Source organism: Sinohyriopsis cumingii, chromosome 14 (assembly GCF_028554795.1).
Source record: "Sinohyriopsis cumingii isolate HCF-2022 chromosome 14, ASM2855479v2, whole genome shotgun sequence".
In the NCBI taxonomy this organism is placed as follows: Eukaryota; Metazoa; Mollusca; class Bivalvia; order Unionida; family Unionidae; genus Sinohyriopsis; species Sinohyriopsis cumingii.
The window spans coordinates 73,902,756-73,974,844 of NC_142974.1; the positions used below are offsets into that span (position 1 = coordinate 73,902,756).

At 38.0% G+C, this 72,089-nt stretch overlaps 1 long non-coding RNA gene across 10 annotated transcripts; it reads left to right on the forward strand.

The window, feature by feature from the left end:
- The first annotated feature begins 17,167 nt into the window (after positions 1 to 17,167).
- On the forward strand, positions 17,168 to 45,540 carry LOC149784155 (uncharacterized). Of its 10 annotated transcripts, none has more exons than XR_016413778.1 (8): positions 17,168 to 17,769; positions 18,283 to 18,404; positions 32,226 to 32,340; positions 42,853 to 42,969; positions 43,822 to 44,018; positions 44,519 to 44,676; positions 44,872 to 44,978; positions 45,430 to 45,540. It is a non-coding gene; the product is annotated as an uncharacterized LOC149784155 (long non-coding RNA). The 10 variants fall into 10 exon arrangements; XR_016413779.1 differs by having other exon boundaries at positions 42,880 to 42,969; XR_016413772.1 differs by having other exon boundaries at positions 17,194 to 17,769.
- The last annotated feature ends 26,549 nt before the right edge of the window (positions 45,541 to 72,089 follow it).

A 72,089-nucleotide genomic window follows, 5' to 3' on the forward strand; every position in this document is an offset into this window, starting at 1 on the left:
ATTGACATACAATTGGGAAGTTGGCATTTGTGGTCATGTATTAATTAGAGTAACATTACTGATAGATTGGACGCGTTGGACTTTCCAGTTTGCAGAAGTAGTTGTACAGGATTCCTTTGAATCGGGGAAACCTATGACTCGTAGCGGGATTCGCGCAAGGGCTTGACATCGCTCGGTCAAGAAACCCATTTGGTTGATACAATATTTCTTGCGTGAGCATAATGCAAATATGTATACTGGCTTGCACTGTTTTCAGCTATGATGTACGATGTTAAGATCTCAGTCGGTCAGGATATTCTTTAACAACGGTATCTTTTATCCTAACACGTCTTTCAATACGGTACCATTTACCCCTTGCAATAAAGTATATCAGTTGGAGGTTGAGGATGAACTAATCGATATTGAATTTCTCTAAGTACTGTTTGGTCAATGTTCGGATCTCATTATCTTGTTATTGCAAAAAATATATATTGGTTATAATCAATTACACCTTTAGTTTTATGATTATTTAGACATTCTATATAAATCCAGCATGGTATCAGTTAATATTTCGACGATATTGTTATATGTAACCAGTACATTTGAACATGTATGATTATAAACAGTAAAATTAGGCATTTAAACTGTAGGAAAAAAATTCTACTGAAAAATGTTTCATCAGCATAAAAAACTAAGGATTGTCAAATCCGAGACTAGCAATATTTTATAGTACCTATATTTGCTCTTTTCAGGCCAAGTTCTCACGTAATGGCTTGTTTTAGTAGATTGCTTGTTTTTGTGTGGGTTTTTTTTTTGTGCTCCCACACAAAATGCGCATGCGCCGAATTTATTTTCCGTTGCCATGACGTATAAAAGTTACCGGCCATGCACCAACATTTTTCTTTATACATCAGATTTGCATAACATGATTAAAAGTAGTTATACTTGAACAAAAAGAACAAAAAAAAACCTACAAAGTGTACAGAAAAAATAATTTAATTTCTCGAAATAAAAGTATACATCACTGTTACTTAGATACGATTTTCCACCTATAGAGGACGCCAGCAGGAAATGACGTACATTTATCCCCACAAGACGAAGTACGGGGGAGGGGGGCCGGCACCAGACAGACCCCCCACCCCACTTTTCCAAAAAATTATAGTGTTTTATGTGTATTTATCCCCCCCCCATGTGTTGTATGTTTTATATTATGCAAAAGAATTTAGGTCAAAAAAATTTAATTCTCCTTTTTAACGGGGTATTTCTTTTAAAACCTAGTTTTATCTATAGGGTTGTTTTTCCGAATAGGTTTCCATCTTTCCATCACCTGACTTGAAATCCCTTCCCTATACTCTTGGTTGACCTTGGCTAGAGGTCGCCTATATCCCGTGTGTGCTATATATATATATATATGCTATAGTTTGTGTATGCTATATTTTGCTTCCATGTTGGGATAGCCTTTATTTTTTCCAAAATCTCCCCAGTAATCTTAGGACCTTAGAATCGGATCAAGAAAAGGTTTATTTTTATTTAATATATTTTTGAATTTTGGCTAAGTAACGGTGTATTATAATTTAATTAAGAAAAAAAAAATTTAATGTGTTCTGTGTGCAAATATATTGTGTCATTATTCACATATTGGATTTGTAAATTGAAATCCGCTGTACTCGAGTTGGAGTCCATACACTTTTTTATTTGCTTGTATTTCTCCCACCTAGAGTTAGGCCGTCTCAAAGTATTTATTGGATTTCTGCCAAAATCTCTAAAAATGGTTGTTCTTCCCACACACACACACACACACACACACACACACATACACACACACAGTGGGGATTTACCGTGCAGTGCGAGAGCTGCACATTTTGAGCAAATAGAATTAGAAGAGAGGCTTATTAGATCCTTTGTTTTCGTGTATGTATGTAAAGTTTCCTATATGAGGTGTTTTTCCCGACTCTTTCATAGCCCCATGACGTCATTATCTCGTACTTTTCCCATATAGTTTCTCTGTCCCGATAATTAGGATTTGTGATAGTTTACGTAATATAGTTAAAGTCTATTTAATTATTTAATTTTAATTGTAATGAATAATAAAAAGAAACTGAAGCTGTTAAGGAAAATTTATAAGAAATTAAAAGGGTGGCGGCTACAGCAGATTCCAATCCGGGGTGGGGGTATGAGGGCAAGGGTTCACTTTGTGATGGTCCCCTTTAAGGGGAGATTATCCATTGCCCCATCTCCCTCCCCTTCTTTTCACCCTTTGCAGCCCCGTCCCTCCCATTCACAAATCTTCCTAGAAGTTCTTTTTTCTAATTAATTTGAAAGGATTACAAAAAAATTTGCCTATTCATTTTTTTTATGTTTATGACTTGGTCACACGCCATCATGGTTTTAGTTATGTTATCTGTTATTTTTCCTATTAAAGTTTTGTTAAAGTTGCCGTCTTGATATAAAACTTGGTTTCTTCTGTATTTTTATTTCTTGGATATCTCCATAATTAATTGTATCCTGTCTTGTTTCCTAAACTCGCACTGTGCCATCGCATAATATTTTGTGAAGTTCGCACATTTGCACATGAGATATTTTACATGTATGCATATGTCGTGTAGATATTTGAATATCAAGCTTTGTATTTTTGGAGAGCCGATGTTGGTCCAGTACCTCCAAGGTCTGTCCCAATTAACCGAGATATTTCCTCCTCTACTTTATTTTTAATTTTAGAGGTTAAATTTTCCCTTATCCAATTATATGTTTCCTTAGTTTCAATTCCCCAAAGTTCCTCATTTTCCCTATATTTACATAAAAGTTCCTTTATACTTCTAAAGGTCCTTGTTGTTTCTAGTCTTTTTACCAGTTTATTATTTTTGTAGATGTCACTTATGTTTTTCATGCTAAAACCAAACCAGTAAATGTATAAAGCTTCCTAAGGGGTTTTGGGTTGGATATTTACTTCTTTTACATTATAAATTAAATACTAGAGAGGAGGCCTAACTCGAATCGGGAGAAACACAAATAAATAAAGAAAGAAAGTGCGGACCCTGACTCGAATACAGCCTACCTCATTTTGAAAATAGACTTTAATGTGAGAAACGCCACACCATAGTCAATCACAAAAGGTTTTATTTTAATTTCAAATGGTAGTATATCGTTCATCTCGCCGGAATTCTAAATTGCAAATTAATTCAAAAGCAACTAAATTTATACCAGGACTAACAAATAAATTTGAAAAGTCCATAGAAAAATATATATTAAGACAACAGAGACAAATTTGACATAGTATTGCTGTCCCTACACACAGACTATATAGCATACACACACCATAGCATTGATACACATAGCATACACGGAACATAGAAAATTCTTGACAAAGATCACTAAAAATCAAGGATATGAAATCTGAAAATGGGAATAAGACCCATGTTTCAGACTACTACCCTTTAGAAAACACTAGGACTATTTATAAACTAAAAGTTTGATCAAAATTCCTTTTTTAAACTTTAAACAAGCACACACATCTTGGGGTATACAAGAGTACATGAAAACACTTTATTTTTTTTGTGGGGGGGGTCATCTGTCTGGTGCCCCCCCCCATGATACTTTCGTAACTCATACTAGCGAAAGATTATCATTTGCACTCACATTGTATGTTCTTTAAAATAATGATTTTTTTTATTTGCGAGATATCGTCGTATAGTTAACCTGGATACAATATAATCTTGGTCCGTTTGCACCTTGAAACTTATCATGCGTGAATGGCAGGCGCCTTCAAGCAATCTGGTGATATTTTCGTCTCTTTTGCGATATTTTTTTTATCTGACATTAGCGATACACACACAGTAAGGATGCATACGCATGCCGGCATCCGCTACATTTACGGAGTTCGTTGATATATTTTGTTCTGTAAATTTCGCATGATGAAAAAAGAAGAAATACATTATAACAATGCAAGGTTAGTTTCTTTTATTTTATTTTCAATCAAGTGTTTGTTTATTGTACCGTGCCGGGGCGGGGTGGGATGGGGGGGGGGGGCACAAATTCAACACAAAATTAGTTCCTTTCTTATCTGCATGGAATAATGGAGCAAATATGATTGACGATATTGACTAGTAATAACAAGCTTTCAATTTACGCGCGCACACACGAAGACAACTTGAAAAATAGAAACAAACAATAAAATTAACTGGTAACTTCGCACTTGCTCAAGGCTTTGTAGTTACAATGGGGGGGGGGGTCTGTGCTATTATCTGGTTAGGCATGACTATTTCGCAGAAATACAAACAAATTATTTGAGATGAGCATAAAATACAATTATTTCTTTTCCTCCATACATTTACGATGCTCTCAAAGACCCACATATTTAGGTAAAAGTATGACCGTTACAAGGCGTTACCGAGTTGAAAATATGCCGAGTAAACTTACGAATTACGCCACGTACAAATGTATAAACAACACTTGGCAACTTTTAATGATAAAAGATGGTGTTTTTATTTATTTACTTATTTATTTAGTTATCAGAACTCTTTCAGAATAACAATGTAACTGCCGATTATACAGCTCGTATCTAAGAAGATTTTCGTAGTTTCCAACTGCCATGCATAAAATAAGTTTATGCCAAAGTGATCGTGACCTACAAAATGTTGGCCATTGTCACAGGGCATAAAATTCATAAAACAATAAAGAACATTCCTTTTTGTTCTACCAAAGCAGCGGAACCATAATGAGTTGATAAAACACAAGGATATTTGTTGTTATTTTGCAAACCATTGCTAATAAAATCAGCTTCAGAAACTATTATTATTGTCCGCCCTAGAGGAAAGATTTTACAAGGTGGAAATCACTGACTGTCAGTATCCCTGGAATGACAACCAGTATGACAACTATAACTAGTTTGTGCATCAGTAAATAATCTTGAGTAGCCACTGCACCTGAAATGCGTGCAGTCCATTCATCGAATACCTCCTATTCATTCATTGTATAATACACATTTTACTTACTAAGAATACCCTATCACAGTATAAATGTTTAGTCATAAATCGGGAAAGTTTACAACTGTATATGCATATTTATTTCTATTTTAACCGTACTGTCATAAAGGTACTTCTGTGGAGGCTAGTGTGTATATGTCATGATGAAAGCTTATGTCATTAATAGTTTTCTTTCTTTGCTCTTTACAAAAAATCAAAATAATAAGACTTTCGTTCATCTTTTGTTAGATTTCATATTTTCTTGAGAATTTTTAAAAAAAATGTATCTGGAAAGTAAACATAAAAAATACGATAATTTAAAAAATGAAATTTGGGTCTCCATCTAAAGAATTTATATATTCTTAGTTACTACTCAGTAATTTTTTATTATTCATAAATGATTGTAAGATAAATTAGTTTTACAATGTAAAAGTGCGAGTTTGCTCCATTTACAGAAGGGTTTACTTGCTATTCTCTTTGTATAATTCTCCCAGCTTTAAACTACAGATACAGAACATTACATAAGACAGCGAATTTCAGTCTTAACCTAAAGCTCGAGGCTGGAGAAGAGGTCACTAAATTACCGTTTCCATAGTTACACACTGGTCAGATAGAGCAGTCTCCCGCAGGTATCATTCCCTATAGATGAATTAGAGGCCAAGTAAACTGCCTTCATTTCATGAGCTATACTAGTGTAGCATAGATGAAATAAGTTTTAAATTGCAAAAGTTGTCTCTGTTGTAACCAAAGTGCAAATCAATAAAGAAATATAATGACATGTAAAATTACATAAACAGCAATGAAGGATCTTTTCACGAGAGTCGCAAAAGATTGAAACTATTTAACGAATTTCATAAATTTCATTTTAAATAATCTTAAATGTAAGATTATGTTATGTGTATCACATGACAGAAATGATATTCAATAAAAAGCATAAAAATAGGTTACATAATTGACTTTAAATTACATTCGTCATTACACCTTCAATTCATATGTCGTCATGCCGGCATTTGCTGAGTTATTGGGTGTTATTAAACGTATCATATAGTTACGTATGATACTGGAAAATATCATATGGGTATATTAATCTTAAGAGGAGCAACATTGGCTCAGTGGTTAGCGTCTCAGACCTGCGACCGAAAAAATGCAGGTTCAACCCCTGCCATCGGATCAAATCCTCGACCTTATTGGAAAATAATGAGATAACAAGTACATTCTACAAAGACATGGAATCTATTACCTCCACTGAAACGTACGAAATGATCATCTAAATTTGCAACAAGTGATCAGGAGAAGTGCGACCTGTTGAACTCGGAAGTTTGATATGTTACACGTTTAAAAAATTATGATAAACAGTTACCGCATTTTGAAGTTAGAAATGAAACTTTTATTTCTGCCATCATTATATATAAACAAGAAATTATAGATGTAGTAACTAGTCTTGACCTAAACAAAACCGCTGGAACCAATCCAATAAGTAATAAACTTGTACAAGTATAGTTGAAGAAATGTATGTTCCATTGCAAATACATTTAAATAAATCACTCCCAGCCAGCGTGTTCCTAACACAGTGCAAGCTAGCGTATGACATACCGATGTATAAGAAAGGAGATAAAACACTACCGTCTAAATGCAGACTAATTGTTGACTTCAGCTAAATTATATACACTATTCATAAGTCCAACCTTAGAATATACTTCTAGAGTCTGGGATAATTGTTCTATTGAAGATTCGGAAAGATCAGAATAAAGGGGGGAAAATCAGATGGAAGATGCACGGATCGTTCCAGATCTATACCCATTAATTCTTCTAGATAGTCTCTTTATGCGGAAACTGCTTGGTTTGCACAACGAAGGAAAAGGAAGAGATTATGCATTATGTATTCGATTATAAATACTCAAGTACCTAACTATTTAAACGAACTTCTTCCACAAAGGAGATATGAGGCATCTAATTATCGTCTACGTTACTCTCAAAGTATCACACCAATCTCAACCAAACTTTATATTTTCACACGACCTTTTACCATATACGATTCGTCTTTAGAACTCTCTGCCTGATGATATCCGAAATCCTCCAAATCTTTCTATTTTTAAGAAACGTTTCTCTAATTTAACTAACGTGTCATCACACAAGCAGAAAGACATCTTACTGTAGGTGAGTAGTCACGTCACTTTTCAATGATAAATCTAGACTTAACCAAGAAGTGTATTGAAAGGTAGAGCGAAAGAGCTGGGATCTTTGGCATTAGGTAAGGGGCAATAGACAAAGTGTTCAACTTCTTCATTATCATAAGCACATGCACACGTGAAAGAGTTAACTAAATTCACCATGTAAAGGTCGGATTTCAGGAGACTACCTGCTTGTCTAAGTTTAGTATGTAGGATATTAAGGTGACATTTGTCAGTAGCGTAATTTTAGCGTGATGACCCGTTAGTTGAATTAGAAAAACGTTTCTTAAAAACAGAAAGATTTGGAGGATGAGAAACCTATAAACTGATATCAAATGTGTTAACATCGGTGGTTCTTTACAATTGGCATGACTTATTTGGTTATATACAAACCATCAAAAAACGGCAAGGGTAGAAGCGGGTAGCAAAGATATGAAGATCGGTAAGTCGCAAGCAATACCGAGACAAAAAAGGCAACTTTCAAGGTAGCATTTTCATACATTTATATTGACACGGGTCGTTTTAGACTAATGAGAAACCAATAACTGGATATCAAATAGGTCCAAATCTTTGTAGCTTTTTTACGATTAACATGACATATTTAGCCTTATAGAAAACGATCATGTTGCAAGGATATAGGCTCACGGACAGAGAAATGAAGATGTACTTAATAAGATACATACACATACTTTTTACTGTTTTATTGCTTAAGTATATGCTTCATATCACTAGTATCAGCATCGAGGTATGTGATACCATCGCAAAACAGCAATACTAGAGGCACGTAACAAGGATATGAAGATTGGTAATGGTAAAGTCGCAAAGGATACTGGGTAAAATATATAAACTTTCTAGGTTGCATTTTCACACATTTCTGTAGGCATAGATCAATTTAGACTGATGAGAAACCTACCAAATAATACCAGATTTGTCAAAATCTGTGTGTGCTTACGATTGGTATGACTTATTCGACTCTAAGATAAACGTTCGTGTTGTAAAGATCTAGGAGCACAAACATTCAAATGACTATCATCGAATTATATGGTACCATCTCAAAGCGGCAAGGGTAGAGGCACGTAGGTAGAATATAGAATATGATGATCCGTTGATGATCCGTAATATCGCAAGCGACACCAAGTAAAAAATATCAACTTTTTTACTTGCATTTTCACACATTTATATATTTCACAGATCAATTTAGACTGATGAGAAACCTATCAATTGATATCAAATTTCGTCTAAATCGCGTTTTTAAAAAATTACTAATGTTATAACTTATTTGCCTATATGGAAAACGCTCATTGAGGAAGACATTGAGCGGACATACAGACACACAAAGATGTACTTTATAAGATGCATACACATATTATATATTGTTGTATAGCTTTCCTTATATGTTTGAGATCTATAATATTAAAATTGAAATATGTGGTACCGTGGCAAACTGCAATGGTAGAGGCACGTATCAAGGATATGAAGATCGTTAAAGTCGCAACCGATATCGAGTCAAAAATACAAACTATTTTATTTTCATTTTCACACATTTCTGTTGGCACAGATCGATTTAGACTGACGAGAAACCTAACAATTGATATCAAATTTTGCTAAATCGGTGTTTATTACTATTGTAATGACTTATTCACCTGTTTGTTAAACGATCGTATAGAAGACATTAGGAGAAAAGACAGACAAATGAAGACGTACTTAATAAGATACACACACATATTATTTACTGTTGTACAGCTTTAATTATATTCTTCAAATGTATAGTATTAGCATCGAAATATGTGGTACAATCGCAAAACGGCAATGGTAGTTTCACGTACCAAGGATATGAAGATCGGTAATGTCGCACCCGATATTCAGTAAAAAGAACAATCTTTTTTATTTTGCATTTTCACACATGTCTATTGGCAGAGATCGACTTAGAATCATGAGAAACGTATCAATTGATATCAAACTTGTCAACATCGTTGGTTGTTTGCGATTGGTATGACTTATTCGCCTATATGGAAAATATTCGGTTAGGAAGGCACTAAACGCAAGGACGTACAAATGAAGACGTACTTCATAAGACGCATACACATTATTTACCGTTGAACAGCTTTTATTATATGTGTCAGGTTTATAGAATTAGCATCGAAAAAATGTGATACGATCGCAAAACGGGAATGGCAGATGGACGTAGCAAGGATACGATGATCGGTAACGTTGCAAGCGATACTGAGTGAAAAATACCAACTTTTCTATTTTGCATTTTCACCCATTTATATTGGCACAGATCTATTTAGACTGATAAAAATTTATCAACTGATATCAAACGTGTCAAAATCGTTCTTTGCGATTGGTATGACTTATTCGCCCATATGGAAAACTTTCGTATAGGTCAGATGTAGGCACACGGAAAGACAGATAAAGACGTGCTTAATAAGATACATACACATATTTTATAATTATGTACAGCTTTAATTCTATGCTTCAGATCTATAGTATTAGCATGGAAGTATGTGCTACCATCGCAGAACGGGAACGTTATATGAACGTAGCAAGGATATGAAGATCAGTAAAGTCGAACCCAATATTCAGTAAAAAGTACACTTTTTTGTATTCTGCATGTTCACACATGTCTGTTGGCACAGATCGAGTTAGACAGATGATAAACCTATATATTAATATGAAATTTGTCAAAATCGGTGTTTATTTACTATTGGTATGACTTATTCTTGTATATCGAAACCGTTCGTAGAGGAAGGCATTGGGCGCACGAACATACATTATGAAGACGTACTTAATAAGAAGATACATAAACATATTATTTACTGTTGTATAGCTTTAATTATATGCTTCAAATCTATAGTATTAGCATCCAAGTAGGTGCTACCATCCCTAAACGGGAAGGATGGAAGCATCAAGGATACGAAGATCGGTAAAGTCGCAAGCGACAATGAGTCACAAATAGCAACTTTTTTATTATTCATTTTCACACATATTTTTTAATTATTTTTTCTTTTTTTTTTTTTTTGCACAGATCGATTTAAACTGATGAGAAACCTATAAATTGATATCATATATGTCGAAATCGGTGGTTGTTTACGATTGGTACAACTTATTTACCTATATGGAACATGTTCGTGTAGGAAGGCATTTTGGCGCACGGAAAGACAAATGAAGACGTATTTAATAAGATATATAAACATGTTATGCTGTTGTTTAGTTTTAATTTTATGCTTCAAATCAGTAGTCAGCATCGAAGTATGTTGTAAACTCCCCCTCCCCTTAGTATGCAACTGCAAGCACACTTTGTCAAATGCTAAAAGGCACTAACTTTCTTGAAAATTATAATAATCAAAAAAATTCCGGATTCGTATATTATAACGTTATAATGCGCTTTCATTTTCCGTCAGGTAGGTCTCCAGGTCGAGTTGTTATGAACAACAGGAAACAGTATCGTACATTCTTTGCTAAGCGATCGCTCAGGTGGTGCAGTGTCTGTACAGAGCGTCCGCCTTGGATGCGAGAGGTCGCGGATTCAAACCCCTGCCGAATCATACTAAAGACATAAAAATGGTACTAGCAGCTGCCTGTTTTGGCGCCCATCATTAAGATATTGGTGTGAGGATAATGTGATTGGGTGTGACAAAATGCTGTATGTTTGTGGCATGATGCCACATTGCTAGACATCATTATAAACTGTCACAATGCAGACATGGTAGCGATATGATTGCATTTTTTTTAAAGCTACGTTAAAAATTACACACACACACACACACAGACACACACACACTTTGCTTGGTTATTTGCTATTTGAAGAGATGGAATATTGTTCATATTTCACCGCTTTTTATTAATGATCATCGATGTGACCAACATATACGATAATAATACTCCCGATGATGATGATGATGGTTGTTGTTCTGATTTCTGTATTACTACTGCTCCATGGGTATATTATATATCGAACTTGAAAACAGAAGCACTACCAGCAATAAAGCAACTTTGCAAACAAATCGCACTTAATCGATATCAATATATATTGACATCAAAATGAACGTCAAATGCTCTGTGCAACTGTATCGAAATGAACTATTACATGCTGTTTTTTTTTTCTTTTTTTTTTTGGACAGTTTTAGACCGAAAAAAGTAGTACTTCAAGGCTCTGTCTATGGTATAAATATGTTCATGTACACTTTTCCATTGTAACTTTAAGTGTATAGACTGCAAATACGATGAAGCACAAATCGAGGACGTCGAGTGTTAGCATTGGAACAATGTTACTACTTCGGTCGAGAAGGATAACGACCTATATATGTATTCCTGCCCACTACCATGTAGGATGTATCAAACTGTATATTACTCAAGCGCTCTTTGTCGAGCGTGCTGGTGTGTGTGTACAAAAAAAAAGTGGAATATAATAACTTTAACTGAAATATATACAATTAAATTCTATATAAAAGTGATGCGGCACCTGGGAGTAAAGCAAAAATGGAAGAAACAAATTTCCGGATCGCTACTATCAACAGGAATGGGATAGACAAAGCGAAAGCAGACAAAGTAGCCAAAGAAACAAACTTTGATGTAATAATGATACAAGAAACACACTATAGAATTAAACCAGAGTTCAAAATTTTAGTAGAAGACAAACTTAACGCAATAAAGATATGCAACAATTTTGCAAATAATGATATTAGAGTTGGTTGCAACAATAATATTTTTAAAAAGCTGGGAAAGGTTTGAGGAGGGGGGAATTTTTTAAGGGACGGTTGCTACGTGTTAAAATGTTTAATTGGCATATTATAAATGTGTACATGCCAGCTAATAGAAATAAGAAACTAATTTTAAAGAAAACTTATATACCTACCTACAACAATATTCGATGGAAAATCTAATCATAGGGGGAGATTTCAACTGAGTAACTATAAATTAAACCAGTCTAGCAGGATTGATAAATTTTACGGAAATTTTTATGATCCATTAATATATATTAATACTGCAATAACCAACCAAAAGCTATCAGACCATTTCATGCTCACTATTGACCTAAAAATGAAAAAAATAGAAAAATGTGGGCCAGGACTATGGAAACTAAATAATAAGATTTTAAATGACAAAGAATATGTCGAAATAATAATTAAAAAAAGAAATTGAAACCGTCAAAAATGAAGAAAATATTAATATAATAATTGATTGGGATGCTTTAAAAAACAAAATAAAAGGAATAAATATTCAGTACTCAAATAGAGGGCGGAAAAACCCCAGAAAAAAAAGACAAACACGAACTCAAATTAGAACTAAGCAAAACAACAAACGACGATGGAGAAAGAAAAAAAAAACGATTGACAGACAAAATTAAAATCGTTGAAGAAGACGAAAATCAGGGGAGAATAATAAGGGCGGGAAAATTTACAGAGATCTACAACGAGGCAAAAAACGTATATAAGCGAGAAGAATTTAGAAAAGGGGGTGATACAATTTTAAACAATATCAAAATAAACAATGTAACCCATACTGTAAAAGAAGATATCCTAAATAATATTTCCAAATATTATAAAGAACTATACACCACACACCACACAGAACATATACTTCAGCACAATCGACAGCTACTTAAAAAATGTCGACTGTGAGATGACATCAGCAGTACATAGAGACCAATGTGATGATGTCATCTCAGATGAAGAAATCACAAAAAGTATATCAACACTCACAAAAGTCACCAGGGAAAGATGGACTCATCGTGGAATTCTACCAAAAGTTCCACGGTGAACTGACGCCGATCTTAAACGCTTTGTATAATAATATAGTTTTAAGTAAAAATAAAATGACTAAATCTATGAGGGAGGGAGTTATCACAATTATATACAAAGGGAAAGGGAATAGAGACGAGATTAAAAACTGGAGGCCTATATCACTTTTAAACACGGACTATAAGATTTTAAGTAGGATTTTAACAAATACAGTAAAGGGTAGGATAAACAAGATAATTAATGTAAATCAAACTTGTGGGGGAGGGATATACAAAACAATATTTTAAACATTAAAACTATAATTAACTACATAAATGAAACTGGTATGATGAGTGCTATGGTACTCTTCGACCAGGAGAAAGCTTTCGACTGATTTGAACAAACCTGTATAAAGAATGTTTTTAAAAAATTTGGTTTCGGACCCAATTTCCAAAATGGACCAAAATCCTACACACTGGGATAATTAAACGGGAAATGCACGAAAGAATTTGAAATACAACGATCAGTGATACAAGGATGTCCACTATCAATGCTAGAATACGTAATGGCAATATAAATCCTACGTCACACGATAAGAAACAACCCAGATATACAAGCAGGGGCGTATTAACCATTAAGCAGACTAAGTACGTGCATAGGACACCAGGGCCAAAGGGGGCACCACAAAGTTGAGAAAAGGGTGAAAAGAAAGAAAGAAAAAAGAATGAAGATTTGTAAAAAAAACTGATACAACTAGTGCAAATTGATCATGATGTTCTGTTTCTTGATCATGGTACACCCTAGGGTTATCTTCTCAGGTGTACGTGGAAAAGAGGGGGGCACCAAGATTTGTCAGTGCTTAGGGCACCAGTGAGCCTTAATCCGCCCCTGATTATACAAGGCATACAAATACCAAACCTAAAAAAGAATTAAAAAATGCTCTAACGTGCATATGATTGCAACATCTTTATAAGAGAGGGGAAATGCTATAAGCGTCGGGTTCCAAAATAAACCACAACAAGCACGAAATCTTAAAAATAGTTAACTGGAGGGGCAACCACCCTGGATTATCGCCTCCCCCCCCCACACACTTACTGAGAGACACTGTAAAGGCTCTAGGGGTTTACTTTGGTAATAAAAAAAAGAAGCTGTAGAAAATTATGAACATATTATCAATAAAATAAGAGAAAATGTGAAAATCTGGCCATGGCGCCATTACCTATCATGGAGCGGGCCCAAGTGGCCAAGACTTATTTATACTCAAATATTAACTACATAATTAAATCCATAGATATGGATAATTCAATTTTAAACAAAACAGACAACGAAATAATAGATTATATATGGAATCATAAAATGCATCATGTAAAAAAAGAGACATTATATAGGGCCAAAAGTAGAGGGGGCTTGGGGTTGCCGAGCCCTCTACTACTATAATTAACTAACATAATCAATAGATTAAAAAAAAAATGCACTCAGACCCGGCTACAGCGTGAGAAGCACCGTACATCTACTGGTACGGCTTCACCTTGAGAAACCGACCAGAGATATACAAAAATAACAAATTAATATAAAAAAATCGAAGTGCCACGCAAACATATGAGAACTAATTTTAAAATATAGAGACAAAACAGATTTATGCAAAATTTAATAAGTAAAAGTCACGCTTGGATTAGGGAGGAGGTAACCAAAAATATAAAATGTAGAGTAGAGCAGGATAACTGAGGGGGTAAATTGGACAAAAAATTGGAAAAATTGGGGAAAATAAGATCTGTCAAAACACAAAGTATAATTTTTAAATACCTGCACAACACCTGGCTAACAGGCGAAGAAACAATCAAACATCGTATGCTGAGGATAATGCCGAAATGCCCTTTATGTAAAACAGCGAACTTCACCAAACTACATACGATTGTCCAATGAGATAAAACTAAACATAATAGGATAAAGTTAATAATGAAAATTTGCAAAAAATATAAGTATAACAAAAATAACATTTTATTCATAGATTTAGACTACGAAAACAAAATCGTTCTAAAATGTATAGACTATATAGTAACTACGATGATATCCTGTGGACAGGTGATAAAGATTTTTAAATAAGATACGTGGTAAAAATAAGAATATTAACCACAACAAGAACTCAATACGTCTTACGACGAATAGATACTTACCGTCAGGTTGATATAACGCAATTGATGTTGGAATTGGGGGAGAGAGGGGGAGGGAGGAATAGGTATTACAGACCGAAGGGTCGCGTAGCGCAATTGCGAGCTGATGCCATACCCATACCCCCTCCTCGCACCCCACAACAGCCATATTTCAAAGAAAATTTCAAATTCTATTTCAAATATTTCAAAGAAACCCATATAACTTTTTTTTTTAAAAGAGAAAAGGGAAGAAAGGAAGAAAGAAAAAAATAAAAGAATTTTGTAATTTAATTTTTTTTCTTCTGTCTCTGAAAGAAAATTCTAAAGACATATATAGGAAGGGATACAGGGAAAATATAAGGGGGAAGTAAATGGCGATGACATCATGGGGCTAAGTCACAGGGCTCAGTGAAGTGCACAGGCCCATCATGAGTCTTTGAAAACACCCAATGTAGAACATAAACAGACAAAATAAAGACACAAATACATACTGTATAACACTTAGTTTAAAACCCTACTAACTTCTCCCGCACTGCATGGTTGATCACTATAGAATAATGTGGTCTCATAAATACGTTTGGATCTTTCAGTAAAGCATAATCAGATAAACTAAATAAAGGAGGCCTAACGCGACCCAGGAAAAACACATAGAGAATAAAGAAGCGTGAACCTTGGATCGAGCGTAACCTACCTATCAACATCTTTAAAGACTATTATGAGGAACGACACATATTATCACTCGAATAATAAAATAGGAAATTATTTTTTTTAAACAAAATCTAAATAGTACACCATTCCATCGTCAAAATTAGAAAACCATAAAACAAATTAAAAGATACAATATAACATCATAAAGGAAGAAATACAACTGGGAAAGATATTTGATCTATACTTGCTGTCTCAAACATAAAGAAAATATAGCATACACACAATATAACACCATTACATATAGCAAACACTGAGACCTAGGCGACATATAGCAAAAGTTACAAAACATTTCAAGGGAAGGAACTTCGAGCAAGGTGAGGGAAACCAGACTCGGACGAACAACCCTTTAGATAACACTATGGAAACATAAATACCCCATCAAAAATTCTAAAAACTAAATTTTTTATATAAAATTTTGTTTTAATAAAACGTAGAACACATCTGAGGGGGAAATACACAAATATAAAATACTTTTTATTTGTTTTTGGAAATGGGGGCATCTGTCCGTTGCCCCCACCCCACTCCCAAAAAAGTGTGTGTGTGTGTGTGTGTGTGTGTGTTATTATACCCATTACATTACTTGCAAAATATATATGGTGCTGACATTTTCGGCAAGAGGGAGACCTACCGATATTCTGCATATAATTATTTTAATGTTTTTCAGAGCGAGAGTATTGGGGCCTGATCTGTTCAATATATTTCTCAACTGATACAGCAGGTATAATCAGAGGCGTAGCTGGGGGGGGGGGGGGGAAGGGGAGTACATATGTCCCCGGGCGCCAAGGTACAGGGGCGCCAAAATGAGGCTTACAACGTTACATTATAATAAGTAAACAAGGGTAATATTCAAAAATGTGATTAAACGGGGAGGGGGCTGGGGCGCCAATTTTATAGTTCGTCCCCGGGCGCAAAATATCATAGCTACGCCTCTGGGTATAATAGAGACCCCCGAGTTTGCCACAGAGCGCTCGTGTAATATACGGTTTAATACAAAATACATGATTGTGGGCAGGAATATACAAATTTTGGTCGATATACATGATCGTTGGTATCTATTCAAACGAGGGCCATGAAATACATTAGCAAATTCCTACAGTATTTTAAGGCAGGCGATTACGAATTATTTAAACCACGTTTTTCATCTGTCACAGATTTTATAATCATTTTGAAGTGGCTGCTTTATCTCGAGGAAAACGAGCGGTAAGTGTTATACAAAACATAATCTTAATAGCAATTTGATCACTTTTGCGTCATTTGACAGTAAGAATAGTAATAAATAGAGGATAATTTCTTTTCCTACGTTAGGCCTAATACCTGGTATGTTTTTTAGTGTGGTACACACACAAAAAACAACCCCAAAACAATACTAACAACATTTTAAAAAACCCACAAAAACGAGTGCCGTGCCGAAGTCACGGGCTAAAATGCTTTATTATCATTTTTTTTTATTTATATCATCAATCACAAATTGAAATATATACAGTATTAGCGTTGGAAAAGAAAGTTTTCTTTTTGTTATATTTTTTTTTTCTCACCCTAGCGAAACACTTTCTGCAAATGACCTTAATAAAGAAAAATAATAAATTAACCTAAACCACTTTGAATGTCGACCGTATCTTTTATTTACACGGCATCATGCGCGGAAGAAAATACCAACTGAACCGGGATTTCAGACAGCAGATGAATTGAAGTTGATTCATTGAACATCATTAGCAATTGTACAATCAAACAGATGCAACAATGAAAAGTGGAACTATGAAAAATCGAGAATGTTAGATTTGCGAAGGATTTATTCCGAATCATTGTCTGCTAATAGAGAATTCATGTCAGCTGCTGTGTCGGCGATGCCCACACAGCGCGCCGTCCAAATGTGAAGTTGCGTTTTGCTGACAGACATAACACTGTGCCATAATTTATCTGATGGCATGTAAAGAAGCTGCTTAAATTATAGTATTTAAAAGTTTCTTCATTTTGTAAGAGCTCAAGAAATTAATTCTGGTTTGAAAGACAAGATGACGGTAAAACTCAGAAGACGTAGCTGTACAGTACCGTTGGTGTTGGAGACATCATAATAAAGGTAACTGCGTTAACTTCGCTTTTTGTTTGGTAATTTGTTGGATATTATCTTTTGCTGATCTTCTTTGAGCTTGGAGTAAATTTTACATTCTGAACATTTTTATTTGCACTTATCTGCTTAATATGTATTGCTGGGATATCATATAGAATATGAAGTCAGTATAATGGTACTATATTTTACATATTTGAATGATAAAAGACTGGTAAATGATATAATGATAAACTACAAAATAAATAATTTGCCCATTATCCCAAATATGTTAATTAAAACAAACATTGAATGTAAATTCAGATATAATGAGCAGTTGTAAGAAGTAAGAAATAACATTTTATCCATTGAACCTGTTATGTGTTATCATCATCAGTTTTAAAATAAACACATGGAGACAAGTTTGCTTAAATTCTAAAATTAACACACACACACACACACACACACACACACATATGGTATTTTAATCTAATACAGAAATGGTGACATTGATTTATGCAGACCAATAGTTTTTTTCTTCTACAGACATAAATTAAAAAGCCTAATTCTGAGAGTTTCACCTACAACATTCATGATGGGAAAGGGCCACTAATTAAGAGCTGACATATGTGGAAGAAAAATACCATCCATGTTGAAAAGGGCTAGAGGTAATGTGAGAAAACATAATTTATCAATCTTATTTAACATTATTGTTGATATTTTATCTCAACTGGTCAAAAGGCTGTGGGTTTATGTAATGGTCCAGAGTGTGTTATTTATTTCACATCCCCTTCTGTCTTTCAACAGTAAGAAATTAGCTACTTTGGAGTCCATAGTTCTGATCAATTTGTTTATATAAAACTTGGTTTTGGGCTTAAATCAACATCTTGGATAAATCTAATAATGAGCAAAATCCAAGTATATACATGTGATCATGTATAAGATTAGTTGAGTTTTTAACCAGCCTAAAAGCCATACTTCCACAATATAGGCTAAAATCATTAAGTTGTCCTTGAAGTTTGATGAGTGTTAACCATTAATAATAATAAGGTGATCTTTCATCTGAGTATGTTACCACCGCATGCAATATTTATACATGTAGTGCAGTTTTTACTAAACTTAGAATACATGCTTATATAAATGAGATCTAGATTGAAGAAGTGAAGATGCATACAAATACATGAGGTTATAACCACTACTGCTGATTCAAGTTTGATCATGCTTGGCCATTGGGCTTATATAGTCAAGTTTCACAATGATGCTTATTATGAGTGTGATAAAGGTATGGTAGTGAAGTGACCTTGCATCTGATTGGCAGAGTTTCTTATGATTTGCACAACAGTGTTTATGATCCAATTTAGATCTGACTTGTTTAATTATTTGCTTGTATGTCTGAGGCTATAAGCAAAATCTATGCATATAATGTGGTGGTTCTACATCTCACTAGCCATTCTTGCTACTGCTCTTAAAACTATTTCTCATTAATTTTATCAGACTTGGTGAATAGATTTATCTCATCAAGATATAGCAAAAGAGCAATTTTGTAAAAAAAATATTCATTCATATTAAACTCAAATTCTGCATCTGATTGGTTGACCTTGCAATTATTATAAGGGCTCTATTTCTGACAAAAAGATTATTTTGATCTAATGTAGCAGAAATGCTTATATGATCAAAACATTGAACATATTTGATGACAAATAAGAAATAGTTTTTCATGCAAATTTGATAAACATTGATAAATCGGTTCATATCATTAAAAGCTTGGAAGAGTTTGATTACATGCGAGACCATCACATATTAATCATTCTTTATTTAGAGAATTATTTTTGTCAGGATTTAGTAAAATATGTAAAATCAATATGGACTGGTTTTGGTATGTACAGCAACACTAGTTGTTTACTGAGTACTGAGGGAATTGGAGTAAGGCAAGGGTACATTGCAGTAGGTAACCTGGTTGACTTGATAACAGGATTTTAACACAAACATTTTTATCAGGAGTCTAGCATACTAACCATTGAGTCACTGCAGATCCTGCCCCCATTAGTTACCTTTTAATACATAAAGCATTTGGGTTTTTTATGTCACAAATCCCATAGGGATTAAAATTAACATCATAGGTCTCACTGGATAGTTTCGTATTTTGACATCCCTCTAATTTTTAAGGTAGAAGGCATGAACCTAATTATCACAAGCCTAGCATGTATAAATTTACACATAAGCTAAATGTATAATGTGGTTCAGATTTACTTTGAGTTAGGCATGGAAATAGGTTGGCTTGTTGGTGACTGCCTGTCACAGTTAGATGAGCATTGGAGATCATATGCGTAACTTAGTCTGCAAATGAGCTGCCAACTTTTATTTGTGTCTGCTGCAGAGGTAAATATAAAAAAATCTTGATGGTAGAGGGGTGATGAAAAGTATGCTAATTTGTTATAGTACTAGTGAACTTTATTCATGCATAAGGCACATACTGATTCTTTTAGTTGCCTTGTCACAGAAAAATATTGAAAATAGCTATTTCTAGTAAAAAATGAATGTAAAATGTACCTGCATCCTTTGACCCTACCAGAACCAAACTAAAAGCTCAAATTTGTGCAGCTGCTTTTGCTCATCACAAACATAATTGGGAGTATAACTGCTAACCCTACCCTCTAGCACACATTTAAGATCTTTAGAGTTTTTTAATACAGCCTTCTAATTATACAAGTTTCATTACATTGGTCAATAGTTAGTCACATGTGATGACACTTGTAACTAATCAAACCACAGCAACTGAGAGCAGACTAAGCACTGATATTTATATGGTACAGTGGCAATATACAGTCTGTCTGCCGCAACACATGAAACAAACTGGACAAATCTGAAAGCCTTGAATTTGACTTTATTTATCTGTATGGTAGAACAGAACCTGAGTTGGAAAGCTTTTAAAGAAAGACCTTGATATCAAACCTAATAATAACTGCAGGAGTTATATTATGGATAATTAACCATTCTCTCAGTTTCAAACTGGGCATTCCATCCCATGGGGTTCTAAATGTAAACCAAGTGTAACTGATATCCTAATGAACTGTAAAGACCATAGCAGCACAACAGCAGGGGACCAGATATGTCCAGATCCAGAAATCATAGACCAGTTTCAAACTGATGATGAACCACATAAAAATTACACATCTGCTAGAACTTACGTTATGAAGATAACTTAAATTGCATTATTATTAATCCTCCTCCTCACATTCATCATAATTGAGATGCATCATATATGTTTTATTGTAAAATAGTTTATGCAACATAATTCAGTGAAGACCTTTGCTGCCAATTTACCAGTGAACCATTTGTTTCAATGAACATATTTTATGTTGTAACAAGGAGCATCATTTAAACATTATGAGTAGTAAAGTGGGGCACATTAGGGACAATGGGACTTAGCATTAAAAAGACCCCTGGGTCAGATTAGGGACAATGGAAATTTAACATGGAGAGAAATCGTGGGTCACTTTAGGGACAATGGGAATTTAACATAGAGTTTGGGTCTGTCTAGGGACAAGGGAAATTAACATGGGGAATAGAGTTTGGGCTTTTGGGATTTTTTTAAAAAATTTTTTAAATTTAAATTTAAATTTAAATTTAAAAAAAAAGGGGGGTAGGCAATGGAAAGGCTATCTCTTTTCGAGAAATATGGCTGGCCCTGAAAAGGGCCTTTGGGTTTTCTTCTTCTTCTTCTGCTTCTAGTTTCTTCTTTTTCTCCACCAAGTTCTTATTTTATCTCCAACACTCTTTCTCTTCTTTTCTTTCTTTTTTTTCTCCTGCTCTTCTTTCTTCTTCTCTTCCTCCTCTTCTTTCTTCCTCTTTTCATTTTCTTCTTCTTTTTCAATTTTTTCATTCCATGCTCTCATCCTTATCCTTTCCTCTTCATCCTCCTTCTCCTCCTTTATTTCTTTCAACAGATCACTGATGATTACCTTCATTTTTCGTAAATTGTTTATCTCCATCTTCACTCGATGGGGACTATAAGAATAGTGATCCTCGTTTAGGTTAACCAACATTTGCTCTATCATTCCTAAATTGTCGAGGACGAATTGCAATTTTTCCATTTTGTCCATTTGGTTAGAAGCCATCTTCTTTTTTTATTCTTTGCAGAATGGTTTGAACGACGAATACTGTGGGTTCTTATACGAAAAGCGCGGACGTGAAGGAAAACATCCCCCTACTTTTTCATTTCATATAATAAAACCCAAACTGTACTTTCTCATTTCATATAATAAAAACCCAAACTATACTCTCCACATACGCTAAGAAACAATAAACAAAATCCATAATCTACTATCCACACAATCTTACGTGAGCGCTTACAAAACCCAAACTATACTCTCCACATATGCTAAGAAACAATAAACAAAATCCATAATCTACTATCCACACAATCGTACGTGAGCGGTTACAAAACCCAAACTATACTCTCCACATACGCTAAGAAACAATAAACAAATCCATAATCTACTATCCACACAATCGTACGTGAGCGGTTACAAAACCCTAACTATACTCTCCACATACGCTAAGAAACAATTAACAAAATCCATAATCTACTATCCACACAATCTTACGTGAGCGCTTACAAAACCCAAACTATACTCTCCACATACGCTAAGAAACAATAAAAAATCCATAATCTACTATTCACACAATCGTACGTGAGTGGGTACAAACACAAACACACAAACACAAACACACAAACACATACGCTAAGAAACAATAAACAAATCCATAATCTACTATCCACACAATCGTTCGTGAGCGGTTGCAAAACCCTAACTATACTCTCCACATAAGCTAAGAAACAATTAACAAAATCCATAATCTACTATCCACACAATCTTACGTGAGCGCTTACAAAACCCAAACTATACTCTTCACATACGCTAAGAAACAATAAAGAAACCCATAATCTACCATTCACACAAACTTACGTGAGCAGTTACAAACACAAACACACAAACACATACCCTCGCACTATGAAAAAAGAGTTAGTGTTTATAATCACACTACTCTACCGACACACACACACACACACACACACATTGGCAAATCGATAGTTATTTCTTTTCTAGAGTATTGGGTAGCCCTTAAAAGGGCTGTTTTTTTTTTTTTGAACTCCAGATGCACCTATCTAATGGTTGCACCTTCCTGGCCTGGCGCCACACACGCATCTTCTTCCCCAGTCTCCTTTCACCTTTCTTCTGGGGAGCGCAGAGGGAGGATGATTCGCTTCAACACCCCAATCCTCTGTCTCGGGAATATTGTACGACATCCTCTCTTCTAGTTTCTTTTCCTCCTCTTCCCTCTGTCTTCTCTCCTCCTCTTCGTTCTTCATTCTTTCCTCTTCTACTATAGCCTTCGCGGCCAGTTCATTTAACAGGCGCCTGACATATTCCAGATGTATCTGGAGTTCAAGAAGTTTGCTTATTCTGCTATTCATTCTTGTGTTGATCAATCAACAAGGGTAGCTAGACTGCCCAGCGAGTTTCAATTTGTAGTGAAAGCGCGGACGTGATGGAAAACATCCCCCAAAAAACATAAAATTGATCTTACCTAGATCATAACCAAAAAAAAAAACAACAACGCGCGGACCTAAAAGAAACACTCACTCACTTTTTTATGCTACCCATCACTATTTTAAAATTTTTTATAAATCACTTCAATAGACTATCCACATACGCAAAGCAATCCAATCTAACCCCAAATTTACACCTCAAACACCAAAAAAAAAGACATCATTTTAATCTACTATCCATACCAACTTACTTAACCACTTACAAACACAAACACACAAACACATACCCTCACATTTTTTTAAAAAAGAGTTAGTGTTTATTTTCACACTACTCTACCTACACACATTGGCAAATCGATTGTTATTTCTTTTCTAGAGTATTGGGTAGCCCTGAAAAGGGCTGTTTTTTTTTTTGTTTGCTATGGCATTCTTTTTAGTTTCTAAGAATGCGATGTCCTCTGGGGATAGACTTTCTGGCGATAGGTCTGCTTCTTCGGAAAGAGAAGAAGAACTCTTTGGTGTCGATACGACAGTCGACAAAGCCTCTGTCAGCTTCAGGTTGCTGCTGCTGCTCTTGTTGTTGTTGTTGCTGCTGTCTCTGAAGTCTGTACTTCTCTGTCCATTCTTCTTTTTCCCTGTTCATTTCTTCTCTGAAGAGCTCTTCTATCAGGTCTTCAGTGATTTTTAACATTCTCACATTCTCTATTTCTTCTGGCTTCGGTATCAGACTGTGTCTGACCCTATGCAAATTCACGTAGGCTTCGTTGAGTTTAGCTAGTTTGGAGCACATCTTCTTAGGAGGATGAGTCGACAATGGATGGTTAGACTGGAAACAACCCGGTTCTTAAAGTCAAAGCGTGGACGTGAAGGAAAACATCCCCCACACGGTTTTTGAGTCGCAACGTTTAGTGAGTGTCATGAGAGGGATAATAAGAAATGAAAGAGCATCAATCCAACATTCTTATAGCTAAACAAAAGACAAAGGCATTTTTTTCAAAACACAACATTTTTTATTCAAAAATCACTTAACACTAAACAACAACTCTAACATTTTTTAACAACAATGCAACACTAAAAGTTTCTCCACTAGGTAAAGAGGGATAACAGTCTTCCATGGTTTCTAGTAATCTAGGATGACTTCTCTCAAACTGTTGATTTCTATGGTATTATCGAATTCTGCATACAGGATGACGTTCACCGTTTCATCAGGGTCTCGCTCTTTAAACTGAATTTCCACACGAATCTGGCCGGATTTTATAGGGTGGAAATGTCCCTCGTCGCTGCCTTGGTCTGGAGTGAAATCGAAAGCCCACAAAGCGTAGCCTCCTGCATAATCCTCGTACGTAATACCGTGACTGGTATTGGTTCCTAACTGTCCGGTGGCTTCGTACAGGGACAAGTACGATCTCAAGTAATTCTTCTTGGTAAAGTCAGGTTCGAAAGGTCGGGTACACAAGGTCTTGCCATCGCGACTGACTTCGATTTTGGACACGCCAAAGTGTTGAAAGTAGAAAGGATTTTTTTCGGCAGCTCCGTTGAAGGCTGTATTCTCGACGATACCAACGATCAAACGTTTGGGTACAAGAATAAAAGGCACATGATAACCATGAACGTGGAATAAACACAAGTGTCTGTACAACATGTTTTGGGTAAAGTTCTAACCAGTTCTATAGTAGGGGGTAAGGTCACACAAGTATCCTCCCGAAAGGGTCTTTCAGGCCTGTCCACGACAGTCCTGTCCTGGGTGACGGGTTCTTCTGGCACCGTCACTAACACAGGTTGAAAAGTAACTTTTTTACTTGAATAACTCTCGTGCATACTGGGCCACCTCTTGTGTCCAAGCCTCAAAACCCTGGTCTCGGTGATGTCCAACATTTGACTCCTAACCAATCTGGTTTCTTCTTCGTCAACGACATGGTAAGTTACTTCAATGAACAATGAACTATCGATCTTGCCTAGGGTTCCTTTTCGTATACAGACCAATACCAACGTGACCGTACGGCAACGTAAAGTGATTGGGAAGTCTCACTCGCTTCTGGTACACGATTTGATAGACTTTTTCTAGGGGCCGACTGACGATGTGGTGAGTGGGTAAACGTACAATCTTGTTCGGTTGATAAGTGGTCACTTTAAAGTTTCCATCCTCTCCCGATTGCAAGGCTTCTTTCAATACCCCAAAGTTGACCACTCGACTGGTACAATGATTCAGAGTCAGTCCTTTCACTTTGCACGTCGTGTGCACTTCTCCTTGTTTGTCCCGGTATTCGTAGCCGTAATTTTTGGGACCACCACTGACGAAACTTAGAATCTTGTCGTCGGGATGCTCGTCTGTCCAGGCTCCTAAACGGTCTCCTTCGATGTCAGGGTGCTGTTGACTCAGGTGATGGATGTAAATGCAACTGTCCGTATCAAAGTACAGGACGCGTTCTTCTAACAGTTCTAAAGCTTCGTACAATTTTAAGCGAGCATGAGCTGTCACTTAAGCCGCAATGATGACATTTCCAAAAGGGTCGTCTTGTACAAAGTCCAGATCTTCTTCATAATTGACCAAGATCAAATCCTCTCAAACGACGTCCACGTGTTTCATGTATTTGGTTTTGTCGTGAATCATCTGGAAGTAGCGGGAAGGTTCTGTCAAATATTCCGTCTTGGGTAAACACGGTCGTTGTGCCATTTTACCCCACAAGCAATTTAACATCACTTTGGCAAACGATCGCCTGCCTTCGTTTTTCTCTATGTGGTCTAAAGAGATGCCTTCTTGTTCATAGTATTTCTCTTTGAATTGTATTTGGTCTTCGGGAGTGTGACACCAGGACAGATAGCCGCTGGCTTCTTGCTTCAGTTTCAAAAAGGCATCCACGTTGTCGGCGAAAATGCCTTTCTGCGTGGGGTCACCCTTGTGGTATTGTTGTGTCTTGGGAAAGTGGCAAATTTCGTACACTTCTAACAGTTTGTATCCCATGTCCAGAGCTTTGAACAATTCCACGCTGACCCAGGTTCCCGTCAAGGCACGTTCTTCCTGGCTGTGATGGCAAGGTTGGTCCTGGTTGCACGTTTCGGCACAAGTACGGCACAAGGGAAACATCAGTTTGCCTTGACAATGGTGAGGTAAGACGGGATGGTATAGGTTTGTGGGAGGCAAAACTTTACACTTGATCAAGCCTTCGTATTGTCGAATGTTTTTCAGGTCGATGTGTTCCGTCAGCAATTGTGGGTGTCCTACAGGAAAGCGACAATATTTGCACACGTAGGATACAGCGAACACACATCCAAGTATTTGATTTCTTCTCCTTTCTCTTCGTCGGCTTGGTACAGCAAACAGGTGGCATTGGTCCTTCCTCCGTACAAACTATCCCTCGGGTTCAGCGGGTCCATGAACTGGTAACTTTCCATGAGGCGTTTAAACTCGGGATCGGTTTTCATACGGTGATCGTACTTGTGTTCCCACATTTCCACCACTTGGTATCCTTGCTGTTCTAACTTTAGGCGCCGCTGACAAGTGTCCTGGTACAAGTCTTCCATGGTTCGTTGTAAAAACTGATTTTTAGTGCTACCGTCAGGGTAACAGACTGGACATCCGTGAAATAAGCAGCCGTTAAACTCGTACACGATCTTGGGGTTTTCTAAGTCCCAGCCATCGACCGAATACGTTCCGATGGTCTTTTCGCCCCCTCCGTTGCGGGCATGCTGAATCCACTTGTCTTCCTTGTCGCACAAGTAATGTAACCAACGTAGGGCTTTGACCGAGTATTGACGTTTGACAAAGTGGGTCGTTTGAGGACTGATGACAGCTACGGTGTTTTCAGGCATGAATCGTTGTCGATACACTAAGGAACACGCTTTGGCAATGGTGCAAGCTTCTTTCAAAGGATCGACCCCTCCGTGTTCCATGAACAGTTCTCGAAATTTTCCACAGCAACGCCGTAAAATGTCCATGTCGGAACGACAATACTTTAGCATTTCTTCCTGAAAGTCGAAAGGGTCCGAGGCGTGAGCTTGGTACCAAGCGTACAAAGCTTCTCGTTGTTCGGTACGCATGTTGTCGGGGTCGTAATAGTGAGCCTCAGGTAAATGGGGTAGAACGGCATGTTGATTGGCTTCCGTATTGAAAAAGTGAGGAAAGTACCCTTTAGCCATTTCTGTCATTCCAAACGTTTTAGGCATTCGACTCAAAGGCATGGCCAAGTAACTCATCGAATCTTTAAACTGCACTTGTCCCACTTGCATGAAAATGATTTTGGCTCCGTTCAAAGTGACTTTAGGACGCTCGGTGCCTTGTTCCATATAGTATCTCAAAAGAAACTGTCCATCGTATCCGGAGAAATTGTGAGCCATCACCGTGGCATGACGATGACAATCTCCGTAACGTTCGATGTCCTCTTGGCTCCACGTCTTGTCGATGGGGTCTAAAACCCATTGGGCAAAATCGGCTAACGTGTTCGGTCCCCAAAAGATTTTTTCACGCCCTCCAGGAATCTTGCTGCAGTGAGGGCAATGACTGAAGATAGGTTCTTGAATGCACTTCTTGCACGCTCGATGAGCCACGCAGAAATTAGGAATGTGAATGCCGGTCTCTTGCATGCATTCGAAATCGAAAAAGTTGAAATTGCCTTTCTTCTTGTGACCGTCATCTTTCTCTGGTGGGGGTTGGTATTTTTGCACGTAGCATTGGTGTTCCAAGTCCACGATGTGGTGACAAATGTGACATTTTTTCTTTCCTCGACATACGTGTGCCTTGGCATTATTGGTAAGTATGCCTTGTCCACAGGTAGGGCACAATCTCAGGAGTTGACAAGCACATTTCTTCTGTGAACCTTGTGTTTTCAAATGTTGTTGGTAACAGGTAGGGCTGACAAACGTGCGCAGACAAGTCGAACAAGGCACTGGTTCTTCGCTCAGACAGGGTGGAGAGGCCAAACATCCTGAGCATTTCCATCCACAATGTTTGTGTTGCTCTCGATTATTATAACCATAGTCACATTTCTCACAATAATAAGCATATCCCAGGAATCCAGTGATACTGGTAATGGTATCGAAATGGTCATCGTGATGATAAACATGAATGTATTTTCCGTCCTTAAAATGTTGGCTTCGAAACAACAGAGGCCCGCGCATTTCTTGAGGGTGCACTTTCAAGGTGTAGCGTGGAGCTAGGGCATCTTGCAATTTTTGCATCTCAGGAATGCCACAGGGTGTGTCTTTGGACAGGCCAGCTTGTTGCAACAAGAGTTCTGCTTCATTTCGTTGTTTGGTTCAGTTCGATTTTCGAATGTTCTCCCAGGTTCTTTTCCATTCTACCGTGTCGTTCTTGTTGGCATAGGTTCGTCCCACCACGATGGCACGGGCTAAGCACATCTGGTCTTGAGGGTTGTTAATTCGGACGAGACTCTTTTTGGTGTTGCGGAGGTCGTTCACCAGTAGGACCTTTTTGCGTCCTGTCCCTTGAGGAAGAGAGACGTGAGCCATTTTCAGTGTGGCTCTACCATCGGTGATGTCAAACTGGTCATTAGATTGTTGTACGTGTTGAATCTTGTCCATGACTTTGGAAGGGGTTAGTTCTGCGGGTCTGCTAAACTCGATCCAAACAAGGGATTTCAAACCGTCGTGATCTATGGATAGTGTCAAGCGATCGTCTTCTTTGGGTTGACATTGTCGCTTGAGTGCGGTGAGCAAAGAATCCCACATCTCGGTGATAAACCCTTCTGCTTTCTCCAAGGGTACGTCGGCCTTGAAATCTTTAAACTTCACCGTGTAGGTGTAAGCCGTGGTTCTAAATTTTCTAGAGGAGCGCTTTTCTGTCTCTCGAATGGAATAGTACTTTTCAGGGTTGACTAAGGGTGGTGAACTTGGTTTAGAGGGTTCGGATTCTGGTTCACTCATGTCCTCTTCAAAATCACTGGCATGAATTTGTGCCAAGATTTCAGCCCTGGTACGAGGCGATAGATCACGTTTCTGCCTCTTTCTTCTTCTTCTTTCTTCTCGAATGAATAGGATCGTTTCATCTTGAGTGCAAAACGTCAAATGACTCAAGTTCAAACACCATAGACTAATTTATAGTCATGGCAAACCAGCGTATATAAAAAGGGTGTGTCTTGTCCTTTCACTATTCATTTCACTCTCAAACCGAGGAGAACGATGGAAGAGACTACCCAGATGGAACGTTTCGTCAGAGCTTTGCAAGGGGTCATTAGAAAATTCTCTTCAGACCAGCCGACGGACTACTCTCCTTCCTTTCGAGATAAGAGTCAGGATACTTGCTATATCTGTCAGAAGAAAGGGCATTGGTCTTCAGAGTGTCCAGACCGTCAAAAAAGAAAAAAAACAGGGGCTAAAAAAGACAAAAGTCAAGATACCTGTTATTATTGTAAAGAAAAAGGACATTGGTCTCCAGATTGCCCAAAAAAGAAACAAGAGGAGTCAGAAGAAAAGAAGGATTCTTCAGAAGAAGAGAGGGATTCTTCGGAAGAAGAGAGGGATTCTTCGAAAGAAGAGAGGGATTCTTCAGAGGAAGAAGAGGAAGAAAGAAGACAATTCTATTTAAAAGAAGCAAAGAAACAGGAGAAGAAAAGAAGAAGGGAAGAAAATGAGGAAAAAACGGTGAAGAAATTCAAAAAACAGAGAGACTAAACAAGGAGAAAGAAGAAGTCAATGAACTTTTAATTAAAGTGTTCTGTGGTGAATTGTGAATTGGATTGTAAAAAATGGATAAAAGAATACATGAATGATATAAGGTAAGTGTCTTTGAATTTTGATTTTAAAATAAGAAGCTACACTCACGCACTCATACACAGACACGTACTATAAGGGTAAAATGGGTGGGGTTTATTTTTGAGTTATTGGCAAATTGAAATTGTATTTCTTTTCGAGAAATGTGGGTGGCCCTGAAAAGGGCCTTTTTATTTTGGTGTAGGGGTGAGTTTAACCAATCAACTTTAACTGCCTTAAGCCTTTGCCACGGCCAAGGCCTACTTCTGATGATTGGGTTGAAATCACTAAGGGTGGTACGACAGGCTTAGTCACAGGGTTGGCGTGTTTAGCTCGGGAAGGTCGTATTCTCTTCGGTCGTGATAAAGAAGTCTGATACATTTGTTTCAGACTTCTTAACTCCGCTAAAATGTCCAACAGTACCGTAGCCGTTTGATTTTCACCCTCTTGTTTCTTTGCTGCTACTTCTTCTTGCTGTTGTTGCTGTTGTTTTTTTCTTACCTCTTCTTGTTGCTGTTGCTGTTGCTGTAGGAGAAAAGCTTGTTCCGCTTCCTTTTGTCGTTGCATAAATTTCTCCAATTCTTCTTTCTGTCTCTGTCTAAAATTCTCCACTTGCGGTAATGAAGATGGTAACGAAGGTTCCGGAACAAATTCTTGCGAGGTAAGAAAATCCACAAAATCCCAATTCACCTCTTCTGAAAGTAAGTCCGGGTTCCCTTGGGCAGTCTCCCCTGCTGGTGCACCCCAATGGATCGTTTTCTGAGTTTCCGTCATGTTGAATCACTGTCGCATAGATTGACTGCACACAAGCGCTAGCGAATCTATATAGACCAACTGACATCACAGACTACTCTCTTCGGATTGGATGCGGGCTGACTGAATTTTGTAACGCGTGTTTGGATTGGTGAATGAACTCAATCCGTTTCAATCCTGCCTCTACCTATAAATAAGCGCAGTTCAGTGCATTGATTCACTTGTTTTCGTCGCTTCAAGATGTGGACTGATGTGCAATCTTCTACGCTTGTGTCTTCCATGATGTTCCGGACGGACATACCCATGTATGTCCGATCCAAGTGGACTGTTGTCCACAGGACAAACACCAGTCTGTGGATACGTAGGATCTACGTAGAAAGACAAGGATGCCTCAAAAGAGTCCTGATTTACGGTCCTACAGTGAAACGCAGCCTAAGGACAAGAAGAAGATCAATGCGGTGCCCTTAATGTTAATGAATACATTAACATAAACCCAAAGGCCCTTTTCAGGGCCAGCCATATTTCTCGAAAAGAGATAGCCTTTCCATTGCCTACCCCCTTTTTTTTTTAAATTTAAATTTAAATTTAAATTTAAAAATTTTTTTAAAAGAATCCCAAAAGCCCAAACTCTATTCCCCATGTTAATTTCCCTTGTCCCTAGACAGACCCAAACTCTATGTTAAATTCCCATTGTCCCTAAAGTGACCCACGATTTCTCTCCATGTTAAATTTCCATTGTCCCTAATCTGACCCAGGGGTCTTTTTAATGCTAAGTCCCATTGTCCCTAATGTGCCCCACTTTACTACTATTATGATACACTTATCATACCTGTATATGAAATCTTAATACTAACACTTATACTTGCAATACTACTACTAATAAAAACACCTGCATTGATAATTTGATTATGTTCAATTGGACTTGTATCTAAATGATCACCAGCTGTATGAAAAGACATATTTTAATATATAGATATTGGATGGAATACTAGTTACCACAATTGAATAGTCATATGATAAATGATATATTATTTTAAACAATTTATATTTGCAGTGAAACATACCTTTACATTATTTTCACTTAAATTTCATTTATAGAACAGTATACTCTGCATTCATTAAATTACTGAAATGGTTAATAATACAACAACAAATACTGCAACTTCCAGAATCACAAAAATCAAAAGATATAAACAAAAACTTCCCTACATGAATCAACAGTTGTCACTTAATAGACAGAACTATGAAGATTTAGAATAGGATGTTAACAAATTAGGTATTCAAGTTAAAAAGAAAAAAATACCAAGTAAGCTTACTACCAAAAAATCAAACAATAACAGTGAATTTTAGTACATTCCCAGGAAACAGAATATATGATTTTTCTTAACTTGATCTGATACATCTTAAATCTATAGAAAATGATTCATATTGTATGACTAAAATATTATGTAAACAAAAATTCCATCACTTTTTTCAGATGCAACATGCATACCCCAACCCATCCTTCTTGATCATAAAGTATACCAGAATTCCACTATAAGATGGGGAGCTGTAGTGGCTCAGTGGTTAGCTTTCTGGACCTGTGAAATAAGGTAGGTTCAAATTCTACCATCAGACCAACCTGGGTTAGCTACCATGGTGTGTCCTTGGGCAAGGCACTATACTTAAAGTGCCTTGGCACTAAATAACTTACTTGTGTTGGTTTACCATAAAAGGCCAAACCAAACACAAAAAAACAACAACTTTAAAATATGAGTTTTGTCAATACTAAGTAAATGAAAATCATACTGAAGAAATGTTTTTGTTAATACAGTTTAATGGATCTAAAAAATCTCTTTCTTCTGCAGGAGTTTAAAATGTTAAATTAAAAAGGTCATGGTACACATTGCTTTGTTCGTACACATCAGGCTCCGTAACCCATATCCAACTAAAAATTTTAGTAGAGTCTGAATAAAACATATTTTAATCTGGATGATAATATTCTTTCTCCATTCATATATTACACCACCAAGATTGATCCAAATAAGATTACATTTTACTATAACACTGAGGATGAGTATGCCTCTTAACAACTGACAAATGTGGAGAGAATGGAGTTAAACTGAACTTTGATTTCTTTTCAACCATAGCACAAGATGATCATTTATTATGAAAAAACCTGAATAAAGTTGGAGTTCATAACCATGACAGTCTTGATACAATATAAGTTCAATATATTATTGTTGTCTTGAGGTATAGTTCTGTATATTACAATCTCACACAAGATCAGGGTATATTTTAGTACCATACAGTTAATTCGGGATTGTATTAATACCTATTCTGGTGAATGAACATTAAATAAGATTTACTATTTTGGAACCAGTTGCAATAAAGTTTACTAAACAAGAGAAAATATGACTTTACTATAATATCTAAAATGTAAAATCTGCAAACAGAATACTTGCTTGACTTTACACTTCAACTATATCATAATATTTATTTGAAATGAATTTATACAAATGGCATTAAATTGGGTTTCAAGCTGGTAATGACAATGGTAGTAGTGAATAGGGACGGTCTAGGGACTAGGGAACTTCCATGTTAAAAAGGGTATATCCACTCTGGGGACTATGTAATTTAACATGGGAGAAAAAAAAATATCCATTCTAGGGACAAGGGGAATTTAACATGGGAGAAAGAAAAAAAACTATTCACTCTAGGGACAAGGGAAATTGAACATGGGGAATAAATCGTGGGACTGTCTTGGGACTAGGGGAAATGGAACAGGGTCGGGACCCTATTTTAATAAGGTCCCGACCTGATGGGTCTATGAAAATGGAACAGGCGAAAATTGAAACAGGGAGGGGTCTCTATTTTTTTATTATTTTTTTAAACAAAAAAATAAAAAAAGGGGTAGGCATTTGAAAGTCAAGATCTTTTCGAGAGATAGGAATGGCCCTGAAAAGGGCCTTTGGTTTTATGTTAATATACCCTTAACATAAAGGGCATCTGTGACATCTTCTTCTTGACCTTAGGCTGCGTCTGACTGCAGGACCATAGATTAAGACTCTTTTGAGGCATCCTTGATGCTCCACATAAGATTCTTCGCATCCACAGGTTGGTGTCTGTCCTGTGGATAACTGTCCAGTTGGATCGGACATACATTGATATGTCCGTCCGGAACATCATCGAAGACACAAGCGTTGAAGATTGTACGTCGGTCCACATGTTGGGGTGCTGAGTAACAGGTGAAGGAATGCAGTGAACTGTACTTATTTATAGGGGGAGGAAGGATTGAAACGGATTGAGTTTGTTGACCAATCCAAACACGCGTTACAAAATTCAGTCAGCCCACGTCCAATCCGAAGAGAGCAGTCTGTGACGTCACATAGTCTATATAGATTCGCTAGCGCCTGTGCGCAGTCAATCTAAGCGACAGTTTTTCAACATGACGGAAACTCAGAAAACGATCAGTTTGGGTGCACTGATGGTGGAGACTACCCAAGGGAACCCAGACTTACTTTCAGAAGAGGTGAATTGGGATTTTGTGGATTTTTTTACCTTGCAAGAATTTTTTCCTGAACCTTCGTCACCTTCTCCTTCATTACCGCACATGGAAAATTTTAGACAGAGACAGAAAGAAGAATTGGAGAAATTTATACAACAGCAAAAGGAAGCGGAACAAGCTTTTCTCCTACAGCAACAGCAGCAAGAAGAAGAAGTAAGAAAAAAACAAGAAGAAGAAGAAGCAGCAGCAAAGAAACAAGGGTGTCAAAATCAAACGGTCACGGTACTGTTAGACATTTTAGCGGAGTTAAGAAGTCTGAAACAATGTATCAGACTTCTTTATTACGGCCGAAGAGAATACGACCTTCCCAAGCTAAACACTCCAACCCTGTGACTACGCCTACTGCACCACCCTTAGTGATTTCAACGAAATCATCATCAACAGTACGCAGTCCAGAAGTAGGCCTTGGCCATGGCAAAGGCTTAAGACAGTTAAAGTTGATTGTTTAAACTCACCCCTTACACCAAAAAAGGCCCTTTTCAGGGCCATCCACGTCTCTCGAAAAGAGATAGACTTTCAATTGCCAATAACTAAAAAAAACCATTTTACCCAATAGTACCTGTCTGTGTATGAGTGTGCGTGAGTGTAGGTTCTTATTTTAAAATCAAAACCCAAAGACACTTACCTTTTATAATTAATTTATTCTTTTATAAATATTTACAATTCACAATTCACAACAGAGCACTTTAAAAAGTTCATAGACTTATTCTGTCTCATTGTTCACTCTCTGTTTTTTTAATTTCTTCACCGTCATAGTCTTTTCCTCCTCTTCCTCCTCACTTTCTTCCCTTCTTTTCTTCTCCTGTTTCTTTTTCTTCACCTGTCTGTTTTCTTCCTCTTCTTCTTCCTCTTCCTCTGAAGAATCCCTCTCTTCTTCTGACTCCTCTTGTTTCTTTTTTGGGCAGTCTGGTGACCAATGTCCTTTTTCTTGACAATAATAACAGGTATCTTGACTTTTGTCTCTTCTAACCCCTTTTTTTTTCTTTTTTGATGGTCTGGACACTCTGAAGACCAATGCCCTTTCTTCTGACAGATATAGCAAGTATCTTGACTTTTATCTTGAAAGGAAGGAGAGTAGTCCCTCGGCTGGTCTGAAGAGAATTTTCTAACGACCCCTCGCAAAGCTCTGATGAAACGTTCGATCTTGGTAGTCTCTTCCATCGTTGGGGCCCCGAGTGGCCGAGTGGTCTAAAGCGCTCTTCGTTACGGATCACTGCCATCTCACCTCTGTCTGCGGCGGTTCGAGTCTAAGATTCAGCCAATGTGGGCATGTGAGGAAGCTGGCCAGTAGCTTCTCGTGGGTCGGTGGTTCTTTCCGGGGTTTTCCGGGTTCTTCCTCCACCATTAATACTGGCCGCCATGTATAGCCCTATCGTGCTGAAAAATGGCGTTAAACCCCACAACAACAACAACAATCTTCCATCGTTGTGCTCAGTTTGAGAGTGAAATGAATAGTGAAAGGACAAGACACATAGTCTTTATATACGCTGGTCTGCTATGACTATAAATTAGTCCATGGTGTTTAAACTTTAGTCATTTGACTTTTTGCTATCGAGATGAAATGATCCAATTCATTTGAGAAGAAAGAAGAAGAAAGTAAGAGGCAGAAACGTGATCTATCGCCTCGTACCAGGGCTGAAGTCTTGGCACAAATTCATGCCAGTGATTTTGAAGAGGACATGAGTGAACCAGAATCCAAACCCTCTAAACAAAGTTTACCACCCTTAGTCAACCCTGAAAAGTACTACGACATTCGAGAGACGGAAAAGCGTCCCTCTAGAAAATTTAGAACTACGGCTTACAAATACACAGTGAAGTTTAAAGATTTCAAGTCTGAAGTACTGTTAGAGAAAGCAGAAGGGTTCATCACCGACATATGGGATTCTTTGCTCACCACACTCAAGCGACAATGTCAACCCAAAGAAGATGATCGCTTGAGACTTTCCATACAACATGACGGCTTGAAATCCCCTGTTTGGATCGAGTTTAGCAGCCCTGCAGAATTGACCACTTCCAAAGTCATGGACAAAATTCAACACGTGCAACAATCTAATGACCAGTTTGACATCACCGATGGAAAAGCCACACTGGACATGACCCACGTCTCTCCTCCTCAAGGGACCGGACAATGCAGAAAGACCTTATTGGTCAACAACCTTCGCATTACCAAAACAAGTCTTGTCCAAATTAACAATTTTCAAGACCACATGTGTTTAGCCCGAGCTATCGTGGTGGGATGAACTTATGCCGACAAGAACGACACGGTAGAATGGAAAAGAGCCTGGGAGAACATTCGAAAATCGAACCGAGCCAAACAACGAAATGAAGCAGAACTTCTGTTACAACAAGCATGCCTGTCCAACGACACATCCTGTGGCATTCCTGAGATGCAAAAATTGCAAGATGCCCTAGCTCCACGATACACCTTGAAAGTGCACCCTCAAGAAGTGCGTGGGTCTCTGTTGTTTCGAGGGAAAGACTTTAAGGATGGATTCACCTCTATCATCACGATGACCATTTCGATACCATTACCACTATCACTGGATTCCTGGGATACAAATATTACTGTGAGAAATGTGACTTATGATGGTTATAATAATCGAGAGCAACACAAACATTGTGGATCGAAATGCTCAGGATGTTTGGCCTCTCAACCCTGTCTGAGCGAAGGGCAAGAACCAGTGCATTGTCCTGCTTGTCTGCGCACATTTGTCAGCCCTGCCTGTTACCAACAACATCTGAAGATGCAAGGTTCACAGAAGAAATGTGCTTGTCAACTCCTGAGATTGTGCCCAATGTGTGGACAAGGTCTATGTATCAACAGTACCAAGGCACACGTATGTTCAGGAAAGAAAAAATGTCACATTTGTCACTGCATCGTGGACTTGGAACACCAATGCTACATGCAAAAATACCAATCCCAACCAGAGAAAGAGGATGGTCACAAGAAGAAGAAAGGCAATTTCATCTTTTTCGATTTCGAATGCATGCAAGAGACCGGTATTCACATTCCTAATTTCTGCGTGGCTCATCGAGCGTGCGAGAAGTGATTCAAGAACCTATCTTGAGTTATTGCCCTCACTGCAGTAAGATTCCTGGAGGGCGTGAAAAAATCTTTCAAGGACCGAACACACTAGCCGATTTCACACAATGGGTCTTAGACCCCATCGACAAGACGTGGAGCCAAGAGGACATCGAACATTATTATGGAGAATGTCATCACCATGCCACGGTGTTGGCTCACAATTTCTCCGGATACGATGGACAGTTTCTTTTGAGATGTTATACGGAACGTGGCATCGAGCGTCCTAAAATCACTTTGAACAGAGCCAAAATCATTTTCATGCAAGTGGGACAAGTGCAGTTTAAAGATTCGATGAGCTACTTAGCCATGCCTTTGAGTCGAATGCCTAAAATGTTTGGAATGACAGAAATGGCTAAAGGGTACTTTCCACACTTTTTCAATACAGAAGCCAATCAACACGCCGTTCTACCCCATTTGCCTCAGGCTCACTATTACGACCCTGACAACATGCGTACCGAACGAGAAACTTTCTACGCTTGGTACCAGGCTCACGCCTCCGACCCTTTCGACTTTCAGGAAGAAATGCTAAAGTATCGTTGTTCCGACGTGGACATTTTACGGCGATGCTGTGGAAAATTTCGAGAACTGTTCATGGAACACGGAGGGGTTGATCATTTAAAAGAGGCTTGCACCATTGCCAAAGCGTGTTCCTTAGTCTACCGACAACGATTCATGCTTGAAAACACTGTGGCTGTCATCAGTCCTCAAACGACCAACTATGTCAAACGTCAATACTCGGTCAAAGCCCCATGCTGGTTGCATTACTTGTGCGACAAAGAAGACAAATGGATTCAGTATGCCCGCAACGGACAGGGCGAAAAGATCATCGGAATGCATTCGGTCGATGGCTGGGACTTAGAAAACCCCAAGATCATGTACGAGTTTAACGGTTGCTTATTTCACGGATGTCCCGTCTGTTACCCTGACCGCGGCACTAAAAATCAGTTCTTACAACAAACCATGGAAGACTTGTACCAGGCCATTTGTCAGCGACGCCTAAAGTTAGAACAGGAAGGATACCAAGTGGTGGAAATGTGGGAACACAAATACAATCACCGTTTGAACACCGATCCCGAGTTTAAACGTCTCATGGAAAGTTACCAGTTCATGGACCCCCTGAACCCAAGTGATAGTTTGTACGGAGGAAGGACCAATGCCACCTGTTTGCTGTACCAAGCTGACGAAGAGAAAGGAGAAGAAATCAAATACTTGGACGTGTGTTCACTGTATCCCTACGTGTGCAAATATTGTTGCTTTCTGCAGGGCACCCACAATTGTTCACCGAACACATCGACCTAAAAAACATTTGACAATACGAAGGCTTGATCAAGTGCAAAGTTTTGCCTCCCACGAACCTATACCATCCCGTCTTACCTCGCCATTGCCAAGGCAAACTTATGTTTCCTTTGTGCCGTACTTGTGCTGAAACGTGCAACCAAGATCAACCTTGTCATCACACCCAGGAAGAACGGGCCTTGACGGGGACATGGGTCAGCGTAGAATTGTTCAAAGCTCTGAACATGGGATACCAACTGTTAGAAGTGTACGAAATTTGCCACTTTCCCAAGACACAATAATTCCACAAGGGTGACCCCACGCAGAAAGGCATTTTCGCAGACTACGTGGATGCCTTTTTGAAACTGAGCAAGAAGCCAGTGGCTATCTGTCCTGGTGTCACACTCCCGAAGACCAAAAGACATTCAGAGAGAAATTCTGGGCACAAGAAGGCATTACTTAAGATCACATTGAGAAAAACGAAGGCAGGCGATCGTTTGCCAAAGTGATGTTAAATTGCTTGTGGGGTAAAATGGCACAATGACCGTGTTTACCCAAGATGGAGTATTTGACCGAACCTTCCCGCTACTTTCAGATGATTCACGACAAAGCCAAATTCATGAAACACGTGGACGTCGTTCGTGAGGATTTGATCTTGGTGAATTACGAAGAAGATCTGAACTTTGTAGAAGATGACACCTTTGGAAATGTCATCATTGCAGCTTACATGACAGCTCATGCTCGCTTAAAATTGTACGAAGCTTTAGAACTGTTAGGGGAACGTGTCTTGTACTTTGACATGGACAGTTGCATTTATATCGATCACCCGAGTCAACAGCACCCTGACATCGAAGGAGACCGTTTAGGAGCCTGGACAGACGAGCACCCCGATGACAAGATTCTAAGTTTCGTCAGTGGCGGTCCCAAAAATTACGGCTACGAATACTGGGACAAACAAGGAGAAGTGCACACGAAGTGTAAAGTGAAAGGACTTACTCTGAATTATTGTACCAGTCGAGTGGTCAACTTTGGCGTATTGAAAGAAGCCTTGCAGTCTAGAGAAAGTGACCACCTATCAACCCAACAAGATTGTACGTTTACCCACACACCACATCGTCAGTCGACCCTTGGAAAAAGTCTATCAAATCGTGTAGCAGAAGCGAGTGCGGCTTCCCACCCACTTTACTTTGCCGTATGGACATGTCGGTATAAAACATTGGTTGTAAGAGGATAGCCACCCACCAGAAGGATGACTTCGCCACAGCAAGAATCGAGTGAGAAATCCAGTGAGAACTCCAAGTTCAAACCCTACCATTTTCCAGTCTTCTTACCTGACTATTGTGATTGTGCCCGTCGATTGGACACGTTTCAAAAATGGCCTACGGATAGGGAAGGATTACCTTCTTCGTATGTTTTAGCTAGAACAGGATTTGTCTACTTCGGACCTGAGTCAGGATTGGGATACGAAGTACAGTGTTTCGCTTGCGGACTGAAGTTACAAATGGATCTATGTATCTACAAAGATTCAGCTCTTCTGGAACATACTCGATGGTCTCCGCACTGCCCTTACCTTTCAATGGCCTTTCCACCCATTAAACTACGGTACAATTATGACGGTACCTTAGAGACGGTACCTTCCAAAACTAGACGTAAACACATTGCATCCTATTTCATTGTTGTTTCTTTTCCACATAATAGCTTATTTTTTATAAAATGTTAAACTTTACTAATCTTTTTTCAAGATCACTTTACTTTGCAAAAATATATCTTGTCATTTATTGGCATTCTACATTGAATTTTGTAAACTAGCTATAAACCTGACCTAATTACTCAACTTAACTGCTGACAGAAACAGTCTACAGTAAGTGTATTTCATTTCTATAGCTCGATGGATAAACATTACATCTTTTAAAGCTGTGCACAGAATAGGCCGACATATCACGAGTCAGGAAAACATGGGGGTGGTATCCCCTGTGTCCAAAATTAATATCATTTTGAATAGAATATTCTAGTGACAATTGCCTCTTTTCAAATGGTAAGCATTGCTTTTTTTTATTTTCGTCAATCTGTCAAATTCGGTATGCATTTTGCTTTAATATTTGAGATGGAAACCTTAGGTGCATAGAAATGTCAGACAGCATTGTACATCATGGATCGTGTCCAACATACTTTTATGATCATAAAACAAAATCCCATTTTTTAGTTATGGCCACTGATTTAAAAAATATTCATCCAAGCTAAATATAATAATAATAATAATGAGGACTTTGTATAGCGCCTAATCTTTAGAAGCTCTAAGTGCTTTGCAACATTAGACAACATAAAAACATACACAATGATATGATTACAAAAACAAACACCATGAAATTAGAAAACATAAAAAACATGCTGAGAATATTTAAGGTAGTTAACATTATTAAGTCATTAAGTTTGTTTTTGTAGTCAGAATAAGTAGTTTTGAGAGCACTCTTGAATGGGATCACTGCGTCTTTGTGTCTAAGTTCAGTGGGCAATTCATTCCATGTTGCTGGGCCCTGGTATGCAAAAGAATGCTGTCCATGTGACTTTGTTTTCATAGTGAGAATAATGAGTATATGATTGTCGGAAGAGGAGTGTAAGTATCTTGCTTGTGTGTACACATAGGTGAGGTCGGATAGGTATGTTGGACTAGAGTCTGTCAGTGAAACGTAGCACAGAGAACTAATGTTGTGTTTGATTCTGGATCGAATGGATAGCCAGTGTAGCGTACAGAGCAACGGGGAGGTGTGTTCTGATCATGGTACTCTAAGCATGATCCGAGCAGCTGTGATTTGAACTTTTTGAAGTTTCTGGAGCAGATATTGAGATGAACCAGACATAATTGAGTTACAATAGTCCAATCTTAAAAGTACTAATGAACACACAAGCGTTTTAGTGGCATCAACTGAAAGATATTTGCGAATTGAGCTGATGCGTCTCAGCTCATGATATGCAGCCTCGCATATGTTCATGACATGTTGGTGCAATGTGAGAGTACTGTCCAGATTAACACCTAGGTTTCGTACTGATTGTGTGAATTTAATGTTGGTGTTGCTGATATTTATTGTTTGAGGTAAAGGATGTGAATGAGAAAGTCTTTGTGTTGTGATCAGAATAGCCTTAGTTTTATCAGCATTCATCTGCAGCTTGTTACATGTCATCCATGATTTCATATCAAAAATGCACCTCTCTACACCTTGGATGGTAGCATCAACTTCAATTGGGTGGCTAGATTTGTATATTTGGGTGTCATCAGTGTACAATTGGTCAGATACTGGATGATGATCTCTGACACTTAAGAGCGAATGAGTGTACAGAATAAAGAGAACAGGTCCAAGAACAGACCCCTGTCCAACACCACAACATACATCAACTGGGCTGGAGTGTAATCTATTTGCAGACACAATTTGTGTCCTGTGGCAAGGGCGATATGCAGATTGTACATTGCTAAAAAGACTGTTTGAATTCAGACAAGATGCAAGCTGGGATTGAACAACCTTTTGTAAGATTTTTTATATGAATTGGAGATTAGAAACCGGGCAGTAGTTCTTTAAATCCTTATGGTGTAGTGTTAGTTTCTTCAGCAGAGGTTTTACAATGGGAGTTTTGAAAAATGATGGAAATTATGCTGATGAGAGAGAGGTATTAATAACATCAGTTAGTGAAGGCAATACTGGATCTAAGCACTCAAGCAGCAGTAATGTTGGAATTGGATCAAGTTCACATGACTTTGGTGCACTCTAGGATGATTATTTAAAGATGAAAATCTCAAGTGGAAACCTTTCTGGTCAGCCATCTCATCCAAAACCTCCTGAAATGGAGAGTATTTTGCAGACTCCAAGATTTCCTCTTATCCTGCTGGTATGTTCTATTTAGTTGATCTGGTCTCTTTTTATTTTTTATCAATTGCTTTTATACCATGCCACAACTGGAAATTCTTTATCAAAAGTATGTATAAATTTCATCATTTTTCTGTCTGTTTAATAAGATGTGTTTAAGAGTACTTACTTACTCATGATGCTGTATATATGAAATTAGATGTTTTGTTAAAAAAGAATGCATTTTGTGATATATTGTATCACTGCTTTATATACAGTGGTCATTGCAACCAGTATGCATTTTGTTTACATGCCAAAAAATCCAGTCTGATTTCTTTGTTTCTTTTTTACTGCAATTAAGGAGTAGTGATAATCTTTATACTCTTAGCTGCATCCAGAAGGACAACACCATCACCATCCCCATCCACTCTGGAGTGGAGAATATAAAGATTTCTCTCTGCCAGTTCCTCTGCAAGTAATAAGTATTGAGGATGGAAAAAAATGTACATTATAGAATAATGAAACAAATACTACAGGTGCTGACTTTTATATAATCTCTTATTTCATTTACAGCTCTCTAAATACGAGTAGGTCAATTATACACTGTATTTATGAATTTAATTCTCATCTAAGGTAGTAGAACTGTTTTATGTTTGACAAAATGTTGGGTAATTTGTGGCCATACACTAAAAACACATTTTGTAGCATTTAAAAATGCTTATGTTCAATGCACGTAAAACTCATTGGTTTGTTGTCACTTCAGTTGATAATAGTCTTGTCATCTTGTAGACATTTTGAATGTTAGTGTTCAATGCTAAGGTCATATACATTGATTCAACATCAAAATTTGTTTGCAAAATGGAAGATTATGACATGAAAGCACAAGCTCTTGTAGCTTAGATACTGTTATTTCAGAACATTGTGAGATGTTAATTAATTAAATTATAGGTCATAAAACATACTGTTCAAGACTTATTTGTGCAAATAAACAATGAATTGTTTTTCATTGATGTGTCGACTGTTCATCATTCCATTGGTTTTTTTTATTTTTCTTTCTGATGTATACCATTGTCTTGTGTAAGTCAGACGCCTAAACCATCTACATTGAATGCAGACTTTACAGACACCAGCAGTGAAACAACATATCCAGGGAATAAAAAAATAAAGGATTATAGGGAAAAGTTTTCATATAAACTGTACAAAAACCATGTATTTCATTTCATAAATATATTTCATTGTTAAACCCATGTTCACTGTACAGATCTTTTTAAGGAGTTTATAATAATGATCTTGATCTTTCAAAACTAATTTCATCACAAATCTGTTACAGATTTCCAGTTCAATGTACTTATGAAACTGGACACAAATATTGAGAATTTGTTGGAGCAGCTGGCCCTCCAAGTTCATACACAAGGCCCAGACACAGAATATAGAGAAGAAATTCTTGCAATGCCATGTGATTCAGTGGAGGAACTAGAGGGCCTCTGCCAGAGGTTGGAGGAGAATCCCAAACTCTCCAAGAAGATGGTAAATTGGGGCTTTATTTTCTATTTAAAAAAACTGTTATAACCTTTATTTGCTGTTGTGAACCTCAATATGCATTATGCAAGTTCTGCAGTGCCTGTATAATTATTTTTGGGGGTGGGGTGAACATGTAGTGGTCGGCTGTTTTGTCTTACGGATGTAGGCCAAAACATGTTTAGAGATGAACATGTAACAGGTATTTTACTACATATACACTATTACATATTATGTGGCTACTTTAATTCAATCCTTGAGTGAATGTCATTTATGAAGTTAATAGATTCACGGTGGTTAATTTGGTTTATAATTGCTATTAGTACATTGTGTTGCATAGTTAATGTTATCAAATTTTTTTCAAGTTAGAGAAATTAAATTTGCTTGCAAAACCATGGCAAAAAATAACTATATACAAGCATATTTTGTCACATCGATCATGAAATACTACCACTAATAATAATATCAAAATCAAAAAATAGTAATATTATTATTATTATTATTTTCAGATATGCTACTTGAGCTCCCTTGGCAGGTTTACAATTGGGGATAGTGTCCGCAGGATGATGAAAAAGCTTAAAACAAAAAGACTGGCCAGAGTATAGTCCAAAGGGACGTAAAGGGAAAAAAGCATTTCAAGAGCTTGTGATATGTCAGGTTTTGATAAGTAAGTATGGCTTGATTTAAATTGTGTTTTTCATGTGACTTGCCAGAGATTTTTAAATGAATTGATAAAGTAACTTGAGACACATTTCAAAGTACATGTTTTAAAAATATTCCATTGATTATTGCTGGCATTTAGAAAAATGCAATGCATCCTTTGTTGTGAAACTTATTTTAAAACATTGTATTACTCTTGCAGAAGCCTGCTTGAAAACTAATGGCAAAGCAAAGGCAAATGGAATGGAAGAGACCATATCAGAGACCCTCAAATATGCACCCAACCAACGCAGAATGATAAAAAACAAGGTAATCCAAATGACTCTTATTTCATCAATATTGGATTCAGTTTCGTCTTTTAAAGCATAGTATTTGCAAAGCGGATGCATTTCTAAACTGATAACAAAATCAGCTCATCCTATTGCCCAGGACTATCAGAGCTAGAGTCCAACTAACTACAATATGCATATATCTTGTCTGATCGGACAAGTGCCTCCATTTGGAATTTTTATTCACATGAAATATTTGGATGAAATAAATTCATCTTTGTGCAAATTGATTGCACCATCCACTTGCCAGAAATGACAAGTAAGTGCAAAGTTATCTTGTATCATGGCTTAACGATAGTAAGGGAAGCACAAGTGCAGTGAAGAAAATTTCATACATTTTTTATTGCTGATTAACATGACTTCTGCATATGTAACTAGTGCTGAGATGATATGACTTTATTTAAGCATTACAATTTTGTTTTAATTTGCAGGTGCCTGAGCAGAAGAAGTAATAGATAAACTTTACAGTGGAGTTGGAGACTGATTCTGATTCATAATCTTAATTAAATCTAGAAAATAAACATTAAAGTCATATTAAAATATCTGTTGTATTGTTTCCTTCTTTCATTTTTCTCTTAAAAACAAATGTCTGAACCTTTAGTCTGTAAATTCAGTGGATTCCTTATCAGCCCATCTACTTTTACTTTACACCATGAGCAGCAGAGGGGGCGAATCCGACAACTTTTTAGACAAAATTTGATTGAGGCTTTAAAACGACAAATAGAGCCTTCCTTCGAAATCTCACTTTTCGAACAAAAAAAAAATAAAGTCTCCGTTTGGCAAATGGAGCCTTAGCGTTTTTTGCTCGAAAACGCTATATTTCGCCACAACATCTCGTTGGTGTTTTCCCGTGGTAATCATCGGGCGTCCCGCGTCGATGTCATCGCCCCCTCTGCTGCTATGATCTTACAAACAGAGTGATCACTAACTCCTCCTCTTGTAGATCAATTAGGTTATTTGATTGATCGGTAATTCTAAAATTAATTCTCGTTAAAAACCGATCATGGCATCGCATATAGACCGGATTAATCGGACTCTCAATGATCAAAAATCCCGGAGGGGCTGTTGGTGAAAACGAATAAAGGATATACCCCTGTTGAGCTTGATTTGATTGCTTGGTATCCACCTGGTAACTCCCTTCGATAACATCGCACACTAGATTAATCGCTATCACCGATGCAATATTTACGTTGTATGGAGCAATATGCCTACCACCATCTCCGTTATCGTATCTGAGGATAGTTGATGGGGGGGGCGTCCGCGGGTGGATTCTTAGGCCATCCTAGTATGGTTCTTATTGAACTGTTATAAATATTAACCATATACCCCGGTGTGCTTATTTCAATCGTCGACGATAACGTCGGTTCATGAACCGTAATAGCGATTTTTAATTCTTTTCCTGTGATCGATTTTATCCTGCGTTGAAATTCCTTATTGATTTGTTCTATTTGGTATGACCCAGTTGGTATTGTAACCTCCTCCCAGTCTGGGGTCCCATCGGGTTTATTTGTCCGTGCAAAAACCAGCGAGTTATTAGGTTGTTGTCCATTAAATGCGTCCGCTCGAATATTAGGCCAACTGTGATATATTCGCAATTTTGCCAGTGCTATTTCCTTTACTGGAACCGGCGATGGGAAGTTCACACTGAATTCGGGTTTCGTTGACGTTATCGATATCATATTTGTTTGTACCGGAGTGGTATTCTCCGCGATCCGCTGAAGTAATTGAGACCCTTCGGGGTTCAGCGACATTATTATTATTCGTTGTTATTAGTGTCTAATTTCAACAACCAGGTGGTTCCGGCTTCCAGTTAAAAATCCTCGATTTTTGACATCGCGGAGCTATACAACTGGACCATCGTGGAGAATTCAACATCGGATATGAACAAATTATCAATCGATAATGAGATCAACCCGGATAATTTCGAGTACGCGTCGGATACTATTTGATGTTTTACTGTATACTCGTTGAGTTTTTTCTGAAAACACGATGATATCTTTCTAGTGATTGCGTTGGCGACTCCAGCAACTGTTGTCATCGCGGAGACAGCGATTGGAACAGCGATCGGGGCTATCGTGGTCACCGTGGATAAAATAACACCGGTACCGGCTACTATACCCGATACCGAGTACACGACCGCGTCGATGGTGGTTATTTTTCTGCGGTATTTTTTTATTTTTGCGCGGTATTGTTCGGAAAGCGTTTTCAAATTCGCGGAGAATTCTTTTGCGGTATCGAATCGATATTGATGTGACGTCGGTGATACCTCTGATTCAATTACCCTGGTGGTCATTTTATTCTAAAAGAGCTAGTGTTTTTAATTACTTAGATTCGCTACAAATTCCACATACCATGTGATGTTTGCCCGGGCTAAATTTCCATCAACGGCATAAATTGTAAACTGTTCAGTTGCGTTCTTGTCTATACTTGTTGATATTGTATTGTTAAACCCGGATGAACTCGACGATAATATATTAAACTGCATCATTGAAACCAGTGTCAATCGATAAATGCCCTTAACAGTTGCGGTAGTATTTACTGTATTCTGTGTAGGAGTCCAATCGAATGATCCATGCCGAATTGTGTATACTGTGTTGATGATGTTCTCATGAGGGATTTTTATTTTTTCGAATTGCTCTGCTACTCTCGGTAGTCCGTCTTTAATCGCTTCAACATCAGTTCCGATTATTTCTATTCTTCGCAAATTCGCGTCTATATTATTCTTGTTCGCTGCAACCCTAGTAATGAGTATATCTATTTCCTGTATATGCGCGTCCACATTTTTTTTGTTCGCTGCAACCTTAGTAATGAGTGTATCTATTTCCCGTGTATGCGCGTCCACATCTTTTTTGTTCGCTGCAACCTTAGTAATGAGTGTATCTATTTCCCGTGTATGCGCGTCCACATCTTTTTTGTTCGCTGCAACCTTAGTAATGAGTGTATCTATTTCCCGTGTATGCGCGTCCACATCTTTTTTGTTCGCTGCAACATCAGTTTTGACTGTTTCTATTCTCCATTCATGCGCGTCTATATTATTCTTGTTCGCCACAATATCAGTTTTGATCGTTCCTATTCTCTGTTCATGCACGTCTATACTTTTTTTATTCGCTACAATATCAGTTTTGATCGTTTCTATTTCCCCTGTATGCGCGTCTATATTTCTTTTGTTCGCTGCAACATCAAGTTCGATTGTTTCTATTTCCCCTGTATGCGCGTCTATATTCCTTTTGTTCGATGCAACATCAGTTTTGATTGTTTTTATTTCCTGTCCATACACGTCTATATTTCTTTTGCTCGTTGCAACATCAGTTTTGATCGTTCCTATTTCCCCTCTATACACGTCTACACCCTTTTTGTTCGCTTCAATATCAGCTCTGATTGTCATTATGTCCTGTGTATGCGCGTCTATATTCCTTTTGTTCGCTACAATATCAGTTTTGATTGTTTCTATTTTCCGTCCATGCGAGTCTACATTATTTATGATCGTTGCAACATTAGCGCTGATTATTTCTATTTCCCGTTCATGCACGTCTACACTCCTTTTGTTCGCTGCAACATCAGTTTTGATTGTTTTTATTTCCTGTCCATACGCAGTGATATCATTTATAGTTGTTGTAATCTCATCCAGCTTGGTATTTTTTTTACCAAAGAATTTATCAAAGTTGTCATCGATCCTGTTAACATTTTTTCGTAACGTGTAAAATTGGCCCGACAGCGTTGTAAACTCCGAAATAGTATTTTTTATTGTTGCAAGATTCGGTTCGGTTACCCTCGGGGTCCCGAAAAAACTAGCGGTAGTGAGTTGTATATCGGTGATAGATTTTTTCACCTCGGTGGCAGATTTTTTCACCTGCGCGTCGAGTTCGGTCACCGATCTATCCAACCTTATAAAACCGTCTTTGACTAATGTTACCGCCGATATATGTTCACCCGGTTTGAGTCGTCCGTCGCCGGTATACAACGCGATAGTGTCCTCGGCGGCATCACGCTGTCGTGTTAAAACATCATCCAGGGACACATTACCGGATTTCAATTTACCCTGGCGGTCTTGAAATACGACTATTTCACCTGGGTCAACACTGGTTAAATTCAACGTATCGGCGATTTCATCCTCGATTAGTTTTTTTATGTCATCGGTGGCGAGCGTTTCCGTGGATTCCTTCAGCGCCGAAACCGGTCGTCCCCAAATATCAATCATCGTTATTGTAAAAAAAAACGGCGTTTCTAATTAACCCGCCGGGCCTCTACGACCCCACTAGTGTATTCGTTTACAACTACATGAGGTGGTTTTCGCGATGATGAAATCGCCGCAAGTACGTTTAATACCTCACGGCCACATATCGGTGGGTCACTTAATCGCTGTGTTGGCAACGTGGAATAAAACGCCCGGGCTGAACACGCCCGGATATACCGCATGAACTCGTTTGGTGGGGCTAACCCGTATGAATCAAAATAGACGATTGCACGCGGATCAATCGCGTATGCAACCCAATGAGTTCCCGCTCCGGAGGACCCATCGAGGTTAATTATGCCGGTTTCAATATTCCTTGGTGCCGCCGGTAATTGATCCCTCATAAAAACACCTCTGAAGTTTTTTATCGCTAGCGCGTTTGCGGCGTCTATTAAATCAAAATTAGACATGGGAGTCATTAAACGGTTCCCGGTAGTCTTAGACCCTTTCCCGAATACCATGAATACGGGGTCCCCGGTAGTCTTAGACCCTTTCCGGCTACGGATCGTTTTTTTTTATAGCCTTTCCCGGTTGCCTTCTTCAATGCCATTCCCGCCGCGGTTCCAACGGCCCCTAACGCCGCCGCCTTAGCCACTGCTGGTGCGGCCGCGGCAATCAACGCTGGAATCGCAGCTAACAGCGGAAATATCCCACCGGTCTTTTCCATGTTTTTGATCGCTGCGGCCGAAAAATCTACCTGAACACCCTTTTTATTCTCCATCGCATTATTGAAATGTTTTATTTGACGCGCCGTCAACGATATCTTATGATTACCACCTGCCATCTGTGACGGCTTCAGCGTTATTGTGGTCCCGCATTGTTTAGCCGACTTTGATCGTAATTTCTTGACTTGACCATCAGTCAACTCTACACTGACGACACTATACGACATTTTATTGTAAACGCGTTTGTGCTTTCAATTACATGTTTTCCACTGGTGCATCAATGATTCTCATTCGTCCACCAACACCTTCCAACAGCATTGATTTATCGCTGAGAATGACAGCAACCGCTCTATATTCGGCAATACCACCAGGACGTTGCACACGAGCTCGGAAGTGTATATCAACGACGGATTGTCTCGTTAAATCGAGATGTTCCAACGAAAAATAATAAATCGGATACAGGTTTTTAAAATCAAGTTGTGATATTTGCAAACCAGTGTCGACGTTTTGATCACGACCCATATATGACAGCAATCGATGATACACACGTGCGATATGGTTGTCACCGTAATTGAGTTGTATATCCTCGGATGGTTCCTGCTGTCCGTTTATTCTCAACGAGACCTCATTGACACCGATTTGATCAAATATCATATGGCTGCGTTCTTGGGAGCCTAATCGCGCCTTATTCTGTAGCGCTACAAATATATGACGCGGGGCTGAAACACCCTGTTTGGATGCCAGGTGCCATGTAAATATACCATCCATATTATCCTCTTTAGCATCAGTGGTTACTGTGAGCCAACTCAACAGTGATTTACCACCTGTCTCCATGAATGAGAGTAATCGCTGTTCTGCGGTGATTGATGGGGTCATTACTGGCATCCACAATACTATATTCTTTATATTGACCTTACCGTCGGCAACACCAGCATCATGCCAGATTGCATCATTATCATTGCCCTTTCGCACGAGTACTACTGTATGCTTAGCCCCATAGATGACTTTTCTGACGTTTCTGCAGAATCCGAATATATGATGCAGTGGAATCGCGCATGAAAACTGTCGGCGTTGTCCTTGCAACATCCCTACTCGTGTTGCAAACCCTAGATTGTAATTAGTAATAACATTTATGACATCGAAGCTCCCAGCTGGTCTTACATACCCGGCCGGTGCTGGATCAACCGCGGTGGCATGTGTTGCCTTTACCCTAGAAAACTGATTGTGTTCAGCGTTATCGGTAGTATCCTTCGCAAACATCATAGACGGACCAGCCGACCTTGTATAATCATCTGAGTATCTCGCTAGCCCGATTATCGTCGTTGCAACATCAACATCGCGTTCTATTGATTCAATTTCTCGCCCGTCAATGAGATATTTTGCGCTCTCAAATAACGCCATTACGCCGTTGTTGACAAAACCAACTCGGATAGCCGGGTTGTTGTCGTATGGTGCATTATCGGCAGCATTTGTCACGAGTTCCCCCTCAATTTCGATAAACGCTTCACACGGTAGAAAGTATTTACTGATATCTTGGACTTGAAGTTCAATTCGCGATCGTAGATTCGGTTGCGTTGCATAATAAGAATAATATTGATAATCACGGACAGAATCATCCCTGCGCACTGGGGCATCCATATCAAACGCGGGATCAGCGGTTCGCGCAAACATTTATATTATTTATCATGTTGATATTTTCAATTGCGATTTTTTTCGTCGTAGACCACTTCCCGCTATCGCGTTCATGAGCGCGTTAGTGGATGACTCAGCCGCCAACGACTCTAGTTTTTCTTCCACGGCGTTATTTATTACTTTACTGACATTTGCAGGCATCACCGTCGTTGATGGCATCACCGGTGGTTTCTGTTTTTTTCTCCTGGATTTCACCAACGACATTAGTTTGTCCTTTGCTGCAGAAAGCGCCTTTCCGGCAACATCTCCAATGGCACTAATACCCTTATCACGAATAACATCAATAGCCTTCATTCCTAATTGTTTGGCTAACGGCGCTACTTTTGGAGCCATTCTTGTAAATAACCCCGCAATGGTGCTACCGAGACCATCTCCATAGTACGCGCGGTAAACAGGCAATCGCGAGTTTACCACGTAGACGAGTACTGGTTTATCATGGTTGTAGTGTATGATCATCCTTATTAAAAACACCAGTTTTCCAATTAATCATCCACGAGTTCGTCTATGAGCGTTCGATATGAATTAATGTCTATGATACCACCTGCAAATAACCGCTTGCAAATATCAGCGGCCTCATTGATTATTTCCGTAGAGTTATTTCCGGCTCGTTTTCCTCCGATTAGTACCTCTAGCCGTGATATATCACTGAGAACACTACCAGGACAGGTAACACTAGCGTTTTCAACTAGACCACTACCACTTGGATACCCCTCTCCGCTTGTTTTTTTAGAACCAGCTTTTTTTTGACGTTTTTCTCGGACTTCTCCTTTTTGTTGTTGTTGTTGTATATCATAATCATCAATTCCCCTTCTAAATTCTTTATATCCCAATTCTTTTGTATCCAAGCGATCAAACCCTTTATTCGTTTTATACAACCAATTAACCCAGTCATCTCGTTTTATATTACTGTTTTTATACTCGTCTTTTAAAAAGTCTTTTCTTGAATGATAGCTTTGAGCGGCAAAATTACCAAAAACCCTATAATTGTCGATTTTCAGTAATTGAGGTTGTTTTATTTGTGCTATAGCCCCTTCAGTGAGTTTATCTATAAAGGGGACTCCTTTTTGAGTGGAAATTTTTTGAAGTTCACCAACATCACCCTGTTCAGAATCATCAATATCAGCTAATCGTTCATACTCTCGTTGGGTTTTTATATCACTGGAAAGTTGTTTTATCCGTTGCTGTGTTTGTTCTGTCTCTGCTGCTATCTTTTCAAGCACAGGAAGAAGAGGCGCCTCTTTCCGTTCGCCCTCCTTAGGAATATCCCCGTATATTGCTCGTTCTGTTGCAGCTGTAACATCCTTAGTCGCTTTAGTTACCGGGGCAAACAGTTGTTCGCTTCCAACAGTAAAATCGGTTTGTAGTTGCTGCCGCGTTTGAAGTTGTTCTCGGACCCTGTCTCGTAACGGTATGAACTTTTTAAGCGCCGCTAGCCGCTCTCTGGCTAGCCGAGTAGTGAGTGATTCGCCTACCATTATTGCAATTGCGAAGCAATTTCTAATTTCTCGCCGGAGGGTCCGTCTATAATCCTTCTAATGTTTTTGATCTTACTAGAAATCTCCCGGCGTCGTTCATAAACACGTCCGAGTTTTTTTCGTATTATTTCAACGGCAGTAAATAGTCCAATGAATGCATTTGCGTCATTGTGGTACAAGTTTTCATTAATCGTATGTTGTAATCGTTTTACAAAAAAATACTCGCGGGCCAGGGTAAAACGCCCCCGTTTCGACTGTTCGTTAATAATTTCATAATCGGATAATATTTTTTCACTGTCGAGACCATCAGATAATTCAATTCCTTGATTTTTTAATTTTGAAATCTCGGCTAATATATTATTGATGTCTTCGATATTCATTATTCTTATAGAACATCTTGTTTTTAAATAAAAAAAAAATGAAACCCCGTGTATCAATCCCGAGGTGTTTAATAATTCGTTTTCTTCCGGAATGGACAATTTATTGTCAGCGCCATAGGCGCCGGCGACTTCGTCAGCGCCATAGGCGCCGGTGACTTCGTATCTACATATGAAAATCGAATTATATGCCCGGTCTTTTTTGAGATTGCTGTTTGATATACTCGTTCTGCTACTTTTCGTATTGAGGCGATACAAATGTCAAAGTATCTACTGGCTTCATTCATCGACTGAAATATTTTTTCCTCGTGAGTTGTTGTATCAAATGACTTTACGGATTTTGCTTTCTTTGGGTATTTACCGGTTTGGCCTTTTTTGGTATTTTGACTCTGAGAGATGGCTTGCAAGTTTATAAGAGAATTATCAGTCTTATTATTATTAATATGATCAATCACAAGTCCATTTTCGATTAATCCGTTGAATACCTCAAATACCACCCTGTGAACATGGTACTTCTTCTTTCCGGCACCAAACATCAGATACCCCTGATTACTTACGGTACCAACCGGCTTCTTCAGTTTGCGGTTTCTAACAATGCCGTCGCGAGATGCCTCGTAATTGACGAGCACAGGATGCGGCTGAAATTCTTGGTCCATTTGTATAATAATACTACTTGTCTAATTTATTATTTGGTTTAATTATGAATCTTTCAACGTAGTCCTGGGGGGTTTTGATGACGAAGTCTGCGGTGGGGTCAATGATGGCGTTTTTAATTCGCTTGTCATAATAGCGTTTTAGTTCCCTGTATCGCTTTCCGCCACAATTGATACACAACTGCGATTTTCCTCTTACACCGACGTGGCAAACCAAGCACGGGGGGGGGCCAAGAGAACCATTACGGACGCTTTGTAAATGATATCCGCAGAATTCACCTCTACATGATTTATTGCACGGGGTTGTCGACCCAATCATCAACCATTTGCAGTGATTCATTATACTATATTCTTTCATTTAAATACTTGTTTTAATTATATGGATGAGTTCGAGAGATTAGCAGCAATTAAGCCCTGGAAAAATATTAAGTTCAATCTTGATAGAGTCCTCAAGGACACACCAAAAGCGTTAATAAACGATAAAACCCTGTTGAGTAAAATACGCGATTGTATCGATGAATTCAAGCGTGATGGTGCATCTCATAGTTGGTCAACATTTCGAATTGATGGTGTTGTTGATGCTACCATGAACGACAACCGCGCAGCAACGATAATATCACAACTTGACGGTAAAAGGTATTTCTTCAGAGTAAAATTCATTGTCCGGGTGGAATCAGGTAATTGGATCATACGTGATAAATTTGAACCAGTTCTCAGCGACATGAAAACAGTCATTGTTAGCCGCGACTCCAAGCCGGGGCTGTTAACCGGAATTGACAGACCATACTATGAACGAGCGTATCCTGAAACAGCAGTTGTTTATGGAATATACCCGTTAAATAAGAAACCTGATATCGGAAAACTGAAACCAATGAAACAGTCAACGGGGATAAATTGTGTAGCAGAACGAGTAATAGAGCATTTTACAAATGCGTGTCAAGGAAACAAATTGACTGATTTACGACGTAGCAAAATTAACCAGTGGGAACTAACCGTAAAAGAGCGTGGAGCAACCATCAGCGACATAGCGAGATTAGAAACGTCGTTGAGATTTCCAATAACCGTTACAACGATAACCGGTGAAGTATTATACGAATCAAAGTACAAATCAAATGGGGCCCCAATCAAAATTATTGATCATAACGAACACGCGTGGACGCCCGCGATCACAGTGTTTCCACGGGATAGAACGGTAAAGTATATACCCGAAGAATTCCTGGGAGAACAATTCTCCAAGGATGGTTTTCTCGCGGAGAGGAAACTATTTGATGCTATTGCCTACTTGTGTAAAAACGACCCTGTATCAGTGTGGTTACTTCGCAGCGCTGAAAACGATGCGGATACCTTTGATCAGTTTGTAAGACCAAACGGTGAATTATATCGCACTGAAGCATTTCACAACAGGATGAAAAAAACCGCCATAGAATTTGAGGAGCATGATGAACAACTGCTAACAAATTGTTTTACGATTCCATCGGTTGTAGCTCATGTTGCAGCAAGGAAAAATGCGTGGAGACCAACGCGCAGGGAATTTCTACCGGATGTACAATCCAGTTGTTTGGAATACTATCACGGTGGACTATGGAACACTGAATACAACCGCGACGCTATGATTTCCGTTGATATGGTTGCCTGTTATCCAGCGAGTTTTCTCGGGTATGGATCCGCCGCTAAGTACTTTAGACGATTTGGACACCCCAGACATGAAATGACTCGTGTTGCTATTAATGGACCACTGCCTGATTTTGATTTAACCGGATTCGCTCGCATAGTATCATTTGAATTCGCGGCAGGACTCCATCGCTGTTGTTATATTTGGATCGGTAGACACATGGCTGAAAAGAAGTGGCTGCCAATAGCGCTGCTACGGTATATGATTGATTGTAGCATGCTTGTATCGTTGATTGTCAGTGACGCGATTATATCATACCGGGCGCAGACTGAAGTCTGGTTACCAGAACCGGAGCGTCTAGATAGCATAATTGACGAGTCCAGAAAACACATTGATGCCGACGAGGAATATATCATCGAATGGTCCAGGAGGATATTCAACCAACGAAACCGCGAGGCAAAAGATCTCGGTAGAAGAATAATTGGTAAGTTCACACAAGGTGGAAAAAACCACGACTACAAACGATATTGCTCACGGCTGATTATAGATGACGCAGAATATGATTTCGTAATCAAGGACGCAGTGGCCAAAAATAGATACGTGAACTGCAAAACAGCTTTCTTGTCCAATGGAACAAGGTTGGGCACAGTTGTTACTTACAGCGATGGAGACAGCCCGGCATATCCACATTTGAGGGCGTCTATGCTGGGTTACGCCGCTATCAATTTATTCTCGATGATAAATAGATTTCCCGACACCGCGGTTAGAGTAGCCGTTGATTCGTTTTATATAGACGTAGCGTATAAGGGAAACTTAGCCGAGTTTACTAGTCCGGACGAGAGTTGGGGTACATGGAGAATTAAAAATGAAATACGACGCGATTATTTCCCGTCAGCAGATGTCACCGTTGAAAACAATTACTTACGCTGTGATAAATTATCAGAATGGTCTAATGCACCACCGTGTTCTGATCCAATTTGTAGATATAAAACAGTTTATTTAAGCGGCTGTGGCGGGTCAGGAAAGACGACTCGGGCAATTGAATTATTTCGAACGCGGGCAAGTATAATCGTGCTTACACCGACCCATAGACTAGCGCGAGAAATAAAACAACGAAATGTTGACGCCGTTACTTATCACAGCTTTTTTCGATACAGCGGTGGTGAGTGGACTCCTGATCGAATGGGTGAAAAATTTATTCCTGGGGTTATCATTTGGGATGAGATATGTACTGTTTCGTTAGATGTTTTACAAATGTTTCTTGAGTGGTTGCTGCGCGCGAATACAGCGGTGATCATGTGTGGCGACCATGGCCAACCACCACCATTTGTCGGCGAGGGTCCACATGATTGGTTAAAGGGTTTTGTGGACTATTATGAAGAAACCGATACTGATTACCGAGCACTTGATGAACAACTGCGCGGGGTTAAAAAATTAATCAGATTACAGCCGGATAGAATTCAGTGTGAAATAATCCGCGAGGTGATTCCGGAAACGCCGTTAAATGAATTCTGGGAAACATGGAGACCAAACGATTTGATTGTAGCGAGTAGAAAGATAGTCAGAGACACACTTCAGCGGAAGTTGTTTACGTTGCATAAGGAAAAGTTTCCAACGCGTCCAGTGCCGTTATGTTATAGACCCGCGGACACACGGCGGCAGAACATTGAAGTTGAAATTCCAGGCCTGACAGCGTCAGGGACAGAAAAACAAATTCTCGTGCTGAATGATATCGTGCTCGTTGATATCGGTGTCGTCGAGGACGCGCTACGTGCTGATAAATCCCCGTGGACGCTAGGATACGCAACAACAATACATTCCTCGCAGGGACTAACCATCACGGACACAATTGTTTGGATAGTTGATAATCGCATCGAATGGTCAAATCTAGTCTATCTTGCAGTGTCCAGAGTACGAAGGATAACTCAGCTTCGAAGAATTGTTATTGACGGAGCCGGTGACGAAGCCGGCGACAAGGTCACCATCGATGCAAGCGTCATTGATAGAAAACTCTCGGGTTACCGCCAACAGGATAAAAAAAAACAGCGGCGTTTTGATATTGATGCCGAATTAATAATCTCGCTACGACAACAACAGAATAATCACTGCGCAAGTTGCAATTGTATAATGAGTTGGCGTTATTCGGATAAAGACACTCGCCAATTTACCGTGGATAGGATCGATAACAGTCTCGGTCATGTCAAAAACAATGTGAGGTTGACCTGTCTTGAGTGCAATAGACGCAACGGCGCTAGTTAAGACCACGTGGGGGTAATTGAGTATCGTTAGGTATCACTTGTAGTTGCTCGCGTGTAAATCCGCGCTGAGGAGCAGTTGAATCCAGTCTGTAGATCGGTGGTCTACCAGTTGATCGTGTTATCGTTGATATGTTATGTGTGGTAACACTCCAAATAGGATCAGTAGCTCTTTTTTTACCGCCTTCAAGTTCTCCTGGTTCATACAGATATCTGACAGTGACATCGCCGAGAATCGGCTTGGAAACGCTATCTATTTTTGATCTTCCGGGTATATACTCGTATTTAATCGCGTCGCTGGGCTTCATGTTGATTGCTCGGGTAATCTCATTATTTAACGCGGCAATTACACCTGGCAACCTTTTAACCCATTCACGAGATCGTTTTTCTTGGATGAATTCCTTCGCGTATTGATATCCAAATAACCGTTCAGCAAGAGTCCGATTGAATCGTTCAACAATTGCCTGATCACGATGTAGCGCAGTATGACCTCGTCGTATCGCGACGCTATGATGTTTCAGCGTTGATAAAACAGCGCCGCGAAATTCACTACCGGGATCAACTTGTAATAGATTTGGCCAGCGCAGAGGGCCTCTTCGATAAATTCTTTCAAACGCGGCGGCTACTTCAGTTGCTGACTTTGTTTTTAACGGCTCCGCTTGTTTGTATCGACTCGCAACATCAACTACGGTTAGCGCGTATTTGTAACCGTTGTCATGCGGCAGAAATAGTATATCAGCCTGATGAACTTCATTAGGTACGCTGACATCAAAGCGCGAGAAGTTGATTTGTTTAGGCGGTGGTAGATAGATTTGCCATATAGCCTGTTTGGATAACCAATTAGCCGCAGTGGTCTTTGTTACCTTTGCAGCGCTTGCAAGCTTACCAATTGCGGCCTTCCCCTTCCAGTATCCTCTCGGAGAATAATAGATGGAATCCATGTTGTTATTATAAACGCTATCGTTTTCAATTACCAGCGCGAGAAGCTCCGCTTCCAATCATTAATTTACCTTTCATAGCCGATTTTACCAACCATGAGGCCAATTTTTCTTTGAAGGATTTATCAGGAATAGCATTTAGCGCGTGAATTAATTTTACATCCGCGATATGACGCTGTTGCAGATCGCTACTTTTGTAGTAAGCAACATCATGAGCATGACACGCCTTATCGATAGCGTTTATTGGATACTCACCGGGTTTGGGCTGATTTTGATCATCGAGTCTAATATCTAATCGTGTTCCGGGGCCACAGTAGTTATATCCTGGGAGGTGCTTTTCTCCTGGATACTTTGCCCACGGTGTTCCGGGGAGTTTTGCCAATTTGGCTGCGATGTCACCTCCTCGCTTTTTTTTAAAACATCTCCGGGTCTAATAGAAATAAATCTAAATTTCTTTGTACCGCATTGTACACACTTACCAGTAAGCGCCGATCTGTTATTTTTTGTTGTAGCGGTTGTCATATCATTTGTGCCAGTACGTACTCTACACTTCACACAATATAGATCCATAATTTATGTATAGAGATATGGATATAATTGATTTTTCGGCGACTAAAACAAGAGAACCAGTTAAGCATGTTGCAGCGTTACCAAACTCGATCCGGATGATTATCATCGGACCATCTGGATCCGGCAAGACGCAATTGTTACTCAATTTAATAATGAGATGGATGAAGTGGGATAAGTTGTATTTGGTTGCTCCTAGCGTAGATGATCAACGATGCTACGAGGTGTTGAAAGATTTCAACGAGAATGCATCAGCGATCGCTAAAAAAAATGTCATCGAGTTTATTACGGATATCAATGATGCGCCGGGTATCGATGATATTGATGGCGACGTTAACAATCTAGTCGTGTACGATGATGTTATGTTAGACAATCAAAAAAACCCAGCTAGGATATTTTCCAGAGGCAGGCATAAAAACACTGACGTGATATATGTCACTCAACGATACACTCAGATTCCAAAAGTAATCAGAGACAACTGTAATATTCTTGCTGTATTCAACGGCGTTGATACACACACGCTACGAAATATTTGGCAGACATGGTGCGGCGGTGACATGGACTTTAATGTTTTTCGAAACTTTTTTAGTCATGCTCAGTCGACCCCACATGGATTTGTAACGATAAATTTACATGATCCTCGGACACGATATCGTATCGGACTTGACCAAATATTCGGTTAAATTGTAAATAACCACTTAGCAGCAGAGGGGGCGATGACATCGACGCGGGACGCCCGATGATTACCACGGGAAAACACCAACGAGATGTTGTGGCGAAATATAGCGTTTTCGAGCAAAAAACGCTAAGGCTCCATTTGCCAAACGGAGACTTTATTTTTTTTTTGTTCGAAAAGTGAGATTTCGAAGGAAGGCTCTATTTGTCGTTTTAAAGCCTCAATCAAATTTTGTCTAAAAAGTTGTCGGATTCGCCCCCTCTGCTGCTCCATGCTACTTTAAAAAAAAAATGAATTATCCCCATTGGGGTAGGTCCCCCCAACCCCCCACCCTACTTTGTCAACTTACCTGCCACATTTAAATCTAATGGAAGGCCCTGCTGTAAAGCCTGTTAGTAAAACTACCCAACAAGAGGATTTCATACATTTGCAATTCCTAGATGGATGGTAATGTTTTCATTTTTGTAATGTAGATTTGGACATTCTTGCCACCAGTATGGAATATGTGTTTCAGAAACACAAGCAGCTTTCATCAGATTTGCATATAGGTTTTATATGTTGTGAGTATGTTGTAGGAAGTTTTTTTAAATAACATCATATGAGATGATGCCAGTGGAAATGGCAGAAAAGTGTCTGTATTGTTCACCAACTACACCTTGTTCTTACAAAATGTGGCTGTTACACATTCCCATGATGATGTCACTGACAGCCATCAGTGAGGAATGCCCCAACAAGCATAATACAAATTGCTTCCATTGTAATTGTTACAATTCCATTCTGACCACTCCCGTGTCCTAGTGGTTAGAGCGTCCGCCTCAGAAGCGGGAGGTCATGGGTTCAAACCCCAGCCAAGTCATACCAAAGACTTACAAAAATGGTATTAACAGCTACCTCGCTAGACGCTCAGCATTAAGAGGTTACTGTTAGGACTGATCGGCCTGGTGTCAGGATAATGTGACTGGGTGCAACATCATACTACATGTTTGCAGCATGATGCCCCAGTGCTATACATCACTATAAACTGCCACACTGCAGACATCGTAGCAATATGACTGAAAAATTATTCAAACTACGTTAAAAATCCAATCACACACACACAATTCCATTCTACGATCCAGAACCAACACTAATTCCGTACTACAGTTCTTGCATTTCAATCCAATTTTGCTTTTGAAATGTAGTGCCACTCAATTCATAATAAGCCCATTCATTTCAAACACTCACAAATACTTATTATTCCTGTCTACAACTGAAAAATATCTATATAAAAAAACGTGTAACTGTGTTTTATGCAAGGGCATGGAGATGCACAAAAACTTGCACCTGAAGCTTGAATAAAACCCCGACTGTGGATAAGACTTTACCCATCGATTACCCCAGCTTGGGGATAAATTCCGACCGTGGCGATTTATTATATATCCTATGACTGCTCCAGCTTGAGGGCAAAATCCAAGCACATCCCTAAAAAGATAACAAGTATAGCGGCTCTTTACCTTCTGTAAATGCCACTTGAGCTTCCTGATGCTGTTGTATCTGCCATTTGACAGAATCACGAATGTGGATATATTTCTTAATTGCCTCTAGTTGTTGAGCTAGTTTAGCTGTATGAAATTCCTTTGTGCAGACTCACTCATTATTAATATTACAACAGTGATTTAATTACACATCACCTGTCAGCACACCGATGATAAGTCAGTTATTTTATAACACACCAACAAGCTTGCCCCTTGCACCCCCCCCCTTTTTTTTATTTGGGCACCTGTGGACATGAATCTGCAAGGCTCAAATTGTCATTTTTAATATAAGATCTCAACATTTTTAAGGCCTTAATTTTAAAGACATCCTTAAAACCCCCAAAAGGTTATCAACTGGATCACCAGCCTTCGTTTAGAGTAACAGCAAGTATATATATATATATATATATATTTAGGTCTAAGGAAACACAATAAAAATGTTTGATTTAACAATGACATATTTGCCTCAGGTCTGTGATCCTGAAGTGAATATTAACTGTCCATTTATTTTCTTGGCTTTTCTTTACTAGGAAATTGATTATAGAGATTTCTGCAATGGTGAAGGCAATGTAAAAATTGGTTACTATAACATACTTTTTACGCCATGTTTGAAAAAATAAATCCAATGGAAAGGTTATAGTCTGAAAATCTTCATTAAATTAAGTTAATATAGGGGAAAAAACTTTAAGAGTTCATAAATATTTTTCAGTGCTGAATAAAGATATAACATAACACTTTCTGCTGTGATTTTAATAGTTTCTGAGAGCATGAAAAATTTCTAGAACTATAATGTATAAATGTTTTCAAAAGATTATATTAATATGAGGGAAAAATCTGTTATGAAATAAACCGACAAGATCTTGTATGAATTCATGTTATCTTTAAATATGATATTTGTGTGAAAATATCTGGAAGAAAAAACAAGATGGTGCCACTCACACATACAATGTGGTTGCCACAGTAGCCATATTAAGAAACTTTTTATCGCTACTTCTGAATGGATAATTGTGTCAGCGTGTCAACATGTGTACAAAATACTTATGTTGATGTCTAGCAGGTCCTGAATGAGAATTATGGTGCTGTACAGACATCCTATAAGGCCACCAATGTGGCCATCCTGAAAATCTTGGTATAACTACTTCTCCTGAATGAATCATCATATCAGTGAAAGACTTCTTATGTCTAGTTGGACGTAAATGAAAATAGTGCCAATCTAACCTCCAATATGGCTGTTTTAATGGGCATCTGGAAAACCCCTTCCTTGCTACTTCTCCTAGATGGCTGGTCATTTTGACATTGTGCTTTCACTAGATGACCTATTTGATGTCTGGTTGGCCGTAAATGGAACTATGCATATGGTTTTGATGTCTAGTTGGTCCTAAATGTGGTTTTTGCTGCTCATAAACTGCTAATGGTATTATAGTTGGTTCCTTAATGAAACTACTGTACAAAATTAAAAGGCCTTCTCACTTTCTATCAAGTTGGATACAATTATCTTTACCAGCTAGGATTTCTTGATCCTCTTTTTTATACATCAACCCTTCGCATATGTAGTTAGCTAAAACAGTATTTTGAACAATTAATTGCCCTCTTGCAAATACAATCCCAGTTGCATGCTTTTACCAGTGTGAGAGCTCCTTATATAAGTAGCTAAGTATTCAGTAACTGAATTTCCACATCCACATGCATCAACTCAGAATTAAAAGTTGCAAAACATATACAAATTTGAAAATCTTGAGACATGTGTCACTTTGCATGGTGGGTGTTATGATTTAAATGCAACAAGGAAATTGAATTAGGATTAATTTCTTTAAGCTGTATTCAATCATGGGGCCCTGGATTATAGAATGGTCTAGGCATACACATCACTAATCAACTCTCTCTAGTCCAACCAATGTGTGGATATCAGAAAGCTTGCCAGTAGCGTTATGTGTGTTGATTTCTTCCAATAAATATGTTGGCTGCCATGTAAAGTCTATGATGTCCTGAAAAATGGTGTTAAGCTCCATACAAGCAAGCTAAACAATCAATGATATAATGGAACAGTAGACACCATTTTAACTAAATATGCCAAGAATTGATTTAGAGACTTGGTTAGTGATGATGACTTAAAATTGGCAAGGGATTAAAAAGATAAAAGAAATGACCTTTCATGGCACTGTAATATAACAAATGAGGAAAAACAAAAGTTTATTGCATTTGAACCTTTTGTTTTTTCACAGTTTCAATTTAAGTCATAAGGCCCCTTATTTTGCCTTACCAAACATATAGCAAGTTATTACCTCAAGCCCTAGCACTAATAATGCCTCACAAGTAAGCAGTCTTTTATGAAGTCTCAGGTCTGAGTATATGTCTAGCAATACTTATGTCCAGTTTGTTTATAAAATTCTTTCTCACATGGTACAGTTTTCAGAGAGACACGATAAATTCAACAAGTGTGGTAATGAAGGGACAGACATTCTTTATTTATGCACACATCCCAAAGGGACATTGCTATGTTTGAATCAACACTGAACTGAAGAATGGAGCATCAGCTGCATCAATTAAAATATTGTGGCCCACACAAAATACTGCAAGGACTATAATCAATTTATGAGTGCAATGGGCATGAATTACTGTAGCAGACTGGAGGAAGTAATCCGAATTTATTAATATCTTGAAGCTAAATATAGTAAAGTTTTCATCTATAATCTGTGGAATCGTTTTTGCACACAGTTTGCAGGATTTGTCTTTGGGTCATCGTTTTTCTTTTTCTTCATCTTTCTAGCTCATGGTATTTTGATAAGTCTTATGGTGCCATGCAACTGCACTTGATGATTACCACAGCCAGTGACATTGTATCAAATCTTCTGGGATCAGATGATTCAATGCAAATTCCACATAACCTATCACCATCCTCATGTTTGCCATCTGACTTACTAAGTTATTTTGACTAGATAATAATAAAAATAATCTGGTCTGATGTATTGATAGCGTTCTGAATGACCATAATATATTCTCTGTATCTACCCTAGAAAATCCTGAGTGGATCGCTGTTTGGTTTTAATAAACCAAAGTAATCCAATGAAAGGCATTTTACAGACACAAGTGTCTGTTTCCTGTATGCAGTGATTAAATGATAGTATTATGTCTTTATTTTTTTAAAACTGATGATACATATGATCACCTTCAATGTGCAATATTAGTTATGTTAATTAACGAGTGGGCAATATTTGAATTTCAAAGATAAAAGTGTATGCCATGATCACTTTAGTAGGATGATTTGTCAAGTGAGGTTATCTTTTCTGTTTGAATAAATATTGTTAACTAAACTATTTTCGCAAGTTATGACATAAGAATGATTCAAAGAAAGAAAATTCATTAAATTGAACATATAAAATGTAATACTGCAACAGAGTCTAGATGAACTATTTCTCCAGGGACACAATCCAGACTCTGTGGCAGCAAAATTATAAAATAGGACACAACTAAGAGACAATCACATTTTCAGTCACAATGGTTTGACAATTATCAATGGCTTGAATTCATTGACTGTGAAGGCAAAGTGATTTGCAGTTACTGCAAAAAAAGTTCCCAAACTGTCACAGATTTTAAATTCTACCAGTGGACTTGTAAGTGTAACTGACAAATTCAGGATTTAATCAAGCAAGTCTCATGATAGTATTATACCTAATAAAGCAAAATGTAGCACAGTATATTCATGACACTTAGGCCAGCATGTACAAAATATTCCTCAAGTTACAGTTGCTAGCACTCTACTAAGAAATGTCATTTTATAATAAATAAAAATGTAATGGAAAACAAAAATCGATAAAGTGATTGCACTCTTTAACATAGCCTACTACCTAACTCAATAATGAAAATGGTTTGGTTCATTATATCTTTGTGTTTTATGGAATAAATGCATACATCTGATTGAATTTTAGGCAAGAGACTGAACTTTTGGGTTAAGTTAAAATGTATGTGGAACAAATGCATTTTCTAAAACTACTTGTATCAGTGTGCATTGTGACTTTTCTTTAAGATAACTCTAAATGGTACTGGGTATATATCATTTTCTTCAACTGCACACTGTTGTCTTCCATTTGATTTGATGACTTACAGCTATACTGTCTACACAGTAGGCCTCAACATCAGGAAAAATTCTGTATACTTCAGTCACAGCTGAAATAAGTTTTGCATTAGTACCTGAATCAGACAAAAAAGGTTGTGTTCTGGTGTGTGAATAGAAATGGCTAAAAGTAATATAGACAAAAGCCATAAGAGTACACAAGTTACATATGAAAACCACCAATTCACTTGCATGTGTGGCATACAAGTTCAAAGATTTGCTTCATGTTTGTTTGTGTACACACATTGTTCAACTCATAAGATATTTTAAGAGCTATTTCTCTATTGTATGCATAATTCATTTACAAATGTGATTAGTGGGCCACACCGAAGGCCATACTATTAGTTCACTTGGCAATATGGTAACGTCAGCTGAAAAGCATAATCATCCATTAAAAGAGCATTATGATATGAACATTAGGTATTTAGGACATATAGATTTTTCTTTTCCAAATGGAGTCCAAGTAATTATTGCCCAATCCAGGTATAATTTTGTACACAAGTAAAGAACAAAATAAGATAAATCTTCATTTATTTGCAATTGACAATACACTTCTTAATGAATATACACTTTTGCATTTATTTTGTATCACTTGAATAAACAATATTTCTTTCAGTTCATTTTAAACTTTTATTTTATATCACTTGAGTAAACAATATCTCTTTCGTTTCATTTAAAACTTAGAAACAGGTTCTTCCAGTTACAATAATCAACTCTGGAAACAATAAACAAACTGGAACTTTTGACCTAATTATATTACATTTACTAGGGTTAAAACAATAAATTCCTTAACATAATAAATTAACAGTTCAAGTTAATCAAACACGAAATCATCTTTTATACAGGGTGTGAACTGTTAATATTTACAGGATAAAGCTTATAGTTTCCAAATTGATTGAAGCTTACATGTTGCAGTTGCTGGCACATATCTATTTCCAGCATGGTTTGCATACATTCCACCTTTAATAATTTTGTTACTTCCCTACCCCACCCCATTCAGTAACAAGTATCAAAAATCAGGCTCATTCTAAGGCAAAGTCTGTAACTTGTGTACCACAGTCATCTGAGAGACAAAGATGCAAAACTTTATGATGCCTGTCAAAGGAAGAAAACAGTTTGTTGTTTACCCAAGTTTTGAACCAGTTAACTTGAATTCTCAGACCATCAATTGCTACAGCCCCACTAATTACAATTGTTAGGGAATAATGAGAACTCACCTTCAGTTATCTGTGTATATATATAATTTTAATAACCAAGAATACCGGATGTCTGGGAACATTATAGCATTCAATGGTAACGTCAGAACTGAGATGAGAGAATTAAACAAGCATAGTACATGACATAATATATCCATAAACTATTGACTGGGAAAAATACTACAGAACACCATTTCTGCTGGCAGTAAGATGTTGAACCTATATGTCAAAAATATCAGGTTGGACATCTAGGGCCAGTAATATTCATAATGGGCAGTACCCACCCCCCACCCCCAAGTGAGAAGGGCCTGATTTGCAATCTAAGCCACCCCACCTATCACAGCCTTTATAGTACTTGAAACAAATATTGAGTAATAGTAAAACAAACTCTGAAAGTTATTAAAACCAATTTGTTATATTTCCATAACTCTGCATAGTTAACTGTGCAAGCAGACGTAAACATATCAGTGTATGACAGTTAAATTGAGCTATAGCATCGATTAACAGAAGCTACGAATTCATCAACAAGCAGTGAACAATCATCTTCACAATAAATGTCAAACATTAGCATCCATAAGCTGTCAAGACAAGTTGTTACACTGGATATATAATCATCCATTTATTTCAAACAAGCTGTGAAAAACGAACCTCACGTCCGCTATATGTACGCTGGCCATTGCAAAGGATGCTTTAATAGATTAATGTTTATCGTCGTGTCTTGACAACCATTTTGCGCGCGCACACCGGAAAGTCATGCTATATATTTGTTACTTGTGAACGTATTCGTGGGCAGTACGCTATATATTGTTCCCGTGGCCGTATTCACGGGCAGAATGCTATATGTTTGTTCTTCGTGAACGTATTTTTGGGCAGTTACTTTGTCATCTTCAACCTAAAGGTCAAAACTGCCCATGAAATTTATATATCTGCCCACGAACCGAAAACATGAATAGGACTATAACATAAGTGTATATACTTATTTTCAACATATACATAATTACTATGTAAGAAATACAACCTATGTATATGTATTTTGATTTGAAATGTAAACTATATCATGTCCTTCCCGTAAACCCACTTTCGGGATGACTGCCCACAACGCACCTAAAACGTGTATATATATATTTATATGTGTATATATATGTATGTATGTATGCATGTATTTATGTATGTATGTATGTATCGTCGAACGCATCGGGAAACTAGTGTAATCTTATGAATGCAGGCATAAGTTTTGAAGGAGTAAACAGGATATGCTGATGAGTTAGGTTTTGCCTGTCATATGGAGAAAATCATTGCTTTTGTAGAGAAGGTGGAAAATCTCGACATCCCGGAATACTGTCAATTTTATAACGAACGATTCACTGACTCCAGTAATATCCATATTAAAAAAGACTTAATGTCTGTGCTCTTCTTCGCTATTACTGTAGACTTACTAGAATTGAATCAAACGATGTTCTTAAAGTAATGCATCGAAACTTTTATGATGGATTCCTTTTACTCATTTGAAGAGCAGTAGTTATAGGGATTCTCATATTCCGTTTGCAAACTTGCAAGGATTTACTTTTTCCTGGCGATGACCAATCTATAAATATATTGATGTATCCATCAACATTAATCTAGTACTTTATACAACCTAGTGGCCGTCAAAAGCCGTGCGTAGATGCATGTTACTTGCGAATATTCAGGATGAAGGAAGTTGATTCCGAAGTACGGCAACACATGTTTCACTTTTGCAATGGAAAATGTTACTCTCGATTACGACTTGCTGGTGTTTTCGACTCATCATTTTAAAACAACTATGATGCAGAGGCTGCATCAAGAAACGTGGAAATCCTACTTGGTTTACAAACCATTTCGTATGGAACCACTTACGTGCAGTATCCAAGTAAATAAAACTGAGGCCTTGATGTCCGAGAGAGGTTTACAGAAGCTTTTTCCTCTAGATGAACAAGGAAAAGTGATTCCATACGGCGATGATGATAACTGTGATGATTATGGTGAGGATAATTATCGTGATGATGTCAAAGAGGTACACGCGAAAGAAAAGACGCATTTCTCACTCCAGAAAGAAAATTATATCAGGTTCGTGATTATTAGCTGCAATCACAACGTTATTTTGTTAAAAAATAAGGCGGATGTTGCACTCTCCCTATGATTACTAGATCTTTTGGTGTGTCACTAGGGCTCAAAAGGTAGGAATGGTAGAGGAAATATAATTAAAATATCGGTACCTCCAGTTGACAATATGTGAAACTCTTCTAGCACGTTTGAATAATTGTGAGCTAAAACAGTTAGAGATATTTATATGACTGGAGAAAATCAGAGGGGACAAAAACCATATCCACCCAAGCTCTTCGTAGAGTCGTTTGGTAGGTAACCTGGTTCTGTTTAATACTCTTTACAAAACATTTGCAGCTAACGCAAAGCCTACTTAAAGTTACAAAAAGAAAACACTTCATTATAAAACTGTGTTCTCTAGTAGGAAAATGATACCAAACGGTAAAGTGCAATGCATTATAGTTTGGACTCTCACAGCTTGTTTTATACGTCGACCGAGATGAATCTGATTTGTAATAATATCAACAACAACGATAATATATATATATATATATATATATATATATATATATATATATATAACGATAATAACAGAATTAGTATTGATATTATTATTAGTAGTAGTAGTAGTAGTAGTATTGTTATAAACACAAGATGGTATAATCAAGATGTATTCTTTCACTAACAAGTATTGGTGTATATATAAGGCAGGAGATAACTTACCGGACTGTTTCGGTTACTAATCCGCGTAATTTTTAAATAACTTGATCTTTTCACATAATTAGTTTGCTGTATGAGTTTAACACACCGATTTCTTCAAACTTGTAGTATGGTTTCTCTCTTTTCTTGCTACTACTTAATCCGACATGGCGTCAAATACGTTATATTGTTTACGGTAGCGTTCATAGTTTTTTACTATATGGAGACATCTACCACTACTTTTGTTTGTTGTAGTTATTCTAGGTCAATCCGGGACGTGAAGCAGTTTTATGACAAAAGGCTAGGAACTATGAAAGGATCCTGAAACGAAAACCCATTACTAATGATGGATATGAATATGGCGGTTACCAGTTCAGGCATTTAAAACAGGTTCTGAGTATTGTGGGGTGGTGCTGTCTATAAAAGGGGTAAAATGTAAACCACTTTTGACAGAAACTTTGGTCGAATTATTCTTACAATAACGAGGTTTGTAACTGAAATTTATCTCATATTGTGATGATTGTTATTTTCACACGTATTCATTTCTTACACACGTACGCAAATCAATGACGAGATTACTTCGCTATCGAAACATCAATTGTATTATAGTTAAGATCTTTCAAAAAACCAGAGATGACTCAACCTATATACAAGACCTATGTACAAATCATTTAAAGATGTAAATAACTAACTAGACGTAATTCGACACCGAACAGCAAATAAATACTTTTAGACTGCAAAAGGTAGGGTTATATATGGCTACAACAAACATACAAGAATACAAAATTATGAATCCACATTACAGTCATAATGTGTTGGGGCTGTATTTTTATTGTTGCAGTTTTACACTTGACATTTACGTCATTTATTATTCTGGGATTCGGATATTTGGGAGTGACAACGAAATACGCTATTAACACAAACATGAATTCCATCAAGTATGTGCGAATATGTGAGAATTGGGAACATTTGCTTCCTTTTGCTTTGATGCCGTAGGGTGGCAACACGAGCTCGCTTCGCTAGATATGTAAATATTATCTTGTCTCGAACAAAAATCTTACGAAAGGGGTCCATGTTGATTATTATTACTCCCTCGTTGCAGACGTATTTTAGTTCATTACAGATTTTGTCCGTAATTTTCTTTAGGTTAAATGTGTGTTTTATATTAATTTTACATGACCTGCTAGAATCATTGCATTTGTGATGATGTGTGTCTATGTTAGTACTACGCCCTAACAACCTATCTAACTGACCGTGACCTATATTTATTTAGCATTTAACCCATTACCACGTGAGTTTACTTTGAGTGCTGAAGTTTTTTGTTTTAGAATTATCAATCTCATTCTACTACGCCGCTGGAACCAAACGGAATGCCACTGTAACCTTTTTTCGTTATGCTTTGTTCAGAGGAGTAATCGTGTTTAGTTCTTGACCAAACATAACTCTATTACATACGTCATAGCTCATATTTTAGAGCCTTTCTGACCAGTTTAGATGGAAGCGTGAAGATATATGTTTCTTCAATGGTTAACATGATTAATGTCCACATACTGTATGTTGTAATAGGTTACCAGCAATAGACTAAATTAATATTGTGCATGTGTATGAGTCAAGGAATTAAATATGTGAACTACACACACATCAGGTTTCTTGCTTATTTTTACGTATTATTCTCGATTTAAAAAAGTGCTAACTGATTCAGTAAGGACTAAGGAAAAAGATACCAATTATGTAGGGAATAATTAACACATTCCCGAAAAAACATATTTGCGCACCAGTTTAATTTGCGACGTACCTCTCTACTCTTCCGAAAATGTTAAATTAAATATGAACACGAGAATATTCATAGCAAAGGGTTGAGACGAAATAATGTGTCTATCCCAATCAGAGAAATGGAGACACTCTTATGCATATCAGCTATTACAAACTGATTACTCAGCGCATCGATTATATTTGAATTTAAATGAAGTGACCACTTCTGTATTCTTAGAAGAATCCCTGCTCGAATGTTTATATTAAGAGATATGCCCTGACAGTATAAACGTATTTAGAGAAAATAAATTAGTGTTAGACAAGATTCATGTGCACATTTGTAAACTTGTCATATTCATATGCATTGACATCGTATATACGTGTGTTCTTTTGTGGATCCTGCATCACAATGATACAATAGAAATTCCCCAAGTGTCAAATTTGACCACTAGTCTTAAGGACAGTTATGCAGTTCAGTCAAATGTAACAAGTATGCTAGCTGAGCTAGCACTTTCCATTGTGATCGTTACTTTCAACAGAAGACGATGATTGTTCAAAGATGATAACCTAATGCTTTGTAATTGAAAAATTGGCTGAAGCCTTAAAAACAGAATGGA